Source organism: Pongo abelii, chromosome 7 (genome assembly GCF_028885655.2).
Source record: "Pongo abelii isolate AG06213 chromosome 7, NHGRI_mPonAbe1-v2.0_pri, whole genome shotgun sequence".
NCBI lineage: Eukaryota > Metazoa > Chordata > Mammalia > Primates > Hominidae > Pongo > Pongo abelii.
The window spans coordinates 88,205,940-88,278,028 of record NC_071992.2 but is presented as its reverse complement, the minus strand read 5'-3'; the positions used below and the strand labels follow the sequence as shown (position 1 = coordinate 88,278,028).

Below are 72,089 nucleotides of genomic sequence, written 5' to 3'. Positions count from 1 at the left end.
ACTAAATTATTTTACAAAATTGAAAGGGTATGTTTTTAGAATTACAAAAGAAAGTTAACTACTTCAAATGGAGCAAATACCAGCAAAACATAAATTGCCTCTGCCCAAGGAAAGTAGTAAAAAGCATCAAAACTTGGGTCTTTCAAATATTTCCATAAAACCATCCATCAATCTGGAAGCTCTGGGAGAGCACACAAGGCTTAATAAGTGGTTTCCCATGGTGATAATGTTTGGTTGTAAAAAAAAATAGCTCAAAGTTCTATAGCTGAAGGAAAGAGAAAGAAAAGGAACAAATATCATAACTATGAAATTTTAAAAATTGAAAAATATTTTACCTGTAACAACTATAAGCAAGCTTCACATAAAACAAAACAAGCTCCATGTAAAACAAAAAACTAAGCCTCCATTGTCACCAATCCCTGCAAGATTTGCCAGGCTTTATGTTCTTAAGGAAGAGAATGAGGAACTTGATAAGAAGGTTCCCAGCATGGTGCAGAAACTTGATTCATACCAAACCGAAAACTGCCCCAAATTGTCCAGGAATTTCTGTTATCTATTATAGTTGCTGAGGGGATGGAGGCTTGAATCTGTGCAGAAATATTATTTGCATGAATGTTTGGGAAAGGAAGTTCCCAAAGGAAAACAGTAACATTCCACCTAAGAAATTATACAGTGTCAGGCGTTGGCCAGTCATTGCAGAAGTAGGCTTCTTTCATATTTGATAGCATTTTATATCAACCCATAGATGATTTGCTGATCATATATGGGGAAGTGAGTCTTCACAAAGGAGGGATAAAGCTGTCATCTCCTGAACCCACTGATTAGTTTTTGTCTCACTAAAAGTGAGAGAATAGGACATTATGGCTCCAATGTACGAGGACATTGCATCATTATCAAGTATTCTTCCCAAAAAGTTAGAATGCAAACTTAAGCATTTAGATCTAACTTCCAGTTTATAGGAAGCACAGTGGATAGAAGATCTGTTTCAACAACACCATGAGGAAGTCAGTAGAAAAATTCAGAATGTGAGAACTTCTATAACATATCTGACATCTCTCAACAGGTCAATGGTAGGAAAAAATAGCACGTGTGCTGATAGGGCAAGGACTGTTGAAGATCAGGAGACCAAGGACATCGGGCAAACAACGTGTGGACCTTATATTTGGATCCTGATGAAAACAAACCAACATTGGGGAAATAGTTGGGGAAATTAGAATATTAGATGATATTAAGGAATTACTGTTACATTTCTTGGGTGTTATGTTAGCATAGTGGTTATATAAGAAACTGACCTTAATTTTTAGAAAGATTTACTGAACTATTAGGGTAAAATGGCCCTTAAAATACCTCAAAAGGTTTTCATGTGCTTATAAGTATCAATAATCCCTTAATGCCTTCATAAGTTGGTTTGAATTACATTTTCTTAACAGTATGCTTGAATGTTGATAGTGTTTATCTAGTAGAGAGAGAGGGGAGAATTTCTGGAGTCATGTCTCTGAGCAGGCAGGAAGAACTGAGTAGCACAGGGCCAGCTACTCAGAGCGGTCCAGGGACCCTTGCCAGCCTGTAAAGTGCTTGCTACTTGTCCTCGAGAAGATAAATATGAATGTCGAGAGTACACATTTAGAAACTTTTATAGAAATTCAACAGAGTAATTTTATGCCCATTGAATCTAATAATTTTTAAATGCGGCTTAAAATGTGATTTTCCTGTTATCCATAACAGAAAGATTCCTAAGTGACATGATATTTCATATTTTACCATCTCTATTTGCTAGGCTTCTTAGCCTGGATTCTTGGGTGTGCTTCATGGGGTCTGTGAACCTCCTGAAATTGCATGCCAAATGGAATCTCTTACACCCACATTCATGCCCTCACACACATTTGCCAACAGCTGTCATCAGATTCTTGTAGAGGTCCACAACACCCAAAATGTTAAAGAACACTTTCCCTAGAGTTGCCTTAGAGTAATCCTCCCCAAACTGCTTAGAGTTGCCTGTGTAGACGCTTTAATTTTTTCCAGATTTTAAACGTCTCAAATGCTAATTCCTAGCTCTATGCCCCTCTACAGGTCTTTAGTTGGCTGCTCTCCTCATCACTTTGCCAAACGGCAGCTCTGAAAACACACACTATGGGCCAACCAAGCTTCCACCAGGACAGACAAGCTCCCTTCCACCCAAACTGGGTGAGCGGGGTGGAAGGTGCAGGCCACTTTCTCAAGCCTCTGGCACCAAGTGCTGAGTTATTGCCCATCTCAGCTCTACCAGGTTGGCAGCCTCCATTTGCACAATCCTTTTTGGCTTAGCTACTCACCACACGATGCACTGTTTAAACAAATTCCAGAAAGCACATCAATTATTACTAATGAATTCCAAATCAAATCATCCAGAACTACAAAGGGCCGCCAGATGTTTCAGGCAAAGAGAAAAGATGGGATGGGAGGCATGGGGAAAGGAAGGATTCTTTTCCACCACTCTATTAACTTGAATCTGAAAGCCATAATTTATCAGGCACCCATTATAAAGAGGCATCACATGCATCTGAAAATATTTTTTGGAGATTGTTCTGATGTTAATTTCATTGTGGAATATTACTTTATATTGGTATCATACCTAAAAAAACTTTTCAGACCTCTTTTACACAGACATATCTCACTTTATCCTTAACAGTGTCTGAGTGAGGATGCAAAGGCTGTGACTGTTTCTCATTCTTTCATATGAATAGGTTAAGGCACAATAAGACACATAAGGTTTTTTTGTTTTGTTTTATTTTAATAGTAGGGAGGGCTACGTTTAGAAACCAGGTGTTCTGAAGTTCTTGTTGGACACTGTCATTTCCAAACAACCAGTGAGTCACTAGGAAAAAAAAAAACTTTCCAAGGAGTAACGTCACAAGGGCCCATAGGAAAACCACACGATGTGTTTTAAAGGATGTATGTTAATGAGCTATAACCAGGGCCAGAAAACAAATCTGCAGTGGTGAGCCTAAGTGAGAAAGTGAGAAAGCTGGGATGGCCATGGCAGGTGACAGTCCCTCATGGCTGGGATCTCTGGTAGGGAGTCAGGGGCAGAGGCTCTTTAGGCAGCGGGATACCACCTTTTGCAAAGGTACGCAAAAGTTTTCAGTGGTAAATCGCAGCAGACTGGCCCATCTCTGAGCTTCTGACTCCTTCTGGAAGCTTGTTCCATTACCAAACAGAATTAAAGACTTCTAGAGGACTCATGTCCAAAACAAAACCCCTTCAAAAGGCTGGGGGTCAGCGTTATCAAAATATAGATGACTTACAAAGTGATGATTTTGGACTTGGAAGTGAGAAGGAGGGAATCGTGGCATAGGAGGCCGGGAAGGGACCTGAACATATGTGATCCAACATGTTCATCTCTCAGGTAAGGGACAAGGGGCCCAGGTAAGGGCAAGCCATTTGCCAGGGGTACACCCCTTTTCTTTAGAGATGAAGTGAACATATGTTAATGAATTGCTTCCTTCTACTTATTCTCATCTTTGTGCTCCTTGCAAATATTCACAGGTTTCCAGTAGGTTTAAATATTGAAAACTTGTGCTCTGAAATGTTAGAATGAGTAAGAATCAAGTGCTGGCTTTTGTCTCTCCTACCATACATTTGATCAAGAAGTCAAATTTTCTTTAAAGGTAGATTTCTAATATTTTTAAATAAAAACACATGTTAAATATCTCAAAAAAAAAGGCCTTCATGTAGCAAAAAGTCTTAGTGGCTATACTTCTGTTGATACTGTGTGAAGACTGCTGAAGAAGGCTGGATTTTTGTTTGTGAGTGCATTGCATGCTGCATTCCAGCCCTACAATACATTTGATTTATGAACTCTAAAAATAAGACATACTTTAGAAAAAGATGTGGGCTTGGTCAGAGTAAAAGTAATGGAATAAACAATTTCTTGCAATCACTAACATTCCAAAACCATTTTCAAGAGTGATTATCAAGCCAAGAACTACAAAAACACTTTAATTTACAAATCAATGCAAAATAAAAAAGCTTTACTTACTGATTCAAGAAATATTTTTTGTTTTTCAACTCTAGGATCAACTTCGTAACCATTCATTTTTTTTTTTAGAACAGTGAGGTGATAGTACAATTAGAACTACACCTCCTTTCTTTCTCCTCTCTTCTCCTTGTCTTCTTTGTTACTGGATTTTAAATTAATTTTCATTTAAAAACTATAGTATATAAGCATGCATAATAAAAAATGTTAAGTGTTTAACATCTAGGCTATTTTAAATTTTAAGAATAAAAAAATTCAAAATATGCAAATATTCTTGGGTGTGCTTCATGGGGTCTGTGAACCTCTTGAAATTGCATGCCAAATGGAATTGCAGACAGATACTCACACACACACATTCATGCCCTCACATATTTGTGTGAGAATGTGTGAGAGAAGGTATATATATCTCCATCAAGTTCTCTTCTGACAAATACCACAACCATCGTTTTCTCTACTGAAGCCACTGGCCAAGCGCCATGCTTGAAGCAACCAAAACCCAATATTTCTTTAGAGTTATAAAGAAATAACTTGAAGGACTGCCCAACCCCTTGAGAAACAGAAGTGCTGAGCAAAGACACCAACTAGGCATTGTGAGCCATCCCAACTTTGTGTTTGAGATCTACTTTCCAATGGAGTAGTCATTCAGTAGATATGTATTGTTAGCCACCCACCAGGAGCTGGATTTCACTGATAAGTAAGATACAGTCCCTGTCTTACAGGAGGTTCTAGTTCTGGAGAGGAGATGGATAAACAGACTGTACAGCCTCACATTGTAATATGCACCGGGATGAAGAAATAATAGTAATAACAGCTAACATTTATGAAATGCTTGCTGAGGGTGTGGCGTTGGGCTGATAATGTACGTGGTGCTGAGAGAGCATGGGGAAGGGATGGGAGTAGTCAGGAAGAGAGAACACTTTGTTATATATGAAAACAAAAGCAGGCTGCCCACACACACACACCACACACAAGGTGACACACGATGGAAGAAATGTGGCAGGAGAAAGGCCACAGGCAGGCTGATGGAACGTTGCTTTATTTTCATTACCTCATAAAACCTGAAGTGACAGATACCTGGAAGCCTGTGTCCCTCAGCCCACCCCTGAGCCTCACTCAGTTTCATCCACTCTCTGGCACTCAAGGAACTCAGGAGCAGACCAAAATGCCATCTGTTAAACAATAAAGCTGAGAGTTTATTGAATGTCCTTTTTCCACCTCAGCAAAATGTTCCTGGCTGTGGCATTACAATAGACGTTAAAGCCATCTCATGGCTTTGGAGTCTGCAGACGTGGCTCTGAGTCCTTTCTAAGCCCCCTGAAGGGTTGAGTCTAGGACCCTGGATACATATATCATCTAACTGAGCCTCAGTTTCTTCCTCTGGGAAGTCAGACTGCAAGCTCTTCACTTCCAGGGCTGCTGAAGGGATTCAATGAGCTACGAGAAAAGCACAGTACCTGACACACAATAGTTAAGGTCAGCAGCTCTTACTGCTGTTATTCAGTCACCCTAGCCTCTAGGTGACAGCCCAAAGCCTTGGCACCTGGAACTCAGACCCAGACTGAGATTCCTGCATTCGCCTGTGGGTGCGCACATGTGTGTGCATTCGTGTGTGTGTGTGTGTCCTGGGCATGGAGTATAAGAAAAGGGAAACGATGGATCAGTCTATAGCAGGGTTTACCAACCTTAGCACGATTGGCATGTTGAACTAGATAATTTTTTGTTGTGGGTGACTGTCTTCTTTTTTATTGGATTTTAAACTAATTTTCATTTAAAATTATAGTATATAAGCATGCATAATAAAAAATGTTAAGTGTTCAATATTTAGGCTATTTTAAATTTTAAGAATAAAAAAATTCAAAATATATAAATATTCAGAGAAAGTGTGTATCTCCATCAAGTTCTCTTCTGACAAACACCACAACTCTCCTCCTCTCTACTGAAGCCACTGGCCAAGCACTATGCTTGAAGTAACCAAAACTCAGTGTTTCTTCAGAGTTATGACTTTGAAGGGCTGCCCAACACTCTTGAGAAACAGAAGTGCTGAGCATTGCAGGGTGTTCAGCAGCACCCCTGTCCTCTACCCACTATATGCTAGTAGTGTCCACACTCCCCCTAATCCCCCGCCAAGCTGTGACAACCAAAAATGTTTCCAGACATTGCCAAATGTCCCCTGGGCAAAATCACCCCTGGCTGAGAACCACTGCTCTATACATTGGCATTTTACACCTCTTGTTGCCAACTAAATAAATCATGGGATTGGGGATGACTGAGCCCATGGGGATTAATGTTACATGAAAGGTTTCCAACATTCTGTATAGATAGCACTGTGGTCTTTTGCCCTACCTGTCGAACTAGAGTAAAAAAAAACAAAACAAACGAACAAACAAAAAACAAACCAAAAAACCTGCTTCTAAGGACAGATCTTGCTAATGTTACCTGCAGCCTTTCGCTCATGCTCTTACCTGCACAGCTCTCTTACTTTTTGAGGTCAAAATGCTGTTTCCAAAACAATCTCCCCCTCCAGATTTTGTGACCCACCACAACTCCTTTCTGCCTCCCAAGTCAGCTCCCTCCTCTGCACTTGTGTGCCAGGACACTGTGGCAACCTCATCCCGTGCACCTTGCTGGGCTCCTGTTTCTCATTTTGTCTAAGGAGAAACCCTGTTGACCTCTTTCTTGTTCTTCTGGACATCTGTGTTCCCCACCCCCTATCCCAGCTGAAGCAGCTTCCCACCTCCTTCCTGCGCATCACCCCATCTTTTCCTTACAGAACATTTTCCAAACCCTACTCCACAGGGACATCTTTCCACACTCTCTGTCTGCTAATTTCTCTTCCCTCCAACAACTTTCCCATGAAGATATCTATCTACCCCTTGGTGGACAGATTCTGAGAAGAGCATCGTTTGATAACATGCCCAGGGGATTTTATTAAATGCATGGAAACACTTCACTGCTCTCGGCCGCCATTCCTGAGCTGCTTTCACACAGCAGTTGTGGTGAATTTCAAAGCTGTCTCTCATATTTATCTTGATCAAACATCTGTGTGTTCTATATCTACTGACAGCTGAAAAATGAATGCCTCTACAGTAGATGATTGGCTATTTACAAATTCCACTGAACAATCAAACCTGTACCCTTGGGCAGTTCGTTCCTGTCTTGTTCTTGTCGATTTTGCTCTCTGATTCAAATCAATTTTGTTTTCCAAACTCTCCCACTTTTTTTCTGGCATTTAGCTCTTCAGTTTATAACACTTTCTCCTATACTTCAGTTCTGGCTGTTGAGTTAGAAGTAATTTTTAGTGAGGGAAAAAGACTTAGAGTTAAGTGAATAAAGAGATGACAGTGGGTAGGGAAATGTGGGGAATGTGCTGTATCTCATGTTCAGGACCCATTTATGTTAAAACACATTAATGTTTTTAGGTTTATTTTTGCATTTTACTGAACCAATAGCATTATCAAAGGCTACTTAGCATACTTTCAGGAAGAAGTTTGGGCATATGCTGTGCTTAATGAATCCAGTTACCAAAACTGTCTTCCTCAGTGTAATAAGAATGGCTTTTTCTTCTGTGTTAAAATATAGAATAGACTACTGAGCTTTTATGTTTTACAAAAATCCCCTGCTGTGCAGCTCTTGGTGTTCTGGTTTTCATTAAGTTTATCCAGTGATGCATCCATAAGCTGTGAGCATGTTCACCCATTTTCCTGATGAGAAACTAAACAGAGGCCATCATGGTGGCTCACACCAGTAATTCCAACCCTTTGGGAGGCCAAGGCAGGAGGATTATTTAAACCCAGGAGTTTGAAACCAGCCTGGGCAAAATAGCAAGACCCTGTCTCTAATAGAGAGAGAGAGAGAGAATGAACAGTACAGTCTGTGGGTTCTCTTGATTGAGATCTCGGTCTTAGCACTGATAAGACTAGCACTCCTATTCCTCACACCTCCTGCATCATTGATCCCATTCATTAGTAGAAACCCATAGTTTTTCACTGAAGTTTGTCCATTTCACCCCATGGGTGTTTATTTTTGTCCACTTCTTTTCTATTTGCATAGGTAAATTTTTAAGACTCTCAGCATGCTTGTTGCTCTCCTGACCATGTTTCAGTTCTTCACATAGAAACTCATCTTCCTGTCCTAATAGTTTTATAGAACCTGAAATATAAACTGATCTGAAAACTACCTTTTAGAGTTTATTAACAGGGCAGAAATTTTAGCTGAGGACTACCTCAACCCACTCTTATTTTACCTACACTGATGCCTATCCAAACTGGGTTTAAATCCCCACTTCACCGTTTTCTGTGTGTTTGGAGCAAGATGTGTCAGTTTTTTCCTCTGTGAAATGTATTTCATAGGATTTTCATGAGGATTAGATGAATTAATAACTGAAAGCACTTCAAATAGTGCCTAGCACACAGTAAGAACTCAATAGATGTTAGCCCTATTATTATGGGAATTGTGATCAGAGAAGAGTATCAAAAGAAAGTTCTTAACATTTCTCTTGGAATGGAATCAGAATGAGACCTCTAAAAAGAACAAGGCAAGATACAGACCATTACCCTAAAAGTCAGAAAATACCAACTATGAATGGTTTTGTGAGGCAATAAACATCAATTTTAAAGTGAATTACCGGGCCGGGCTCAGTGGCTCATGCCCGTAATCCCAGCACTTTGGGAGGCCAAGACGGGTGGATCACCTGAGGTCAGGAGTTTCAGACCAGCCTGGCCAACATGGTGAAATTCTGTCTCTACTAAAAATACAAAAATTAGCCGGGCATGCTGGCGGGCACCTGTAATCCCGGCTACTCGGGAGGCTGAGGCAGGAGAATTGCTTGAACCTGGGAGGCGGAGGTTGCAGTGAGTCGAGATTATGCCACTGCACTCCAGCCTGGGCAACAGAGTGAGACTCCATGTCAAATAAATAAATAAATAAATAGATAGATAAATAAATAAAATAAAAGGTAAGGATAAAGTGAATTACTCAATTAAAAAATGGGCAAATGACTTGAATAGACATTTCTTTAAAGAAGATACACAAGAGGCCAGTGAGTACATGAAAAGATGCTCAACATCACTAGTCATTAAGGAAATGCAAATCAAGACCATGATAAGATACCACTACACACTCACTAGGATGGCTATAATTTTTAAAAATGTGCACATTTACCACCTGGAAGCTGGGGCCATTTCACCCCTCAGTGCCCCCAGCCTGGTGTAAAAAAAAAGTGCACATTGCTGGTGGGAATGTAAAAAGATGCAGCTGTTGTAGAAAACAGTTTGGCAGTTCCTCAAAAATTTAAACATAGAACTACTATGTGATTGTATAATCCCATACCTAGGTATATACCCCAAAGAATGGAAAACAGGTATTCAAACACATACATGTGCACACATGTTTATAGCAGCGCTAGTCACAATAGCCAGAAGGTGAAAACAACCCAAATGTTCATCAACGGATGGATAGAAAAATAAAATGTGGTACACTCATGGAATGGAGTACTATTCAGTCAATAAAGGGATGAAATATGGATGTATACTACAACATGGATCAACCTTGAAAAAAACTATGCTAAGTGAAAGGAGCTAGATGCAACAAGTCACGTATCATATGATCCTATTTATATGAAATAACCAGAATGAGTTTATCCATAGAGACAGAACACAGCCTGGTGCTCGCCAGGGCCTGGGGAAAAGGAAGAATAAGGAATACCTGCTTAATAGACACAGGGTTTCCTTCTGAGGTGATGAGAATGTTTTGGAACTAGATAAAGGTGATGGTTGCACAACACTGTGAATGTACTAAATAGCACTATTGTCCAGTTTTTATTACTCCACTACAGCCCCCAATACTGTGAGGGTGATTAAATGTTGTTCGTTTTCTTCATTATCTGTCCAGCTCAATGAAACCAAATTGCACTGAGTCTGACTTTGATGCCAGTTGGCTGAATCATTCATATTAAAATGATTAATTTTATGTTATGTGAATTTCACCTCAATTAAAATACAAAGCAGAAGTGAATCACTCACTTGCCAGTGAGCATTTCATACTTCATTGAAATAGAAGGTATATTATCTAGGTATTCTCTTGGATATTTCAGTACACCTAAGAAAATTCTGAGGAAATACTTTCTTTAAAAAGCAAAAAATGCCAGCCATGGTGGTTCATGCCTGTAATCCTAACACTTTGTGAGGCTGAGGCTGGTGGATTGCCTGCTCAGGAGTTTGAGACCAGCCTGAGCAACATGGTGAAACCTCGTCTCTACAGAAAATACAAAAATTAGCCAGGTGTGGTGGCATGCACCCTGTAGTCCCAGGTACTCAGGAGGCTGAGGTGGGAGAATCGCTTGAGCCCAGGAGGTGGACATTGCAGTGAGCTAAGATGATTGTGCCACTGTACTCCAGCCTGGGCAACAGAGAGAGACCCTGTTTCAAAAAGCAGAGAGAAAGAATGAAAGAAAGAATGAATGAAAGAAAGAAAGAAAGAAAGAAAGAAAGAAGGAAAGAAGGAAGGAAGGAAGGAAAGAAAGAAAGAAAGGAAAGAAAGAAGGAAAGAAAAAGAAAAAAGAAAGAAAGAGAAAGAGGGAGGGAGGGAAGGCAGGAAGGAAAGAAGGAAGAAAGGAAGAAAGAAAGGAAGGAAAGAAAAGAGAGAAAGGAAGGAGAGAGAAAGAAAGAAGAAAGAGAGAAAGAAAGAAAAGAAAGAATGAAAGAACGAAATAAAGAACGAAAGAAAGAAAAGGAAAAGAAAGGAAGAGAGAGAGAAATCCAAAACCCCAACAAAACTGGTAATGAACTCTGGACTTTAAATTGCTTTCGTGTGAAGGTGCATCCTCCACACCATGGTAGAGTATGTTTCCCTCTCACTGTTCAAGCCTCACTGTGTTTATGGCCTGGGCCGCTGTGGCTTGCCGGGCAGGTGGGCATGCCCTGCTCCCCAGTAATGCAGGTGCCATGAAACAGCTTGATTGGTGGAAGAGGGAAACCTAACCAGACAGGGGAAAACTGCTAACGTCAGTTTAAAAAAAAATAAGTGTCTCTGTTGTCAGAATCTTCCAACATGCCCTCAACGTACACATTGTAGCAGACACCTCTAGTGCTTTAATCCAGAAGGGTGACTAGTGGGGGAAATTTGAAGCCCCATAATGAGGTAGTAGATACAGGGGATGGTATTCATGAAGGTGGGGATTTCTGCCCATTTCATACCAAATATGCCATCACTGCTCATGCCCCTGGCTACAGCCAGCCCGAATGGAATATAACTGACTTCAGAATAATTGTTTGGCTATACCAAGTGCCTCTTTTTCACTGCCAGCATAGAACCCAGGAGAGCTCAGTGAAATCTGTGGTTTTAACCATATAAAGCCTGCCACTGCCTGCAGGCCACATATTTTCCAGGGTGTCCCATCTCCAACTCTTGTGTCACTTCAGTTTAGCTACCCCTGTCCACATTGCCACTCCATGCTGCTTCCAATTTCCTATGTCCTATCTTTGCTTGTTGTCCAGCTTTTATTATGCTGCTACAGCCCAAATACTCGAGTGGTGACTACATGTTCTTTTCTTCATTATTTGTCCAGCTCGTGATACCAAATTACACGGAGTCTGGCTTTGATGTCAGTTGGCTGGCTTCTTTCCAGGTGTTAATTATTGAAGACCTTGTCTTACTATTTGATATTAATTACTTTGTGTGGGCTTCAGTGGAAAAAAATGGTCCAGGAATGGAATGTGACCTTAGAAAACAGGTCCAAATCCTGAATACTCTCCCCACAAGACAGGCTGCACAGAGCTTTTTAACCCTGAGAGGAATGATGCAGTGCATATGGGTACCTTCAGAGAAGTCTTAAGACGTTGGTAAACCTAAAGAAAAATGAGAAGAACAAAAAAAGGAGGATCAAGGAGAGTGGATGGGTGTGATGGATGTGCAGGACACAGCAAGGCAAAGACACTAAAAGACTGGGGACTCAAGGAGCATCCCTGCTAGCCATCCTTGGGATTCAGATGGGCTACAAATGGTCACTTTCCATGTAGTTGCTCCTGGGAGACATAAGAGTTAAGACTACAGACTTGGGAATCAGAACAATGTGGGTTTTAAGTCAAGCTTTTCCGGTTACGCAAGCAGTCTTCAGGCAAAGTGTCTCATCCCCTACGTTCCCAGTTTCCTCCTCTATAAAATGGGGATAAAATTGACTGCAGAATATCTTTATTATTAGGAGACTCTCATTTCCCATCTCTCCTTTTATGATCATCCCACTTCCATTTTACAAGAGGAAGATACAACCTATCTCTAATCTTACCATACTGCATTGTCCTGCATCTGACAAACCTCTGGGATGCCTAATAAAGGGACAATTTGGCAGATGGGTTTTTTGTTTGCTGGTTTGTTTTGAGACAGCATCTCGCTCTGTCACCCAGGCTAGAGTGCAGTGGTGCGATCTCGGCTCACTGCAACCTCTGCCTTCCACATTCAAGTGATTCTCCTGCCTCAGCCCCTTGAGTAGCTGGGACTACAGGTGTGGGCCACCACATCCGGCTAATTTATTTTTGTATTTTTAGTAGAGACAGGGTTTCACAATGTTGGCCAGGCTGGTCTCAAACTCCCAACCTCAAGGGATCCCCCTACCTCGGCCTCCCAAAGTGCTGGGATTACAGGCGTGAGCCATTGTACTCAGCCTGGCAGACGGTTTTGATGCTGGTCTTGAGAAAGTGAGTGATTCTAATGATCAGGTAACACATGTTTTTGCAGTTCAGGTCGTTGCCAAATATTTGCTCTCAATACAATTAAAGGAAGTCCTTTTTGAGTTGTAAGCTGATTATTAAAAATAATTTTGATTATAGAATAGTCAAAGGATGTTCAAGGGGCTGAGGAGCTTTGCTATGACAAAACACCTTCCATTCTTGTAAATTTATACTAACTGTAGCTCATTGTGGCAATAAATATATATTTATCCATGGATACATGAATGGATTTTTTAAAATTCCAGCTAACTCATTAAGAGACATATTTCAGGACATACCCCCTCCAATACCCTAGGGCCTCTCACTACTGGGGTCCCTTCTTGACAGTTCTACGAACTTAGGAGAAGCCCTTACAGCTGGCCCCCTTTCCTGGACATGCAGACTGACTGGTGGGCTACCCCAATTTATAGACTATCTTCTATGGTTCTCCTTAGCACACTGACACTTCTCAGCTGAATTAATTAAAGGAAAGGCCTATGTTTTTAGTGGAAAGATACTGCATAAAAGGCTTATTGAACATTCAGAATTTAGTTGATCACAAACACAAAATAGTCCAATTTTTTTATTCAATCGTTTTTTAAAGTACTCTGTCAAATCCCTCATCCACAACTTTCTGATCACTTGTGGCTTTTAAAAAGTAGGATCCTGTCTAACTTAAAATGAAGTCATATCCAATTTGGCAATTGACCTGTATTATTTTATTGAAACTTTCTCCCACTAAGTAGTTTATTAAGAAAAGCACATTTCAGGCCTCCTCCCACCCTCAGATGAGGCCACGAGTTCTCTAATGCAGTGGTCATCAAAATATTTGTTTATACTCCCCACCAAAGGAATGTTGAAAAACTTTGTATCCCTATACTTTAAAAAATGTGACAAATAAGTTTTTTTTATTTTGATGCAAAAGCTGTAATTTTTATTGTATTGTAAATATTGGCACTTATAAATAACACTACTATAATTACTCTTAAATAAACCCACTATGCTACAGATATGGTAGTCATTTTATAACCACAGTCATGCATTTGTAATACATGCAAATGTCCTCTCCTAACGGTGGGAAACTTTGCAGTGCTTCTTTGCCTCCTTGGACTTGTATTTCCATTCCACTTCTCCCACAGAATTTTATCCTCTTATCTTGTTCTGCTTAAAAGTTTTTGCTAACCACCCTATCATAATTTCCTACAATAAAAATACCTCATGTAAATACAAATGTTTTGATTTCCTATGTGTCTAAGACAGTAAGTATTTTTAAAAAATGTATTCTGCAGTGAGTTATCAAGTGTTTTTAGGGTCAGGTAAGGTGGCTCATGCCTGTAATCCCGGCACTTGAGGAGGCTGACGTGAGAGGATCACTTTAGGCCAGGAGTTAAGATCAACCTGTGCAATATAGTGAGACCTCTGTCACTACAAAAAACTTTTTAAACTAGCTGGGCATGGTGGTGAGTGCCTGTAGTCCTGGCTACTTGGGAGGCTAATGTGGGAGGACTGCTTGAGCCTAGGAGTTGAAGGTTGCTATGAACTGTGATCATGCCACTGCACTCAGCCTGGACAACAGAGAGAGACCCTGTCTCTTAAAAAAAAAAAAAAATTTTAGGGCCAGGTGTGGTGGCTCATGCCTGTAATCCCAGCACGTTGGGAGACTGAGGCAGGCAGATCACTTGAGGTCAGGAGTTCGAGACCAGCCTGGCCAACATGGTGAAACCCTGTCTCTACTAAAAATACAAAAAATTAGCTGGGCAAGGTGGCGGGAGCCTGTAATCCCAGCTACTCAGGAGGTTGAGGCAGGAGAATCGCTTGAACCCAGGAGGAGGTGGAGGTGGCAGTGAGCTGAGATCATGCCACTGCACTCCAGCCTGGCAACAGAGTGAGGCTCTGCCTCAACATATACATATATATTTACATTTCAAATAAATAATTATTAAATATGAAAAATAAAAGTTTGTTGGAATAAACATTTTAGGGAGCTTCCAACTTTTCCCTCCAGTCCTGTCCCGCCCATGGTGCTGGCAGGGACAGTGCAGCAAGTTCTGGGAAAGGAGCTTCTTCCTCTTTGGGAATGGAAGTGAATGGTGGCTGGTGTGGAGGAGCCCCAGATGTGGGCCAAACAGCTGCACCTCAGTTCTTTCCCAGGTGGCTACCTTCTTCCACAGGCCACTTGACTTCTTTTAGTCTCTGTTTCCTACCCTTGTAAACTGGGGTTAATATAACATGTGCCCTGTTTCCCTCAGAGTTGTAGAACGCTTCACCCAATATAATGCAAAAGTGCTTTGTAAGCATTAAAAACAAAAATACCATTGTTAGTCAGTGTTTCGTGTAAGAGGGAAATGTCCTTTCTGAAATTCGGTATCAGAGGCCTGGAATTTACACTGCAGTTTAATCTGACCTGTTTGGTATTGCTTTAGCCTTATCTGTATCCAAGATATTAAAGTACATTTATTTTTCTAAAGAAAAATATAAAGATCTTAATGATCCTTGATGTAATCTTAAAAATAAAATTAAAAGAATTCTTAATAATCCTAAAGGATTCAGTGATCACTCGAGTGAGAAGTTAGCTCTGGGTCAGTCCCCAGCCAGGACCTGGAAGCCAGGGAAGGTGTATTATCAACTAGTCAACCAGGAGTGAAGTTGTGAATCACGGAATCACACAACCAGGCAGCTTCTGGTCTTAGGAGCTTCTCATTCAAGGCCCTTAGAGGAGAGGAAAGATGGGAAGGGAGGGAGAGGAGAGAGGGAAGGAGGGAGAGAGGGAAAGAGGGAGAGAGGGAAGGAAAAAGAATGTCTTTCAAGAGTACACAGATATAAGGAAATAAGCAAGAGAGAGAAGAGGGGAAAAGAAAAACAGAAAAATGCAGCATGTGCGAAGTGCCCTCATCTTGATTCCATCAGTTAAATCCCTGGAGAGTAAACAAAGTGAGCCCTGCGCATCTGTAGTCCCAGCCCTGGGTGGGTCCCAGTGTGGAGGTGGAGGTGTGGCATGCTCTCCTCTGACAGATCCTACATCTCAGCTCCTCTTTGAAGTTGACCTGAATGATCCTTTTGTCGGGTTTTCGATATTGCTGTGGCTATAATTTAAACTTGAAACAGGAACAAAGTGTTTTTGCTATTGAGTAAATCCTCTGTTAGAAGAGATTCTCCGCATGCAGATGGCTTTCCTCTGTTCTCCTCTTCCTGGTGGTGCATTTAGCCCCCACATTTCACACACCAAGTTTGGAAACACATTACTCTGCAGAACAAGACAACAAAACACACGCCAGGACTGACTGCGGGGTCTAAACACTGACAGTACCTTTTCCCAAGCTTCTCTTTGTCCCTTCCAACCTTGCTCTCTCCATTCCTGTCTCCTTTTCTTTTTCTTTTTCTTTTTCTTTTGTTCCTTTTTTTTGGGGGGGCTTATTTTCTTTTCTTCCTTTCTTAAAAAAATTTCTTATAATGCTAATGCAATAATATTGTAAATATTATAAAACATTAAGAAAATACAAATAAGCAAAACCAAAACAAATCAAAATAAAAACATGAATTGCTTTATCCAAAGTTACTCAGTTAACATTCTAGTAAAAATTCTTCCAGGATTTCCATCTACTTCTCTCTCTCTCTCCTTTCTGTCTTTCTCTTTCACTCTGTGTGTGTGTGTGTGTGTGTGTGTGTGTATGTGTAGGTAACTCTACTAGAAATAAGGTGTCTTGAGGGTAATGACTTTCATTTTTCTCAATTTGACCCAATTCTAAATAGAAGCTTCCTCTTGTTTTCTTCAGTAGAGATACTTAAGTTTTATCTACAAAGAGCTAACTCTTAGACTACGTAATCCAATGTGATTTTTAGGTCACAGTTACTTGAGAAGGTCAGTACTAAAGTTTTTGTTCCTGATAGTGACTTGGGGTTAAACTTTCAGGGGCGTGAATAGATGCTGAAATCAGAGCTTTTTCTCTGAGCAGGCTTTTCTGATCTTGACCAATAAGGTGTGATTGAAAAGTGTGAAGTAAAGCAGCCCCTCAACAAGTCCCTCATCAACTGCCCTCCTCCTCAGCTAACTCTGGCCCCTACACATTCCAAGAACCCATTGTTCTTTGTGCTACAGGAATTCTGGGAGGATTTGCAAATGGAAATGTGCCTGCTTGTAGATATCACACCAAAGCCTTGTCATTGGTGTGACGGCATTGAAGGACACTCTGACTTGGATTAGATCATCAGTTCCTGGGAAGAGAAAAAGACCTTGACAAAGGTGTGGGTTGGGTTGGAGGAGAATTAGGGAGAATGCAGAGTTAAGGGAAGGGAAAAATGAGGCAAGATTCTGACATTATACAGTTCCTCCAGTTTGATGAGTGTTCAATAGCAAGGACCAGAAACCCACTCGACTTAGTGCACACTCATGCACACACAGAGAGAGGGAGGGAGGAAGGATTCCTGTAAAGATCCAATATTCTTAGAAGCTACTGGGACATGACATAAAGTAGAGCCGGTCCTTGGCAGTTGGAAATACAGAAAGAGTTTCTCTCTTCCTTCTCTGCCTCTTTCTCTTCAGTTCCTCCATCCCCCAAGCAACACCTTCTAATCACTCACTTGGCACTTGGCCTAAAATGGTCTCAAGCCCTGATATTACAACAACCCTCTTCCAGTACCCACCACTGCTGAGAATTGTTTCTGTATCTTTTAATTCAAATTTACTAGAGTAGTGGCTCCCAAGACTGGCTTGTTATTCACATCAATTGGGGCAATTTTTAAAGATCTAGATTTCTAGGGTCTCACCCCTGAGGACTCAACCAGAATCTCCGTGGAGAGAGAGTAGTAACCAGTATATCTCTATCTTGGCAGACTCTGTCATAGCTGCTGGTTGGTTGCCCTTAGGTCAAGTGACCATCCAAGGACACTGAGCTGTGATTAGGGTGTAGGGGCTTCCAGAGACACATGGGGCCACTTTAGGGCTGTGGCCAGGACAAACCCTTCAGTGCTCCCTTCAATTCACTCTCTACTTGTCACTAGGGAGTTCTAAAAAAATATGTAGAAATCACATCATGCTCAGCCAGCTTCATATCCTTTGGTTGATTAGCAATCTTTTTAGATAAGGATCAAAATTCTTAATGTGGCTCACAGGGAGAGAAAGACGAGGGCAGGAACAGAGGAAAAAAAATAACTAGATGGAAGAAATAAGTTCTAGTGTTCTGTAGCACTGTAGGATGACTATAGTTAACAATAATATGCTATATAGTTTCCAATAGCTGGGAGGATATTGAATGTTCCCAACACAAAGAAATTATGTTTGAGATAATGGACATGCTACTTAGCCAGGTCTGATCACTATCTATTATATGTACTAAAACATCTCCATGTATCCCACAGATATGTACAATTATTATTTGTCCATTTAAAAAATATAGCCGGGGCGGAGGGAATATGGCTGAGGCAGGAGGATTGCTTGAGGCCAGGAATTTGAGACCAGCCTGGGCAACATAGAGAGACTTCATCCCTTAAAAAAAAAAAAAAAAAAAGGAATAAAATAAATAAATAAATATAATTTAAAAAATAGAATGGGAAACATTAAAAGCAAAACTGGAGTCTGTAGATCTGAATTCTGGTTTGGATTCTGCAAAATCTCATCAGTCTTACAACTTCTCTGGCCTCAGTTTCCTCACTATAAAAGTATGTAGGTGGGCCAAGCATAGTAGCTTAGGCTTGTAATTCCAGAACTTTGGGAGGCCAAGGCAGGAAGATCGCTTAATCCCAGGAGTTCTAGACCAGCTTGGGCAACCTGTCTCTACAAAATATTTTAAAAATTAGCTGGGCATGGTGGTGCATGCCTGCAGTCCCAGCTACTCAGGAGGCTGAAGTGAGAGGATCACCGGAGCCCAGGAGTTCAAGATTGCAGTGAGCTATGATTGAGCCACTGCACTCCAGCCGGGGTGACACAGCAAGACTCTATTTCAAAAAAAATATATGTATATAAATATATTTATATATATATTTATATATAAATATATATTTATATATATATTTATATATAAATATATATTTATATATATTTATATATATGTAAATGTATATTTATATATATATTTATATATATATATAAATGTATATATATATATATTTATATATATAAATGTATATATATATATTTATATATAAATATATATTTTTATATATATATAAATATATATTTATATATATATTTATATATAAATATATATTTATATATATATATAAATATATATTTATATATATATAAATATATTTTTAAATATATTTAAATATATAATATATAATATAAATGTAAATATATAATATAAATATAAATATAAATATATTTTATATAAAATATATTTATATAAAATATATATAAAAATATAAAAATATTATGTATAATATAAAATATATATTAAAATATATAAATATATATTTATATATAGATATACAAAAATATATTTATATATAAATATATAAAAATATATTCATATATTTATATATAATTATATAAAAATTATATTAAAAATTATATAAAAATATATCTATATTTATATATAAATATATTTATATATATTTATATATTTAAATATATTTATATAAAAATATATATATATATTTATATAAAAATATATTTATATATTTGTATAAATATGTATATATTATACATATATTTATATATAAATATATATTATACATATTTTTATATATTTATATATAAATATATATTGTACATATTTTTATATATTTATATATAAATATATATTATACATATTTTTATATATTTATATATAAATATATATTATACATATTTTTATATATTTATATATAAATATATATTATACATATTTTTATATATTTATATATAAATATATATTATACATATTTTTATATATTTATATATAAATATATATTATACATATTTTTATATATTTATATATAAATATATATTATACATATTTTTATATATTTATATATAATATATATTATACATATTTTTATATATTTATATATAATATATATTATACATATTTTTATATATTTATATATAATATACATTATATATTTTTATATATTTATATATAAATATATTTTATATATTATATAAAAAATATATTTGATATATTTATATATAAATATATTTTTACATATTTACATATAAATATACATTATATTTAAATATTATATATATAATATTTATAAATATAGATAAGATGACCTCTAACTCTCTCAGCTTTAACATTCTGACATTTCTTGGTCCTGTACCACAATTTTGGGGAAAGAAATCCATTCCAGGGCAAGGTAGGATTTGGCTGGTGCAACATGGGTCATGAATATATTCACCTCTTATTAATTAATGAGATGTAAAACTAAAAAATCAGTGGTAATAGAGGACTCTGTGTACAAGATCCTGACCAAACCTTGGCTTTATAGACAATAAACACGCAGACTTTTTCTGTCTTTTGATGACACAAGTGATTTAAGTGAAAATCATGATTCTGAGACTATTCTTTCAGAAAGGAGAATTCTAAAGCTGACTTGCCAGTGCATCCAGGTTTTAGCTTGGTGATTATGTGGCAAATGATGAAATAATTCAGTCCTAAACAAACTGCAAGAATTGGTGCAAGTGGAAATGATGTGAAACTAACTACCAAGAGAAAATGAAAAGTTTCTATAGATGACTGGCCACATTGCAGCTTATAATAGTCATCTGTAGGGCAGATGAAATAGTGTGTCAACAATTCATTGGCTGGATGATTATAATGATACTTGTAAATTGATGAAGAGGCTTGAATTGCAATTTTTAAAGCAAGTTCAGAAATACTTCATTCATTTCCACCGAGCAATGTCCGTGTCCCTGAGGTCAAAGACAGCATCCATCATTTTAGCGTACCCAAGATCTTAACAAGTTCAAACTAATCCACAGCAGTAGACTGAGGCCCGTGGTTGGATGAAAGACTGCTCAAAGACCGTTTCACCTGGTATCCCACTTGCACTTCCAAGCTGCCTCCCAGTCTTCCCGCAGTGTACTAAAATGCCTTTCTCTTCTGCAGGCCGGGCTTGGTTTCTTAAACTCAACCTACTAAGAGATTTTATGTTCACCGAGAATGCTGTCCTTTATTGCATGGATAGGGACTGATGACTTCTGATACCTGATGCTTAATTAATCTCTGCATTTTGTGTGCTGCCATGTCATCTTACAAATACCACGATTACGAGGCTTGGAGCATTAATTATGTCTGTCTGCTCTCTCATTATAGCAGACATCATGAGTCTCTTCTGTATCTCCCACATCTACCACAGTGCCCAGCACATAACTGGTTCGCAATAAATACTTACAGAAAAAATTGTAATGATGTCTTAGGAGGAGCTACATGGGTGGGAAGGGGAGAAGAGATAGTTACCATCTCATAAGGACTTTGCAAGTGTTTTTTTTCCTAGGGATAGGGTCTTGCTCTGTCGCCAGGCTGGAGTGCAATGGCATGATCACGGCTCACTACAGCCTCAAACTCCTAGACTCAGCCTTCTGAGTAGCTGGGACCACAGGTGCATGCCACCAGACCCAGCTAATTTTAAAAAAATTTTATTATTATTTTTGGTAAAGACAGGGTCTTGTTATGTTGCCCAGGCTGGTCTTGAACTCCTGGGCTCAAGCAAACCTCCCGCCTCAGCCTCCCAAAGTGCTGGGATTATAGGCGTGTGCCACTGTGCTCAGCCAGGAATTTTATTCCAATTTATTTTGTGCCACTTAAAATACTACACATTGACAATGTAAATATATCACAGTGCAATAGAATTTGAATATTAACAATTGAAACAGGAAAATGCTATGTGGGAAATATTTATCTTGAACGATGGTGCTTGAGAGAAAGAAAACAAACTGGTTTAAATAAAGGACAGTGAAGAAAAACCTTCTGAAGATAATCCATACCTCCTGAGTGATTTCAGGGGTTGCTCACACTCCACCCAGGTCTAGTTAAATTTCAAAGCACGTGGCCTTCTTTTTCTTAGACATGCCCATTCTTATGTGTTCCCATTCTGTATGGGTTAATTCGTAGGCTCATGGGATAGGTAGAGAGCATGTAGAAGAGAGATTGAGAATAAAAGATTGCCTTGAGGGGTCTCAGCAAATTGGAAGAGAAAAGAAGAAGAGGAACAGTTATGGCTTGAATTGTGTCTCCCCCCACCACCAAATTCATATGTTGAAACACTGGGTGTTAAGCCCAGTATTTCAGCATGTGACGTTATGTGGAAACAAGTTTGTTGCAGATGTAATCAGTTAAGTTGAAATTTGGGAGGGCTTCAATCCAATATGACTGTTGTCTTCATCAAAAGGGACTATTTGGACACGGAGACACGTACACAGGAAGACTGCCATGTGAACATGAAGACAACCTTCTATAAGCCAAGGAGAGAAGCATGGAACAGATTCTTCCCTCACAGCCCTCAGAAGGAACCAGCCCGCCAACATCTTGATCTCAGACTCCCTGTGCTACTGTGAGGCAGTCAATCTCTGTTTAAGTCACCCTGTTTGTGGTACTTCGCTATGGCAGCCCTAGCAAACTAATGCAGGAATGACAGAATGTGTGTGTACATGTCAAAGAATGATTTACTGAGATAGAATTAATTGAATCGTGGGCTGTGAAATAGCAGGTCTGAGGACGACAGCTGGTGCTAGACAGTTCAGAGGAGGAAAAAAGGTGAGAAGATATTGACTCTGTTCCTGGCATTAGCCTGCAGATGGGCTGCTGATTAGAACAGCTCTCTGTAGGAGGAGGAGAGATATTTGTACTCGGTGGGTCTTTCTGATTTGTCAGATATTTGAAAGCGGAGTGGCCACGTAGCCACAACGTGGAAATTGCTGGACAGGCAGACTACTGCTAATCCATGGCCCTGCATCCTCTGCGACTTTTGGAAGGCTGTAAAAGCAGGAATCTGTGGGAAATAATATTGGTGGCTATAATCTAGGTGGGTGCACATGTGTGCTGTGTGGTGTGTGGGCATGGAATTTAAACTTTTGCCACATCTGACATTGCATTTTAATGCAAACTCCTAGAGGGTTTGTAACTGTGGCTGTACCACTCTCTTGGCATAAGATCTTATGCAAAGTTAGAAGATAGTTTTTCTTTGTGATAATAATTTTATCCTTTTAAGCTTGGTGAAAGGTGACATACTTTTGAAAGTTATATTTTTAAGCCAATAGTATGTACAAAGCCTGCATTTACATCTACTGAAATCTTTGAGACATGCTTCTGTTTACTTCTTAGAATATAAACATTTTAATATAAAAAACTTCAATATAAAAAATGGAACCCAACAGTAACCAAGAAATAATAGTGAATGTTTTCAAAGCACTTTCACATATACTATTTTACTTGATTCTTACGAGATCCCTGTGGGATTGTCAAAGTAGGTCTTGCTGTCCCTCCCTTACAGATGAAGAAAACAGACTTGTAGAGTTTAAGTAAATGCCCTAATCGCACAGGTAGAGAGTAGCAAAAACAAAACTAGAACCTTGGCTAGTTTCAGTGGCTCATGTCTGTAATTCCAGTAAATTGGGAGGCCAAGGCTGGAGGATCACTTGAGCCCAGGAGTTCGAAACCACCCTGGGCAACATGGCAAAACCCTGTCTCTACAAAAAATGTAAAATTAGCTGGGTGTGGTGGCACACATCTGTAGTCCCAGCTACTTGGGAAACTGAGGTGGAAGGCTCCCTTGAGCCTGGGAGGTGGAGGTTGCAGTGAGCTGAGATCGTGCCACTGCACTCCAGCCAGGGCAACTGCACTTCAGCCTGGGCTATAGAGCGAGACCCTGTCTCAAATAAATAAATAAATAAACCTTTAGAGCCTAGTTCTTTCCATCTCCAATTCAATATTCTTTATCATTAACTAAATATTTTAAAATTTAAGAAACTTAACAGAAAATAATACCACAAGGTTTAAGGCCTTAGATTTTTTTAATTGTCTAACTCACCCTATTTGTCATCAAGGTATTTATCATAAAAAGCCTATGAAATCTTCATAGAAATCCACTTGCTAACTATGCAATTTGTTTTCTAAGTAGAAAAAAAATGTGGACTCTGGAAATTGCAGAACTGGTTTGAATATCTCTAATTTGGGCACGTTATTTTACATAATCAAACTTCAAATTTTTTCAGCTGTGGAAGATAAATGGTAACACCTGCCTTATAAGCTCCAACAAGATAAGATACATTAAATATTTAATATAGTTCTTGGTACTAAATAGGCGTTAATAAATGTATTGTGAATAAGAGAGTATTTAGAGGCTTAGTGTGCAAAGAACATGTTTTCCCTCAAGCAAATGTCTAGGATCAAGGTCAAAACCATAATATGCACCCATGAGCTGCATTCACACCCACACAGGGCTGCTGCTGGCCAGTGAGTGCACTTGCTTCCCACTTACTTGTTAGAACTAAATGGGGTAGAACATTCCTCCCCCTTGAAGGGGCACATTTCTCTCTGGTTTGTCGTGTGGCAGGCTTCTTAGGACTCTGCCCTTCGCTGACACAAGGAGAGTTTTGCATGTCGGAAGAAAGAACAATTTGCTATAAAGATCTCTGCTGTGGACCAGAGATTGCTATTTACTATAAAAGGAGCAAAATTAGATGACTTCTTTAATGTCATCCAGATGATTTTCTCCTTTTCATTTTTGTAAGCGCTCTTATAATCCCACAGCATTTTCTAGCAGCACAGGATTAACCTTGGCACTATCCGTAGTTTTGCCATCATAAACAATGTTTGCTGGGTGTGAGTGTTCTGGCTGCGCCTTTTTAATTTCAGAATTACATTTTATCTGAACCCCTTACATATAGATGAATGCTGTGTAGTTTACAAAGTGTTTAATGTCACTTTGCCTACTGAATGCGTCCAGCTCTAAATTTTATTATTTTTTATGTATTTATTTTTGAGACAGAGTCTCGCTCTGTTTCCCAGGCTGGAGTGCAGTGGTGCAATCTCAGCTCACTGCAACCTCCGCCTCCTGGGTTCAAGTGATTCTCCTGCCTAAGCCTCCCGAGTAGCTGGGATTACAGTTGTGCTCCACCACACCCAGCTAATTTGTGTATTTCTGGTAGAGATGGGATTTCACCATGTTGGCCAGGCTGGTATCGAACTCCTGGCTTCAAGTGATCCACCTGCCTCAGCCTCCCGAAGTGCTGAGATTACAGGTGTGAGCCAGTGTGCCTAGCCCAGCTCTATGTTTTAGTTCACGGAATTTTAGAGCTGGAGAGATTCAGTAGGCATTGGCAGACATTTTCTATAAAGGCCAGGTAGTAAATATTTTAGGCTTTGCAGGTCTTACAGTTTCTGTCTGCTGCAACTACTCAGCTCTGCCCTTCTAGCATAAAAACAGCCATAGACAATATGGAAACAAATGGGCATGGTTATGTTCCAATAAAACTTTACTTATGGACATTGAAATTTGAATTTCATTTAAATTTCACATGACACAGAATAGTATTCTTTTTTTGATTTTTGCCCATCATTTAAAAAAAATGTAAAAAAAAAATTAGCTTACAGACCATACAAATAGGCATAATTTGCCTACCCCTGAATTAGAAGGTTATATTCATAGAATCAGTGTTGGATTTGTAGGAGATCTCATAGAGCCTCTCAAAGCCTTTTTTATAGCTGGGATTCTGAGCACAAAGAAATTCCATACTTTCCCTAAGGTCATACAGCTAGTGAGTTACGGACACAAAACTACAATATCCATTTCCTGATTCTTAAATCAAAATTTCTTTTTACCATGTAATTGCTTCAATAATCACCACGACTTATGCACATCCAGGAAAGCATCTATGATGAACTTGTAATTAACCTGTGGACATAAATGTCTGTCTCCAAATTAGCTGTACTTGGAGAGACGTTGCAACGTCACTTCTGCAGTTGTGTTACTTGCATCTACCATTCAGGTCAAAGAGATCACACGTGAGACCACTCTCTTGTGGCTTACACTGTTACTTAAATTGAATATTACAATTTTTGAGCTAACAGGGTTCTTGGAGATTTTCTTGGCTCCATTATCAAATTATATAAGAGAAATTGAGGCTCAGAGAGTCTAAATGAACTGCCCCAGATCACTCATTGGCAGGATTGAAGCCAAGGCTTTAGATTCCCACTTATTGCACCATGTAGCCTGACACACTAGTTAATGGAAAAAAAATTAGTCATCATTAAAGCATGTCTTTTGTGTTAAAGTCCAGGGCTAAAATAGAATAATTATTAATTACCAGCTCATTTTTATAGAGGAGGAACTATACTAGACGTGTATAAATTGTATAATTAAATGCTTTTCTTATTTATCTCCATTTTTACAGATCAAGAAGCTGAGGCTTGAGTTTACAATAATTTATTTCATGTTGCTAGTGACAGAGCCACAGTTCAAATCTACTTTTCTCTTTAAAACTTGAGCTCTTTTCACTTTCCATATCCCCTCTGTTGAGTGCTTTTGTTTAAAGCCACGGAAACTGCAATTGAAAATGGCATAAATTATAAAAAGGATTTAATAGGGCAGAGGATTGAGAAGGGGGAAGTTCGACTTCTACTGTCAAGCAAATCCCCTGTGATTTCCTGGCTCTCTCTTCCCTGGCTTGTCGCCTAAGATCTCAGGCTGGCTTCACATGGCCAAACGCATCCCCATTCTCCCCTAGTATGTGAAGAGATGAAACCAAGTCATCTATTGAACAAATGTCCCTGATCCCTGGGGCTCTGATTGGACCAGCCTCTGAGTGATGGGTTCGTAGACTGAGAATAAGATCAACCCTCAAAGCTCATCCCTAGAACTAGGGGTGCAGTCTAATAATGGAGGGAAAAGGTGCTTCCTCTGGAAAGGAAAATCTAAAAAGTCTGTTAGAAAAAGAAGGGAAAAACTGATTGAATTTATTTTTACCACTTCCATAACCAATTTACATTTTTTTCATTGACAGGGTCATCAATTTTTCTCTTCTTTCCTCTGTCAATGAAAAAAGTGTACACTGGATATGGAAGTGGTAAAATAAATTCATTGACAGGGTCAAGGGCATAGAAATGGCAGCATAAACCTTAGTGGTGATGTACTTGATTGCTTTCTATAAGGTGATAGGAGAATTACTCAAAGTGAGTGATGCATACCACCTTAAACAAGCATCTTTGGATACTTGTCTGCACATTTTGGCATTATTAAATAAATGCAGGTACTAGCCTATACAGGCAGTATCTTTCCAAAAGTTATTGGAGATTTCCTGGTGGCTGAATCTGCATTTTCCAGGGAGAACGTAAAGGGACGAATCCTGATCTTTATAATCCAAATTCAAAATCCTCCTTGTCTGCCCCGATCCAGTGTCAGGATCTCAGACATCCCTCCCCCTTCCCTTTAATGGTAATACTTATCACCACCTGCTGCGGTGACTGCTTACATGTCCAGCTCCTCCACTGGATTTTGGCCTCCTTAGGGAAGAACCATTTTTACCCATGTTTGACCCTCAACGTGGAATGACATCACACCCTCAGGAAGAGAATGAATGCAACCATATGAACAGCGCTAGCTCTCCAGAGAGAGCTGGGCTTGAGCCCGTGGGACACTGCCCAGGTCATTTAGCTCCTTTTAACCTCCCCTCCAGCAAAACAAGTAAGTTAACAACAACTTCATAGGATTGCCAAAAAAGCGTGTTATAAAATGTAAAATGATGAAAATGATATCTCGTTCCCTTTTTTCATTGGTTCAGGGATGCACATGCTTCCAAATTTAAACATCGCTGAAATTGAAATCCGTCCTACAATCACGTATAAGTATGCATCACAGTGTACTTGGCAGGCAGGGTTCTTTTTTTGTTTTTTGTTTTTTTTTCTGTGTTAGTGTCAAATAAAATACTGGTGCATCTTATAAGCAAAAGTGGCTAATATCCAATGAAATATTCTCTCTCTCTCTATCCATGCAGTATCCTGCCTCTGACAAATGTCCCCAAACTGTGTAAGAATCAACTACCTTATTTGTCAACCTCAAAATATTCCCTCTACAGCCCTCATAGCATCCTGGTTGCTTTTAAAAACTTTTTATTCATCTTACACAGATAAAACATAGGCTAGGCGTGGTGGCTCATGCCTGTGATCCCAGCACACTGAGAGGCTGAGGCAGGCAGATCACGTGAGGTCAGGAGTTAAGAGGCCAGCCTGGCCAACATAGTGAAATCCTGTCTCTACTAAAAATACAAAAATTAGCTGGGCCTGGTGGCTCTTGCCTGTAATCCCAGCTACTCTGGAGGTTAAGGCACAAGAATAGCTTGAACCCAGGAGGTGGAGGATGCAGTGAGCTGAGATCCAGCCACTGCACTACTGCACTCCAGCCTGGGTGACAGAGTGAGACTCTGTCTCAAAAAAAAAAAAAAAAAGTAAAACTTACATTTTAAATGTACCCAAACCTTTCTGGAAAGTGTTTGTATTTTGATTTCCACATACACTATTATAGTTACAGAATTTAGTACAGTACTTAATCTTACTTGTCTTTACTTTCTATTCCAATCTTTCCCAACCCCTCATAAAAAGCTTTATGTAAGGGGAAGAACGTTGCAGTGTTTTGGAAAGAATAATTTCAGTTCTAGTCCTGTTTTGTCACTAATTAGCTACATGTCTAATCTCTCTGTCATCTGCGAAATGAGAATGCTAATATTTTCCTAATAATTATGCAGCATCAAATGAGATCATATATGTGGATGTTTTCTTAAATTACTATATTCTGGCCAGGTGTGATGGCTCACACCTGTGATTTCAGTGCTTTGAGAAGCCAAGACAAGTGAATCGCTTGAGACCAAGAGTTTGAGACCAGCCTGGGCAACATAGCAAGACCTAGTGTCTCCAAAAAATAATCAGCTGGGTGTGGCAGGATGTGCCTGTGGTCCTAGCTACTTGGGAGGCTGAGGTGGGAGGATCACTTGAGTCTAGGAGTTTGATGCTGCAGTGAGCTATGATTGTGCCAGCGCACTCCAGCCTGGGTGACACAGCAAGACCCTGTCTCAAATAAATAAATAAATAAATTACTATGTTCTAGAATGATGAATAGGTAGGTCTCCATTCTCTCCCCACCCTCACCCCCGCAACCTGCCCCTGTAATTTTACCAATCCTGGACAGCTTCCAAAGACAACACTTCAGAAGAAAGAGTGTCTTCTAAGGTACATTTTATTACTTCCTATAGTCATCCACCTGATCACTGGGATGATTTCTGCTCTCCAAACATCTCCAGGGCAAGGAAAACAAAGCCACTAATTGTTACAGTTGACTGCATCCAGTTTCCAGTAAGGATGTCAACTCCATTGCTTTAAATGTCAGGGTCCTCAGACTTTGCCCATTCCTGCAGGAACTGCTTCCTTTGCTAGAGCCTGCTGCAGGAGGCTTATCTTCATATTTTCAAGACAGTACAAGCTTTAACTTGAGATTGTTTCTTTTAATGTTACTTACCAGAGACAAACTCCTTTTTATCTGTGCTGTTAAAGTAGTAATCATTTGTGGTTTTCTTTTCCTTTCTTTCTTTCTTTTTTTTTAAGCAATAAAACCTTTTTGCTTTCCCCTATTTTGCACACAACCAAAACTGCACTTGTCTTTACTTGGTTTAGGCTTAAATTGTGGAGTGGGAGTGGGGTGGACATTAGGACATTAATAGATATTTAGTCCCCACTAACATCGCCTCGTCTCTATGGGCATCTCACAACAATCTGAAAAGATTTAGTGTTCTATGTTTGAGTTGAGGGCACTGAGATTTGTCAGAAATCATAGAATCAGAACTAGACCCAAATTTTATAATTCTGGAACCTAAATCTCATGAGCACAGACCCCCTAACTTTTTGTTTTCGATTTTCAATTTTGGTTTTGTCTATAAGAAAAAGGGCTGGTGGGGGTGGGGAGCGGGCTGAAAAAAATGGCATTTGAGCAGGCATTTGGCATTATACTTTTAATTCTCTTAAACCAGACCTCCTCTTCTCCTTTCTGTTATCACTTCGTTTCATGTTTTATTCCTGAAAGTGAACTTGTCAGCGGATCATTTTCCTTTACATCTTTCTGGAGCTGTTCCAGATTCTTATGGCATTACAAAAAAAGTATCTGCCTAAAGGCGTTCTATAAAGCAGACAGCCTCAGAGAAGGCGTGGGTATAAATTACATGAATGAGTTAATACAAAGCTGCTAATAAAATCTGTAACATGGGAAAAGGCAGAGGGTATAATTTGCTGGCAAAGTTATTTAGTTTCAGCTACAAAAACTAAAGATATACATATATAAATATATGTATATGTTATTTATTTAGACTACAAAAGTAAGAGAGACTTACCTAAAGAGGGAAAAAAATCTCCACGTTGAGAATTTATTTGTATAAGCTCACAAAGAAAAAATTTCTTTTTGACTTTAGAGTGTGTTTTTCTTGGAAGATGAAATAAGATTACAGTCTCCACTGGTCAAACTTTGTGGTTAGAGTTTATAAGATAAAATTCTTATAATGTATTAAATCTTTTTCATTTCACAATGTGTTTTTTATGGTTGATTACTGTATTGTTTTACTACTTTTGTAGTCAAGTTTTTCATTTCTACTTTTGTTAACTTTTCTCTCTGATGAGTAAAGAAAATTCCTCTGTAAATCCTTATATGAGAAAGGAAGAAAGTCTATGAAATTAATTTGATTTCTTAGGTTCGCAGATGCAAAAAACGTTATATTCCTGCTTTCACATAAAAACCATATTAGGTTAAATGATTTAAGAACATAAAATGAAAATTCCAGAATAAATTTTGGTGAACAAAAAGAGTGGTGCAGAAAACGTAACACATTTGGAGAGAAAGGGAGAAGAAAATATATATATTAAAAGTTAGGCAAGAATTTTATTAAAGTGAAAGTTCTAAAACATCAGTACACAGAGTTTTTAGGGGGAGAAATTGGTTTATCAGAAAACAAAGCCCCGTTATTTTGTTTATTCTTCCCACCATTCACGAATTGCCTCCTCGTGAAGCGAAGTGGCATTTTCCTGGGGCAGAAGAGTCCCATTATAAAATGCAGCAGAAATAAAGGATGCTGCTTTGGACTTATCTCCTCGCTTCTCTGCGGCCTGCGGGGACTGAGAGGGTGGGCGAGCTGGTGTCCACTCTGTATTTGAATGAGCTTTCCCGGGCGAAGGCGGGGTGGCCCGCTCAGAGTGCTGCTGAGACACGTTTGGTGCACATCGAGTGCTCTCGGTCCCATGGCTTTAGAGTGAAAATGCCCGCTCGCTAATATGTCCCCAGGCGTTAGAAGTACAGTTTAGAGCCAGGAAATGTGGCCTCCCCGGCCGGGCTCCAGGCTACGCCCCGGCACCCCACCCCGACCCCCGCCCCGCCAGCACCTGCTTTTCCACTCCCGTGCCCCGGAGGTCCCCCGGCTGGAGCTGGGGCGCGAGCTGGCAGCGGGGAGTGGGTGGCGCCGGGACCGTCGATTGCGGGCGCCTCTCGGGAACTGCTGCACCCTCCCCACCTGGGCAGGGCAGCCCCGCCACCCGCCCGGGCCTCGACGGGCGCGCCGCCAGGGCTGGGGAGGGGCGGCGCGGAGGGCGGGGGCCGGGCGCGGGGCAGGGCCGGGCTGTGCCTCGCCGGCCGCTCGGGCAGCTCCCGGGCCGCGGCCAGGCGAGGAGCAGAGCGCTTGCCCCGGGGGTCTGTCGCGTCGCAGGCGCCGCCGGAGCCCTGGCCATGAGGATCCTGTGGATGGCGCTGTGCGCGCTGGCGCGGCTGTGGCCCGGGGCCCAGGCCGGCTGCGCCGAGGCCGGGCGCTGCTGTCCCGGCCGGGACCCCGCCTGCTTCGCCCGCGGCTGGAGGCTGGACAGGGTCTACGGGACGTGTTTCTGCGACCAAACCTGTCGCCTCACCGGGGACTGCTGCTTCGACTACGACAGGGCGTGCCCAGGTGGGTGGCCAGGCCGAGGGTGGGGCGCCGGCCGTTCGCCTGTAACCAACGGGCACAGGGCAGGGCGCTGTGCCGAGGACCTCAGCCCCTGGGCCAAGTGTCCTCCAGCCCCTTCCCTCCTTGCGTGTCAGCCCCTTTATCCCCACCCATCCCCACCACCGCCACCCAGGTACGCCCGGTTCCGTTCATCCTAGGGTCTCCCAGTCCCCTCCTAGACATCGAAGTGTCCCCCCACCCCCAAGACAGACCAGAGCACGGATGGAAGGGCTGGATCCCGCTGTTCTCCAGCGGGATGGAAGGGAGCCGGGAGGGCGAGGAAATCTCCGACTCAGGAACTCCAGCTGGATAGGGCCACCTCTGGCCGGCAGAGATGGCACTGACAGATAACGGGCATGCCCCTGGGCCAGGCTCCACCACCTTCATTCTGTTAACCCTCGGGGATCTTTGGGGCTGGTGAGGGGTGATGAGGGCAGGATTGTGTAATCTTCCCACTTTGTGCCAAGGGCGGTCTCTGGGAAGGTATTAATACTTTCTTCTGGAGAGCAAGGTCTTAAAAATCTGAAGGTGTCCTCATCTTTGGACCCCAAAATGTAGCACAGCCTCTTTCTCCTAGGAGGTGTACAGTATGTTCTTGGAATTTAATTTTCTCTATACAGCATGACAAGGATTTTATCTCGAGGTCCCTATTATATTGTAAGCTTGCTGGTTTTCCTTTAGGGTCAGTCTTTTTCAACTTTAAATTTCCCACAGTTTCTCACAGTTCCTCGTCCCCGTAAGGGCTCAATAAAAGCTGGTTGAATTGAATTAAAAGATAAAGGAACAAATGATGAGTACAGCCCTGAGGAACAAGGTGTACCCGAGAGAAGCCAGCCGTGGAAGTGGAAGTCGCCCTGCTCCTATTGATCACATCATCCCCAAAGCCACGCAGATAGTAGGGTTCAAGCTGAAGGATCCCGACGTGTGGGATCCTCAGCATTTTTGGGGGCTATGCCATTCCCTGGGCAACCGGATACCCAGTGGCGGGGAGCACCCCTCCTGCCTCTGAGCTGTTTGAAGAGGGCTTCAGCCCGTGGCCAGGCCCGATGCTGAAAGAACACAGTTGAAAGCATTAGGATTTTTTGACCCTGGTTGAAAGCTAATGATTTACCTGTGAATATTGATATTCTTTTTGATAAAGCTTTTTGATAAGCTTCTATCCCTTTCTGGCTCTAAGGTCAGAGTATTTTACTACTAAAGTAAGATGGAAGAGTCAGCTATTTAGGAAATGCAGTGCCCTTGAGCCAGGTGTCTCTAGCCCCGCCTCACAGCATCCTAAACTGTCGGCCTCATTTCCCTGCATAACTCAAGCAAAACCTCTCTCTCATGAGGGGCTTGCATATGTTTTAAAGGTAATTATGGAATTCCTGTGACCCAGTTAATGTCCCCTGATCTGTGGTAAGCGCAGGGATAGAGAAGTGACGAAGATGCAGTCTCTGCTCTCTAGGACTTTCTACTCTAGCTGGGCAACCTGTGCAAACCCCTGTTTGACACACTTAGGACTGAAATAGGTGATCCAGGAGCTGACCTGGAAGGGAGCACTTAAAAGACCCAAGGAATTCAAGGAAGACTCCCCTGAGGAAGTAATGGGCTAGGCTGGGCCTGGAGAATGAGGAAGAGGCCTGCTGGAGGAGGGAGAGGCAGGCTGTAGGAGGGAAGCCCAATGTCACAGTCTAGCAGTTACTGTGGGCATCACCTGCTTGTGCCAGGCCCTGTGCTAGGCTTGAGGCCAAAATGGTGACCAGGACAGATGCTGGAGGCAGCCAGATCTGGAGAGATTCAGGCACGTAAGAGGGATGAAGAGAGACAAGGCGAATGTCTCGAGAAGAACTTGCTTTCTAGTGAGACCTAACAGTGCTCCCAGGAATTGGAAAACCCTCAGTCTTTATTTGGTCAAAAAGAAATTGCTTATTTTCAGTCTAGGCGGTAGAATAGTGAGACAAACAGCCTATGGTTTTGGAGTGGGGATTTAGTGGGTAAGTATGGAAGTGGTGGGACAACCTGCTGTCTTGCGAAGCTCTCAGAAAATCACTGTACGTGTGTGCCCCAGAGAAGAGCTGTGAGTAGGGGAAAAGGAGATGGTGTCAGATTGAATTTTAAAAGGAGCATATTCTGAAGCCCTCAATACCCTGTGGCAGAGTCAACAGAGGACTTTGCAGGCCTAGAAGGAAGCAGGTGCGGGACTGAAAAGCTCCGTGTTGAGAAATTCTGTGTCTGAAGTTTCTTGCGAAGGGAGGAGGAAAATAAAGACAGTTGGAAGGTGGCCACTTGGTGGGACTGAGCCTGCCCCTCCGAGGGTGAGAGCAGAGGACCCGGAGCCGAGAGGCCCAGCCTGCTCAGCCCTGGACCCATGCCACAACCATGCCGACTATGGCTCCTGGGCAGGGCGGCCACCGCCTGCCTCCCGGGCTCAGAGCTGACCTGGCAGCTGGAAGCTGGTTTGGGGCAGCTCCTGGAATGCAGCCTTCCCTCTCACAGAGTCTAAGTCTCAAATATTTGTTTTTTATTTGTGATTTTTTTTTTAAACCCAGAAGTAACCCGAATGCCTCAATTTTGCCTCTAAAGTCAGAATCCTGGGTTCAGCCTTTACCCTGGTGCCATTTGGCTCTGTGACTTTGGAGAAGTCACCCTCGTGGGGCCTAAAGTACCTCATTAAAGGGGAATGATACTGCCAGGCAGCAGTGACTCATGCCTATAATCCTAGCACAGTGGGAGGCCAAGGCAGATGGATTGCCTGAGCTCAGGAGTTTGAAACCAGCCTGGCCAACATGGCGAAACCCTGTTTCTACTAAAAAGACAAAAATTAGCTGGGTGTGGTGGTGCACCTGTAGTCCCAGCTACCCAGAAGGCTGAGGTGGGAGGATCACCTGAGCCCAGGAGGTGGAGACTGCAGTGAGTTGTGATCATGCCACTGCACTTCAGCCTGGGCCACAGAGTAAGACCCTGTCCCAAAAAAAAGTGGGGGTAGGGGAGATGAAACCACTGTGTGGGACTGTGGAGTTGACAGAAGGAGGCTATGCCTGGCAAGCCCAGAGCACTGCACCTGGCATGTGGTAGACATTTAGGTAGCAAATGTGCTGTTGGTTGGCTCTTAGCACTGGTGGACAGCGGAGAATATTTTATTTGATTAAATATTTACATCACAATTTTATGACAACATATCATTATAATTTGTATTCATTAATATTAAATCATAAATACATTTTATTCAACTCACACCATGTGCCAGATGCTTAATACTTTGTCTCACTTAATCCTCCCAACAATTTTTTTTTGTTTGTTTGTTTGTTTGTTTGAGATGGAGTCTCATTCACTCTATCACCCAGGCTGGAGTACAGTGGTGTGATCTTGGCTCATTGCAACTCCCGCCTCCCAGGTTCAAGCGATTCTCCTACCCCAGCTTCCTGAGTAGCTGGGATTACAGGCACCTGCCACCATGCCCGGCTAATTATTTTGTAATTTTAGTAGAAACAAGGTTTCACCATGTTGGCCAGGCTGGTTTCAATCTCCTGACCTCAAGTGATCCACCTGCCTTGGCCTCCCAAAGTGTTAGGATTACAGGTGTGAGCTACCACGCCCAGCCATCCTAACAATTGTTAAGAAAGGCAGGTCAGGTCCACAAACCCATATGACAATCCCAATCTAAAAAGTGCTAACATTTTAAAGCTTTTTCATAGCTTATTTGGTGGCAAAAATCTTACCTGACTTGCACTGATAGAAGGATATTGATAATCTTTGTTTATATTTTGCCTCAAAAATATTAATATATTTTGCAAGGATCTGCTCCAGACCCTGCTGAGGAGAGGGGGACACCCCAAATAAGGTACATAGACTGTATTCCCTTTCTAAGATCCAGGAAGTCCTGAGTACTGAGACTCAACTGCCTCAAGCATTTGGGAAAAGAACCTGGTGACCTATACTAGCATTTTTACAGACAGAACAGCTAAGGCTTTCCAAGGGTTTCCATTACTCAAGCTAACACCAATGAGCAGAGCTGAGATCTGAAGTGCCTGATTTCAGATTGCCAATTGCCACATATATTTGCCAATTTATGGCTATTACTTATTCCTAGATAAATCAGGTTTCAGCATTTAGAACCCCCAGTTACTCTACACTCATAGAACCATTCTGCCTCTTAGACTCTCTTCTTCTCTCTCTTTTTTTTTTCTTTTTGAGATGGGATCTGATTCTGTCGCCTAGGCTGGAGTGCAGTGGCGTGATCTCAGCTCACTGCAACCTCCACACCTCTGCTTCACAGGCTCAAGTCCATCCTCCTACCTCAGCTCCCTGAGTAGCTGGGACTACAGACGTGTGCTGCCAAGCCTGGCTATTTTTTGTGGTGACAAAGTTTCCCCATGTTGCCCAAGCTGGTCTCCAATTCCTAGGCTCAAGCAATCTGCCTGCCTTGGCCTCCCAACATGCTGGGATTATAGGTGTGAGCCAGGGTGCCTGGCCCTCTTTTCCTTCTTACCCATTATTTTACCTGTTTTTGCTGCCTAAAGCCTTTTTTGACTGATATTACATTCAATGTGAATGGAAAATGTAACTGAGTCAGTGTAACTAAACATGCTTTACTTCTATTCCTTCTGATTTTTTCATCTTGATATATGCATTATTATTATTGTTATTATGTGGCTAAGAGATGAAATACTGGCATTTCTTTTTCTAAGTAAAAAGACTTTTTTTCTCATGTAAAAACTAAAATGTTATTGAATCTATACAATTACTAAACTGTCAAAGACATCTGTTCTAGAATGATCTCAGGAAATCTCCTTATGACGATGGCATGAGTTTCAACACCAAGGGAGCATCACAGCTTCCTTCCCACCTCCTCTAAAAAAGGGATGGAAAATTCTCCACTGGCTGTGCCTTACCAGGGATGGGGAAACGTAGAGTAGGGGAACAGATCCAAGTTACCCTGCCCTGGAAGAACTTCTTGGAAAACTTGCTTATGAGGTGGATAACACCCCAATCTCTAATTCTCCAACTGGGTTCCTAGAATTTGCATTTTCTAAGATCATAGAACAGTAGTTGCCTTAGATCATTGATTGGCAGCTTAAGGAGAGGGTAATATTAACCCAAGTGAAGCAGGACAAACATTGAATAGCCTATATGGGCTGGTGTCTTCTCCTAGATTTATGGAGAGTCTAGGAAACAAACTAGCCAGTCTGATGACATCATATCTGGAGGGAAAGAGGCACCATGCTTGAAAATAAGGGCTCCAAACTCACCCAAAGGAAAGATGCCAGAGTCTACGATGATTTAGAGAGTTGAGGCTTTACAGGAACCAGAACAGTCTGAGACATCGCCTTTGGCTTTGAAGAAATAAAAATAAGTGGGGCCTGACTGGAGCCAGTATTCAAATGGACTTGACTTAGCAGAATTTGGCTGCAGCCCTGGGTGAGCAGTGAAGGAGGGTCAAGTTTTTAACACTTAACATTTACTCCATACCAGGCACTCTCCCAAGCACTTCACAGTTATTGGATCCCACAACCCGCTGATGTTATTCCTCATTTTGGTCTCATTTTACATACGATGTAAGCAAGGCACAGACAGGTTGGGTAACTTGTCCAAAGTCACAGCACTAATAACTGGTGTAGTGAGATTTGAACCCAGGTCATCCGGATCCAGAGCCCATACGTCAAAACATGATGTTTTTCTGCCTCAGAGAAATGAGGTCTTATGAGAAGCAGTGTGCTTTGCAGGGTAGGCCCCACATAAACACCAGCAGAGTGAGCAAGGCTTCTCCCTCCATCTACTCAAGGCTCCTCGAGGGCAGAGTGTGTCTTGCCTGTCTTCATAAACTCAAATGGCTATCATGATGCCACTTAATAATGTATGTCAAAAGAATGTGAGCAGTCGTCCCACCCATCCCCACCAGGTGATGTTACCCAAGGCTTCAGACGACACTGCCATCCAGGGTGTAGCCACATTTCCTTTATAAAAGATTTTCTTTCCTTGACTACAAAATATATGTTTGTTGCAGAAAATTTGGAAAATACAGAAATGCACAAAACAAGAAAACAACTCACCTGGAAACCTGTTACCCAGAAAGAAAAAGTACTATTATCTTTTTTATTCATATCTTTTTTTCCCCTGGGTTACATAGTATATAAAATTCTATTTATCAAATGACACAGCCCATATCATCTTGCTAGTACTTCAGGAACTAGTCCAGTAAATGTCTCAAAAGAAAAAAAAAAACCCCTTTGGGGGCCAGATAATATGGTTTCTGCAAGAGGGGGAGAAAAGTCTTGATCATTTTATTTAAGCTTTCTGAGGGAGTAATAGGCACTTGGGGAATGTAGTCTTATTTGGCTTTCAGAGAAGCTTTGACAAGGTTCTACAGAAAGAGGAATACACATGGAGAAAAAGAAAGGAAGATGATGGCCAGGCACGGTGGCTAATGCCTGTAATCCCAGCACTTTGGGAGGCCGAGGTAGAAGCATCACCTGAAGTCAGGAGTTCGAGACCAGCCTGGCCAACATGGCAAAACCCCATCTCTACTAAAAATACAAAAAATTAGCCAGGTATGGAGGTGGCTCCTATAATCCCAGCTACTTAGGAGGCTGAAGTATGAGAATGGCTTGAACTCAGGAGGCGGAGGTTGCAGTGAGTTGAGATCGTGCCATTGCACTCCAGCGTGGGTGACAGAGCAAGACTCCGTCTCCAAAAAAAGAAGAAAAGGGAGATGATATATATTTAAATTTGTGTCACTATGAGGTGTGCATGTGTGGGTGTTGGGGTATAATAGGGCTGTTTTATTTTTCTTCCACAGAATGTGAAGAAACAATAGCTATGCATAAATGGGTACTGCTGTGGGTACAGTGTAAGAACATTTCCTTAGGAATGATTAGGACTATTTGAACTTAACAATGTGAGGGAGAAAGCACTTGTTTGTGGGTGGCCTTAAACTTTTAGATGGCAAAAAGCCAATAGGCAGGGCTAGATTACAAAGGAGAGTGCTTGAGTCTCTGTGATTAACCAAGGAGACACTGCTACATGAAAACAAGAACAAGGCTTTACCTCCAAGAAAAAATAGTCCAAACTCTCTTTATAAAATGAATGGCTCTGGCTGTCGGCTCATTTTGTTGCTCTCTGTGTGCATGTATTTGACATCACCTAGAAAAGCATTTGAAAAAAAAAAATATTTTTAAATGACCCTTTGGTACCTAAAGGCTGAGAATAGGGTGTCTTGCTCTGGCTGGCACAACTCCTCGAACTGCGAACAGACCTGGAGAAAGTCCAGTGGTAACTCCGAGATGAGAAGTGCCTAGAAAGATGGGTCCAAAAGCAGAAGACATGACCTTGAAGAGTCTGGCTGGGAGGAAAGGCGACCTCCCCAAACCATGAGTGGCACAGACCATGTCAGACCATGAGTGGCACAGGAAAGGTAAGCATGGATTTTTTTTTCACCATATTCTGAAATTCTTGAGTGAGGGAAATTTGGATCAAATGAAAGGAAATGCCATTTTGTGCCACAGATAATAAAAGTAAAGAAGCTTGTTACTTTCAAAATGTGGTCCTGGCAGGAGATATAAATAGATCAGAATGGATCTAAAGGACTTGCAGCTGCCAGGAGAAGCTTGGACCTACCTGATCTTAAGGCACAGAAAACAATGCTCCTTCTGATGGACACTCTTGGGGCCATTGCGGCCAGGAGAGCCCAAACTCTGGGCCAGGCTAAGAATTCCCATGGGTTTGGCTGTGGGGGCTTCTGATTTGCTCGTCTCCTTCCACCCCACTTCCTTCCTTTGCTGGAGCCTCCATCAGTGCTTTGGCTTCTAACTAATGATATGAGCAGATCAGAGTCTGTTTCAATGTAGAACATTATCTAGGGAGGAGGGGAAACATGCCCAATGCCATTTCATTCATTCATTCATTCAATGAATATTATTAAGCACCTACCATGTGCCAAGCACCAGGAATGAAATAAAAAACTATCATGATCCTCAGGGGTATCAATAATAAACACAACAAATGAATATGTAATTATGAATTATGGCAATGCTACAAGGCAAGGAACACCAAGCTCTGAGAGGAAATAAGTTGTGTGTGTGTCTGTGTGTCTGTGTAGCGGGGCTAGGCGAAGACTGGAAAAAGCTGGCCAGAAAAAGACTCCCTGAAGAGGAAGTAGTTAGTCTGGGAATTAAAGGGTGAGTGGGACCCAGCCATGCCCAGTGTAGGGAGAATATTCCCAGCAGAGTAAAAATGTGTACCAGGGTCCCAGGGTGGGAAAGAGCTTGGTGTGTTCAAGGGGTAAAGAGGCCCATGTGGCTGAACTTGGAGCAGAGGTGGGCAGGGAAGTGCAGGTGGAAGTGGAAGGTCAGGCAGAGGCCAGGTCACACAGGAACAGAACCTTGTAGGTCACAGCAGGGAGTTTGGATGTCAGATGAAATCCGAAGGAAATGAGGGAGTCTAAGTCATTTATTCTTTTAAAAAATTAGTGATACATCTTTTAAAGTAATTGTACTTGGACGTGACTGGCTGTCTCCATTAGGACTGTGAAAATGTGCTACACTCTTGTGTGTGATTCATTACTGAGATATATAACTTATTCTCCTTTGGCTGTGGTAGGAATCTCTGATAACTGGAAAGGTCTTGAGAAAGGGGGACCAGTTGGTCAGTGGGCAAGGACTTGATAATTTCTTGCACTCTGAATCTACATCCATTATCTCACTCTCCAATGAGCTGAGAGCCAGGGGTGCCCACCAGGTCTTCAGCAGAGCTTTTAGCTTCTTTTATTTTCTGTCTGTGCTCTCTTCTGTCTCCCTCTCTGACTCTGTTCTCCACTCCTGTATGGTGCTTGAGATCACCTCACAAATAAATTACTTGCATTTAAATCCATGTTTCACAGGCTGCTTCTGGGGAGACCCAACCTGAATATTAGCTTGAGTTTAAACAAAGAAGAAAAGAAAAGAGCAAGCTTACCAAGCTTCCTGGCACCCATTAAATCTAGGCTTTCTTCTCCTAAAAGGGGTGGATGATGTCATCAAATCCTAACTCTGAAGCAACTGAGAAGCTGTGACAAACTTGGAGTCAAAGGCCACCATGCCGCTCCTAGGTGCCACAGTCTATCGGCTCCATTAACAGCTGGTGAAACTCAAGTGAAGATTGAGAAGGTCAGATTTTAAAAAGAATATTTTGATATGCTGTGAATAGATGTGAATTAGATAAGCTAGTGGGAAAGGGGACACGAATACTATTGGAATCGTCCAAAAGGAAATCTGTGTCAGGCAGCTGTAATAAATGACTTGTAATAAATCTGTCAGAGGTTTCCATACTTCCCCTAACCTCCATGACCAAAGATCTCTTGTGATCTATGATGGCTTGCAATCCAAATAATCAGAAGTTCGCAAGCTAACCAAGACATAACCAAGAATAGAATCTTTGGTGCAGAATAGGAATAAATACTTCTTCATTTGTTTAATCTTCCAACACAAAATATTTTGTGAAACACCTTTTTATTCCTATAATTCTGAGCGAGTCTCATAATTAAGCTATTGAGATGTCATTGTTCTGGACCCTACAACTTTCTGATTCTCGTTATGGAGCTTTTAAAATCATGGATTGGAAAAACGGGATATAGTGTTTTGCTAAGGACAAACTTTAACGAATAGGAATAACTTGACGCAATGATTGATTCTGTAATTTTGAGGACTTCAACTGTGAGACCAAACCAAATACAAGAAACAAATACTAGACATGAGATACATATGATGATGGAATCCTGGGAGGCTAAGTTCAGTCAGAAAACCCTCCCCAGTGTCATCTTTTATCATAAGGACCAAGTCTAATTCAAGGCCATATTACTAAGTTCTGAGTTAATGCTATGGCAAAATTGTATTTTATAGTGATGTCCAAATGTTAATCTTTGAAACAAGTGCATTCTTTTGTATGCAATATTAAGTGTTGTTCAAGCCCAACACATCACAGCAGGACTAGCTAGACTCAAGGCTGAAGGTGGAAGAAAAGAGGTATTGAAATAATGAAGGATAGAAGGAGTCTTTCTCAATCAGCTCACAGCCTAGGGGATCTCTTTAAATGCTTTTTGGTTCGATGGGCCAATGGAATTATGAGATCATGAAAATAAAAAGGGAAGGGCTAACAAGAGCCAACAAAAGCAGGAAGTGACCTGTTAGTGTTTTGCCAAAAGATGTATGCATGGCAGATATTGGGAATGAACTGTAACGTGGCTTATTCTGGCTTCTTTAGGTAGTTGACATGTGATACCTGTGGGTATTTAGTTGATGAATGAAAGCATGTTTTAAACTAGTATGGAAATTTTTAGATTACTGACATGTTTGTTTATGTTGCACGGGACCCTTTTTATGTCTGGGGTAGCTATGTGCTGCCAAATCCCATGTCCTCCAAAAACCATGAATGCAGAAGTTCAAGTCAAGCTTTCAAAGAAGTCAGAGTGCTAATTCTTGTGGGAAACACTATGAATTGGAAAGTGTGAGGATGACAGGAAAGTGGATCACACTTCAAGGGGAAAAAAAATGTTTGGCATCTAGGTCATGGGCGTGTCTTCTGTCTTCTAGTTCTTTCCTTTTCTTATATTTAATTTTAAATCCCGAAATAATTCAATTTAAAAGCTGATTACAGTCTAAGATACATTAGAACTTTCAATGAGAAAGTTAAATGTGACGCCATATTGATTTTATGGTCATGGTGAGGAAATTGCATTTTTAAATTACATCTTCAGATTTGGTAAGTGGACTTCACAATCAAGGAAGGAGAATGGCTTTAGTTGTCCATGAGGGGAATCCCAATACATATTGCTGGACTCCAGGGAGCAGCCCAGTGCACGGCTGTCTGCTGAGAAACCAGCTGAGCCCCATGCCAACCAAATCGTGTGGAAAAGCATAGACCAACAGCACAAACAAGACTCCAGGGCCAGATTCTTGGCCTGACTCTGCCTCTTCATGCGTGACCGTGAATACTCTTTACCTCTCTGGGCCCTGGTGGCTCATCTCTAAACTCCAGCCCTCATAGTTCATGAGTCTACAAGCCATGGAGAAAGAAAATAGAGTAAACAGGAGAAGCTTAAAGTATAGGGGTCCCTGTGCATGGCCCTAAGCCCTGTTTCTTGTGAAGACACATTTGCTGAGAAGAATTGACCTGGGTAGGTGATGGGATTGGTGGGTGAAGTACATTTTCTTTTTTATACTTTTTTTTTTGTTTGTGTTGTCGATGATGAGAATGTCTTGTTATAATAAAAATGCTATGGGCAGGGGCAGATAAAGTTAATATCAAGGAAAAACAAAAGCAAATACCTGATCTCAGCCCAGGGAGTGTGAGAAATTCCCCTGAAAGCTTCCTTCTCATCTCCTTGGGTGTGTTTCCCTGGGTCAGACCCACATTTAGGATCCCAGGGTATCCAGCTGCTTCTAAGGGGTACCAGGTTATCAATTCACCATCAGGGTGGGCAGATGGAGTCAGTGTCAACTGGGACCTGCTGAGGCTTTGTGTGCGTCTCCTGATACAGGGCCTGGGGCCAGGCGAAGTTTACATGGGGCTAAACTCAGCTGTTTGTGTTGTCGGGAACAGCCTGGCAGCCTGGCAGGATTTACTCAGGTGAGCGTCCTATTGTGCTGTTTTTCAGCTCGCCCGTGCTTCGTGGGGGAATGGAGCCCCTGGAGTGGTTGTGCCGACCAGTGCAAGCCTACAACCCGTGTGCGGAGGCGCTCGGTGCAGCAGGAGCCTCAGAATGGCGGGGCGCCCTGCCCACCCCTGGAAGAGAGAGCCGGCTGCCTGGAGTACTCCACCCCGCAGGGCCAGGGCTGCGGGCACTCCTATGGTACTGATGTTTTCATGGTTGCTGCCTTTGTTATCTGTGATGACTTTTTGACCACTTCATCCCATAAAAGGCCATATGCTGTGCAGGGAAAGTTCCATGCACCACAGGGAGTGGGATGGGCCAGGCTGCCCAAAGTAGATAGGAAGCTCAGGAAATGCTTAATAAAGGAATTATGGCCAGCTGTGCAAACTACTCCCTTTCCCTCACTTCCCTTGGTGTGTTTTATAATCCGATGCCCCATTCTCATTGTGCATGGACTCAGTAATGAAATAAACCGCATGCTTGTGGTTTTGAGTGAACTCAATCAAGCTGGTGATAAAGGACTTTAGATAGGAGGATGACATTTCACACAGCACAGTAAGTGTCCAGGAAGTATAACGTTATTTCACCTTCCACTGCAATTCCTGTTTCATTATGCACACTAACACATGTGGGAAAATCGTGGAAAAATCACAGAATTCTAAACAATTATAAAGTGATTCTTTTATTATTATTATTATTTATTATTATTATTTTTGAGACAAGAGTCTCGCTCTGTCACCCAGGCTGGAGGGCAGTGGCATGATCTCGGCTCACTGCAAGCTCCGCCTCCTGGGTTCACGCCATTCTTCTGCCTCAGCCTCCCAAGTAGCTGGGACTACAGGCACCTGCCACCATGCCCAGCTAAATTTTTGTATTTTTTAGTAGAGACGGGGTTTCACTGTGTTAGCCAGGATGCTCTCAATCTCCTGACCTCGTGATCCGCCCACCTCAGCCTCCCAAAGTGCTGGGATTACAGGCATGAGCCACTGCACCCGGCCTTTTATTATTATTTTTAATGATTCGTTTTACCTGCCTCTCCTCTCAAGACTGGATTGGGGCTAATGTAATTTGAAAAGATCACTCTGGTTTTGGAGTGGCCAATGGAGGGGCCAGGAATCGGCTCATTAATGAGCCAGAGACCATACAAGGCTCACAGAGAAATAAATGAAAAAGCTGATGTGTTGATCTGCATTGAATCCAATAGGGCAAAACACTGACTTCTCAGGATAGCAAAAACCATATGTTTCTCATAGGAACGTGGAAATTTTATGTCAACACAATCCTTGTCAAGCCATTTTTTTCCTCCTTTTTTTCCACACACAAATATTTATTGAGAGTCTACTTGATGCCAGGTGCTGGGCTGGCGCTGGGGTCACAATGGTGAGAAAAGTTGATGTGGAGCCTGCTGTCAGGTAGACCACAGCCTAGTGAGAGGGGTGCAATCATCAGATAATCCAGGGAATTAATGGATTTACAGCTGCAGTAATTGGTGCAGCTGGTAGCAAACGAGTGAGAGGTGCAGGGAGCGCTCAGCGGGTGTAATTAGGTGATTCCCCTCAGTCTTGGAGGGGAAGGAGGAGGAGGGGCTTTCCTAGAGATAAGGTTGAGGTATGTAGAGCTGCCCAGGCAGGCAGACTAGTGTGGTTAAACCTGATGGCCAGGTGTAGAGGGTTTGAGGGATTTGGGAGCTGATCAAGGGAAAAGTCTATATCCATGAGAGGCAGTAGCACAGCGAACTTTACTGGGCAGTGCTTGCTTGGACAGGGCTGCATGAGAGGGGACGTCCTCACAGCATGAGACTGTTCAGGGGCTTATGGTGGGCTGGGGAGGAGGGCACAGCAACTACTGGGGGAGAGGGAGATTGGAAAGGGGCCTTAAATGTCAAGGTGAGGTCATCCAGCAGCACAGTGGGGAGTCTTTTGGTCAGAGACCTCAGAAGGGCAGCAGCATCTTGGGGTCTGATAACACAAGGCCTATCAGTGGCCAACAGATGCTGGGTATAGTTTCACAGGTGTGCAGGCAGGCAGGCCCTAAGTGGCTAAAAATCTGCCTGTTTGGCTATTTAAAAACAGTTGCATGTATAAAAAATTTGAGTTTTGTGCCAGCATGTTTGTGAGCTAAAGGGTCTCAGCGTAGGGTGAGGAATAAGCATCTTTGGCTCTTTTGTGTAACATGGGGGAGCACAAGGCCCGCATGCGATTGGCAAAGGAAGGTCGGCATGTGGGGCGCACAGAGAACACCCTATTTGGGATTCTGGGCTTTATCTTAAGAGCCATTGGGGTGTTCTTTGCCGGGGAGAAGATCACTCTGGTAGTGGAGTGGCAAATGGAGGGGCCAGAGTGTTGTTACCCCATTGATACGGCGGTCATATTAAGGTCACAGGGAGGTCATTCAGTGCTTCAGACGTGGTTGCTCACAGACACAGCCGTAGAACAAAATTACGCTCAGTCACTTTGCAGAGACACTACACAAACTGCTCGGGGAGGAAGACGCTGTAGGACATTATGGATGTTTTTGGTGGTTCTTAAAAGCTAGCGCCAACCTATCTGGAAAAGCAGCCCACCTACTCCTGTGCGGTGCCTGACTGCTAGAGGGTTACTTCAGCACATCGGGCTCTTCAGTGGTGCACCAGGCTGTCGCACTCCCCTTCCCAGCCCTGGGTCTCTACACCAGGACAATGCAGGAAGTTGTTAGAGACTGCGTCTTAACATATCTGTACTGAACAGCCTCCTTCCCTACTATCATAAAATAAAAGATGTCAGCTTGGGAAGAGAGGAGAAATCTCTACTTGAGGTAGGGCAGCTGGCATTTGCAGTCCTGACTTTGGTCCCCAGCATTCCCCTCCTGTTGGAGATGTCTTGGTAATGATTACTCCTGTCACAAGCTAGTTGGGGAAGACAGGACCCCTCCAACAACCCTGTCTGATGATTCCTAATGGGTGGTCCTGGACCGGCAGCATCAGGATCTGGTTCCTCAGCCCCACCCAGACCCATGGGCATAATCCCTGCATGTGGGCCCAGCACTCTGCATTCTAGCAAGGCTTCCAGGGGCTTCAGATGCTCACTGGAGTTTGAGAGCCACTGCTGTAGCCCAAGCGTGACAGATGCCCCTCTGTCATAGCTGGGTCACCTAAGCAGCACTTTCCTGAAGGCAGAAGTTCCCAAAGCGTATCCTCTTTTATTAGAATAGTTGTGCAAGAAAAGGGATTAGTAGGAAAATATGGGGTAAATCAGACAGTTTTCTCTACCAAAGAACTTTTCAGAGCCTTTATTATGTGGATCTGCATTTTCATTCTATAAGAGAGAGAGAGGATATGCAGTGTTTTCCCATAATTTGATTATATAATCCCCTTTTCTATGGAGCGTCCCACTAAAATCATTCATGTGCTGTGGAATGCTCTTTGAAAAATGATGGCTTACTAGAGGAAAACAAGAGGGACATGAGAGGCAATCACGTGAACATCCAATTTAGTGGATTCTCCATGGGCCCCAGGCCCTGTTTGGCTCCATGCACTATGCATTCACTTATGTGTTTCATTAACTTAACACTTACTGAGCACCTCCTGTGTGTGCCAGCACTGTGCTAGGTTTTAGAGTTCCAAACTTGATTAACAAACATATCACAGCTAAATAGAACTCACGGGGGTGAGCTCTGGGATAGAAGGAAACACAGGTTGGTGTGGGAGCATGGAGAAGTAGCCCACACTCAACCTGGAGGCTCTCATCCTGCTGCATGGTCACCTGTGTCCCTGTTACTGCCTCCCACCCCCACTAGACTTCCTGTTCGCAGATCAGGTGCCTTTGAGGCACGGCACACGAATCCCTCATGTTTGCATAGCAGAGAGATCTTATAGACATCATTGGTTCAGCCTTCATAGCAACCCCGTGAAGGAGTGTATTCATTTTCTACGGCTGCTTCTACAGATTACCCCAAACTTAGTGGCTTAAAACAACACAGATTAGGCCAGGTGTGCTGGCTCATGCCTGTAATCCCAGCACTTTGGGAGGTTGAGGCGAGTGGATCACCTGAGGTCAGGAGTTCGAGACCAGCCTGACCAACATGGTGAAACCCTATCTCTACTAAAAATAAAAAATTAGCTGGGTGTGGTGGCATATACCTGTAATCTCAGCTACTTGGGAAGCTGAGGCAGGAGAATTGCTTGAACCTAGGAGGCAGAGGTTGCTGTGAGCCAAGATTGTGCCATTGCACTCCAGCCTGGGCAACAAGAGTAAAACTCTGTCTCAAACAAAACAAAACAAAACAAAAAAACCCCACAGATTTATTATCTTACATTTCTGAAGATCAGAGTCTGACATGAGTTTCCCCGGGCAAAAATGAAGGTGTCAGCCGGGCTACAGGCCTTTCTGGAGGCTCTAGGGGAGACTGCTCTTCCTTGCCTTTTCCACCTTCCAGAGGCTGCCCACATCCTTTCCTCACTGCCGCCGTCCTCCATCCTCATAGCTAGCAACAGTGCATTTCTCTGTGCCTTTCTTCCGTTGCCACATTTTTTTTTTTTCTTTTCATATAAGATGGAGTCTCACCCTGTTGCCCAGGCTGGAGTGCAGTGGTGCGATCATGGCTCACTGCAACCTCTGCCTCCCAAGTTCAAGCAATTCTCCTGCCACAGCCTCCCGAGTAACTGGGATTACAGGCGCACGCCAACGCACCCAGCTAATTTTTGTATTTTTAGTAGAGATGGGGTTTCGCCATGCTGGCCAGGTTCTGACCAGCTCTTTCTTAGGATCCTGTGATTACATTGGGTCCACCTGGAAAACGAGGCTATGCTTCCTATTTTAAGGTCAGCTGAGCAGCAACCTTAATTCCACCTGTAACCTTAATTCCTTGTTCCCATGTAATATAACATATTCACAGGTTCTGGGGATCAGGACATGGACATTCTTTGGGGGCCACAATTCTGCCTCCACAGAGAGGTAGGACAGAATCATTATCCTTGGTTTACACCTGAGGACATTGGAGTTCTGAGAGGTGACAGCACCTGTGAAGGACTACTGGAACTAAAACCTGGATCTCCCGGCTCTAAGTCTTATGGGATTTTCCCATCTCAATAGTGTTTTGCTATTAACTGTCATCATTACAGCTAAAATTGTAATTACAGATTCTTGTAACTAAGTAGAAATATAAACGCCCGTGAAGCTAGTGAAGGAAACATGATCCCTGAAGCTCTCTTATTAATGATTGAGTAGCTATTTCCTTTTTCCTGTTTCATTTAATGCATACCATGATTATATTTTTATTATAAAGACAAATTTAAAAAGCCACATTACTAAATGTGTTGCACATCATTGACAATTGTTTATATATATATGTTTTCCTCCTAAAAGGAGATCAATGTGCATTATTATAAACCATATGCCTCTAGGTAGATATTATTTGTCAATTTTTCATTTTACTCTCTTCTGTACTATATCTACAGACCAGTGATCCCAGGCCTGCTTTTGTGACACCCCATTGTGTCAGAGGATGTTATGAAATTCTCAAAGCAAATTTAATTTACTTTCATGTTCAAAGTAAGTATATGCAATGCCCGGCTTTTAGAAGTGGAAGTTGTGGTAAAACCAAACAACGGTAGGCTGATAGAACGCCAGAAACATTGGCAAATCACCTGTGAACAAAGAATATACTGCACTTGAATACTGTTGCCAGGAAGGGGAACTTAGATTTATTGGGGGCCTTTGTCCCAGGGATGCTGGGTTACGTGCTTCCGCACATTAGCAGAAGTGGGGTGGGAGGCAAAAACAATTTCTAAGTTATTTCATTACTTAAGTAACGAAAATTGAATTTGGGGGGTGTATTAAAAAGTGGTGCTGGTTCTGGGACCTCCAGGCAGTCTGGCTCATGTGAGGAGAGGGACCTTGGCAATAGAATGTGCCACCACCAAGCCCAAGGCCTGGGGCCAGGACATGGAGGAGACAGCCCTGGGTACCTGGCTTGCTCTTAGGATGCACCCTAATCCCAAGAGCATGAAAGAAAGTCCTAAAAAACAGATGGGCCAAGCTTGGTGGCACATGCCTGTAATCCTAGCACTCCAGGAGGCCAAGGCACAAGGATTGCTTGGGCCCCAGAAGACCAGCCTGGGCAACAGAGTGAGACCCCGTCTCTACCACAAACAGAAAATGGAAAATAAAAATGAAAACCCCCAAGCCCTCAGAAGATAGCTTCTGTGCTGGGTCCTTGCTTAGTCACTTAATATTTATTTTCCCTTCATTTAACCTCGGTGAGCCTCAGTTTTCTGATGAATGAAATTGGTGTTAACACCCCTTTACAAAGTTTTTGTGAAGGTTGGTAACATATGATGTGAAATTACTTTGTAAATGAGCAGGCTATACACATACCAGGGGCCATGGTACCCAGAGGGTGACCCTGCACCCACTGTGTGCCCTCCCTGGCCCCCTACCTCTCTCATGTCCTGAGGTCACTCCAGATACAAGGGGCTAAAGGTTTTTCTTTTCCTTTCTTAAATCTGACTTCACATAGAGCATAATGATTCGTGACAGAAAGGAAAAATAAAGCCAAATTTAAATAATAAATGGGAAAGATGCTGCAAACAGTACTGGAACTTTGTCATCTGTGTTATTATAGAGGCAGTGGAGTGCCGCCCTGAGGAGTTTGATTTCGGAGATGTTGCCTGGCTGTGCTATATTTAGATGTGAGCCTTAAACACATTCCTTAACCTCTCTGTGCCACAATTTTCTCATCTGTGTAATGGGGAAATAATAGGATCTATCTCAAGAGGCTTGTGAGAATTAAATAAATTAATACATGAAAAGCGACTTAGAGTTGTCCCTGGAAACTTAGAAGTGCGTAATTGTTAGCTTTTATTTTTATTATTATAGAACCTTTTCCAAGAATTTTGTATCAGAAACTAGAGTCATATATTTATGTTTTCCTTCCACTTCATAGCCTGTTTTTCTGAGCTATACATTAAGTACCTTGCCTTTGAACTTTTGTAATGATATATGCAGTACAGATTTGATTACATAAATATCTGAGCTAAAGAATCCCAAAAAAATTACAGGTGGACTTGTGTAATGCTGCATGGATTTAGCAGTAAATTTATTCTTCACTTAGTGAAGAAACACGTGTGTCTGAAGAACAGAAATGAAAATATATGGGAGAACTAAAATCCTTTAGATGTTTGTGTTTCTGATAATTAGGTCTGAGAGAAACAGAGAGGGATCCTGATATACATGCACTCACTTGTTCGAATTCTGTCTGTAGATCTTAGAAATGCAAACGCTACGGTCACATTTAGAAAACAATTAAACATGTCAGTGCAGCAAAAAAGAGCCTCACAGGAGCAAGTGGCTACCCAGTATTGGGCAGCTGCTCTTGTTTTTTTTTTTTTTTTTTTTTTTTTTGAGACAGTCTCACTCTGTTGCCCAGGCTGCAGTGCAGTGGTGTGATCTCGGCTCACTGCAGTCCCCGCCTCCTGGGTTCAAGTGATTTTCCCAGCCTCCCGAACAGATGGGTCTACGGCCGAATGCCACAAAATGTGGCTCATTTTTGTATAATTTTTAGTAGAGACAGGGTTTCACCATGTTGGCCAGGCTGGTCTTGATCTCCTGGCCTCAATTGATCTGCCTGCCTTGGCCTCCCAAAGTGCTGGGATTACAGGCATGAGCCACTATGCCTGGCCTTTTGTCTTAAATTCCCTACTAATACAAAAATAACTCCTCATTAAGAAAAGCTCAGGCCGGGCGCGGTGGCTCACGCCTGTAATCCCAGCACTTTGGGAGGCCGAGACGGGAGGATCACGAGGTCAGATCAAGACCATCCTGGCTAACACGGTGAAACCCCGCCTCTACTAAAAATACAAAAACAATTAGCCAGGTGTAGTGGCGGGCGCCTGTAGTCCCAGCTACTCGGGAGGCTGAGGCAGGAGAATGGTGTGAACCCCGGAGGCGGAGCTTGCAGTGAGCCGAGATGGCGCCACTGCACTCCAGCCTAGGCAACTCAGCGAGACTCTGTCTCAAAAAAAAAAAAAAAAAAAAAGAAAAGCTCAAAAAGAGTTAAGGTTTGTCATCTTGGGATAGTAAAGAAACAAGTAAAATCAACATGTAGGCTTGAAGCATCTATTTTGCAACCAGTATCCTCACATTGTTGAGTTCATGTTGATGATGACTTTGGCATCTCACAAGTTGATATCAGCTTGTATCTACCCTTCCTGGAATCGCCCAGTTTTTGAAACAGAGGTAGGGAGGACTGCTGAGCCATCTTGGCTGCAAGGCTCAGTATAGGAACAGAAGACTACAGGGAAGTAGGGCCTGTGTGTCTTGGCTGCAAGCCCATGACCTCATTCATTCACTCACTGTCCCATTTATTCCTTGCACAAATATTTATTGAGTGTGTAAATGTGTGAAGCTATAGTGATGGACAAGGCAAAACCCTGCCTTCCTCAAGATGACAACAGAGTCAGTCCAGGAGACTGGAACCTATAGGTGTTATTATAGCAACAAGGTATAGAGGTAGAGAGGAGACACACAAACACAATAGAATTAAAGTGAGCAGAGGCAGGAGGAAGGATTCTTGGTGCCATTTTTTTTCTCTGACCCAAGAGCATCAGAGTTGGGGTAGGGTTGTGGGGAGGAAGAGGGAAAAGAAGGGGACCACTGAAGACTTCCTTTCCCTGAGCTGGTGTGGGGACAACGCTGTGCAGGCTGGCACTGGGCAGCCACATTGATACTATGTGGTGGGCAGAGCTTCCATGAACTTTTCCTGCTGTGGTTACCTGAGGCTTGGGGAAGACCCATCTTCTTTCCTCCTCTGCTTCTTCTGCCTTTTTCTTTTTGAGATGGAGTTTCACTCTTTTGCTCAGGCTGGAGTGTAGGGGCGCGATGTCGGCTCACTGAAACCTCTGCCTCCCGGGTTCAAGTGATTCTCCTGCCTCAGCCTCCTAAGTAGCTGGGATTACAGGCACTTGCCACCACGCCCAGCTAATTTTTGTATTTTTAGTAGAGACAGGGTTTTGCCATGTTGGCCAGGCTGATCTTGAACTCCTGACCTCAGGTGATCCACCCACTATGGCCTCCCACACTGCTGGGATTACAGGCATGAGCCAACGCGCCGGCTACTTTTTTCCTTTCTCATTTTTTCTCCCTTTGGTTGTCTGTTTTCTCTCCTTCCATCCCCTTTTACTCTCTTTTGTCTTCTCTCTCTTTCCTTCTTTCTTTGTTTCCTTTCTATTCTTTTATTATCTTCTTATTTTTCCCTTTCTTTCTCTATTTCTCTTCATTTCATTTCTAAAAACCTCCTCTTCTCTTCATAAGCTCTATTATCTCACTTTTTCCCTTGTACCCCTTCTCACCCCCATCTTCCTTTCCTTCTGGTTTTTCCTCCTGGCCCCTCTCCTTCCTCTCACACAGTTTTATTACTGCAGACAAATGTGCTTGTCAAAGGCCTGCAGGCCCCCTCCCTACCCATCTGTGTGCACACACATCTTTATCGAATTTGTAACTTGGCCTCATTTCACACCTTCATGGTGTGCCGTAGCCCTGTGAGTTTAGGAATGGAGACCCTTAGACAGGTACAAAACCAAAATTGGGAAACGATGCTCTGAGCACTTTGGCTCCCTGAATTCAACAGAAATCTCCCTTTTCCAGTTCCTGCCTTTATAACTACCTCTGCATTCAACAAGGAGAGAACACGACAAGCTACGTCTCCACACTGGTCTACACACACAGAGGATGCTGGGTAATTTCGTGTTTGTTTGTTTTTTTAAATCATGTTTTTCCAATTATATAGTCAAGTCAATGCAAGAGGGTCAACTTGGTTTATGTTTTCTTCTGTTACTTGCTCTTTGACTTTGGCTAAAATATGGACTCTTCATCAGAGTTGGGAAAATACTTGTCCCTTCCTGGTTTTTGTGGGCTATAAAGATGTATCTACCTCTTAGGGCCAATCTCCAACAAGAAACAAACTATATACAAATGAGATTATTTTATGAGCTTATTTTATCAATCATACTAAGGATGCTTCTCTTACAGTCTTTATGGGACATTAGACTTCAGCACCACCTCTGTTTGGTGAATTTGAAAGCGACACACACTTCAACTCAGAGGTTTCTTGCGGAAACCTATTGGCACAGGCAGGAAGTCACCGTCACGCTCAGCTGAAATCCATTCTTCTGCCATCAGATAAGGGATACCAGACAGCTGCACGCTCAGGTCCCCACACTGCCCTCACTAGCATAAGACCTTGAACAACTTATTCCACCTCAGTTTTTTCTTCCTAAAAAATGAGACTGTTAATAACCTACCACATGAGGTTGGTTTGAGCATTTAATGAGAAAATAACATTGAAGAGATGCCTGAGGCTGGGCCTGGTGGCTCATACCTGTAATCTCAGTGCCTTGGAAGGCTGGGGCAGGAGGATTGCTTGAGCCCAGGAGTTTGAGACCAGCCAGGGCAACATAGTGAGAACCCCATCTCTATGAAAAAAAAAATACTTTTTTAAAAAGAGATGTCTGGGCTTAGCTGTCTGAAATTGATTGAAGCCACATTGTAGGATTTCTTACCTCAATAACTAAAGATACTTGTTACCTTTAGTTACTAATTAGCTGTACCAATCATTCTTAAAGATCTTTAAAGCAGATTCTGCAAACACTTTCCATTTAACCTATTGCAAGTCATAATTGTATGGGTAAGAAACTAGCCCATGGAAATGAAAATGCAACAAGTTTCTGTTACAATACTCAGAGTTTTTACTGTGTCTTGTTTCCCTGAAGAATTGGAAAACTGCGCTGAAGTACAAATTTCTAAAATATTCCTCATGTCTGGATGTTCCCCTGGGCTTTCAGTGTCTAGTCACATATAATGTTAGAGTTTTCCACAGCTCAGTTTAAGGTGACACTAACTTCTGTCAGAAAAGTATGACTCAGCCTCCCACTTCTGCTTTCACCTGCGATGCCCAGTGTAACTGTGATGATTGACTTCAAGTCAAAACTCATCATCATTACTCCAGACCATGCAAGTGAGGTGGGTGGAGAGGGTGGGGAAGATCCCGGGTACTTTTGTGGAGCAGAACAGCAGAGATGCTGGCCTAGGTGTTAAGGGCTAGTCCTCCTGGGCTCATATTTTAGGGTTCTCAGGCTCAACCAAGTGCTTGTTCAATTTATAGAATTCCTTCAGATCAGCAAAATTATCAAGGGCTGGGTTTCTACAAAAACCTGGACTTCTGTGCACAATTTAGTGACCTGATTAGACAGGATACAGGATATCCAAACTTCTGCACATTTATATTGCCCAGAGAGCTCAATGATGGACTGAAAAAGGGCACAAAGGTTTTTTGTGATTATCAGTAGTATTTCACCATGCTTCAGGGAATGAGACACCTTAAAGGTGATTGACACGTAACTTGTGAAGATATACTCACTACCTGCTCCAGTTGGCCAAATGCCCTTGGAGGTGACAGGCTTCCTAAGACTTTCTACAGCGTTAGGCCACTGCTCATTACAGCAAGTGTCATTGTTACTTCTTTTGCTGTAGATACTGTATGGAGTTTAAGACAGAGTCCTTGACTCCTCACTGTGCTCTGGAAAACCGGCCCTTAACAAGATGGATGCAGTATCTCCGAGAGGGATACACGGTGTGTGTGGATTGTCAGCCTCCAGCTATGAACTCTGTGAGCCTTCGTTGTTCTGGAGATGGCCTGGACTCCGATGGGTAAGGAGGGAAATTAACTGAAGTACTTTTCTTGTCACTCATTGTGAGAAATCTGTCCTCTCCATGTCCGGACAGCTGACCAGTATGTAACATATCAAGGGATGACTGGGAAGTCAAAACAGTAGGTGAGGAGGACCATCCTTCTGGCACTGCCAGGGGCCAGGGCTCCAGTTCCCACTATGGAACCCATAGGCCCTATACACCAGCAGTGAATATGGGTCTATTTGGATATTGGGGGCTGGGAGTGGTGGCTCATGCCTGTAATCCCAGCACTTTGGGAGCCTGAGGCAGGTAGATTGCTTGAGCTCAGGAGTTGGGACCAGCCTGGGCAACATGGTAAAACCCCATGTCTACAAAAAATAAAAAATTAGCCTGGCATGGTGGCGCATGCCTGTAGTCTCAGCTACTGGGGAGGATCACTTGAGCCCAGGAGGCGGAGGTTGCAGTGATCCGAGATTGCACCACTGCACTCTGGTGTGGGTGATAGAGCCAGACTCTGTCTCCAGAAAAAAAAAAAAAAAAAAAAGGGATATTGGAGTTTAGATCACATTCCCAAATGATCACCAAAAACCTGATCACTCCAAAGTGGTGCTCTGAAGATCACTAGAATCAGAATCTCGTGAGATGGAGATGTAAAATGCGCAGATTCCTGAACCTCAATTCCAACTAACTGAATCACTCTTTGGAGGTGGATTTTTAAAAATGTCTTAGGTCAGGATCCAGAAAACTTTTTCTGTAAAGGGCCAGAGAGTAGATATTTTTGGCTTTGCAGGCTGTGTGGTCTCTGTGACAACTCCTCAACTCTGACTTTGTAGCAGGAAAACAGTCACAGACACTATGCAAACCTTGGATTTAACAAAACTTTACTTATGGACCCTAAAATTTGAATTTCATATAATTTTCATGTGTCACAAAATATCATTATTGTTTTGATTTTAACACTTTAAAACATAAAAATTATTCTTAACTCACAGTCCAGACACAAAGAAGGGGTAGGCTGGCTTTGGCCTCTACGGGGTCCTAGTTTGGGGACCCCTGCCCAGGTAATTCATACCCACGGTGAAGTTTCAGAACTGTTGCTCAATGGGGCTTCTTCATAAAACCCTGACTGAGACAGTGGTGGGGTCATCTCTGCAGTATAATAATCTTATATAAATCTGTAGATTTCTCTGAAATAATTGACTCTAAAAACATTTTACAGTCATGCACCTGTATCCCAGTTCTGCACTTATTTAGTGTTTAAATTTGATAACACTATACAAAACTAAAAGAAGAGTCAACTTCGTGCTGGGCAACTATTGGGCAAAGACTAATTTAGGTCACACATAGATGATGGTTTTCAGTATGTCAGGTGGAACTGGTAGAAATACAGATTAAAAGGCAAAATATGGGCCTTTCCAGTCAATTATTATTCCTGTAGAATGTTTTCATATTTAATAACTTGAATTTATGTTTATTAGTCACTAGTGCCTCATGGCCTTCATTGAGCACACCATATGAACAATAAAGTGGGTAAGGAATTTATATCAAATAGAAAATATTTACATAATATTTTTCTGAATACCTCATCCATGTTTTGATTTTAAATGAATTTATAATTTAATTTGTACCCATATAGTATTTAAACCCTGGCTGAGGTAGCAGTGACTTTAAAAATAATAATTTTAATAATCTGGCTTTGCTCTTTTCAGCTCTCTCATTGTTTTTTCATTATGAAATCAAAGAGTTGGAAAGCATGAAAAGAGATCATTTAGTTCAGACCTCCCAGTTTAAATACACATAGAACAGTCAGCCATTTTCCTTTATGCAGCACTTGTGCTCAGATAGAACGGGAAAAGCAAATACAGTAACCCCAAGTTACTCTGTCAACATGAGGGTGTCCTAAAGTAGCAATGAATTAAAACTTGCTTTGACAGAAACTAAACAAGGGAAACTCTGTTGGTGATCATTAAAAAAAAATTGGGGAACTGGGTGCAGTGGGCCATGTTTCTAATCCCAGCGTGAGCCAGGAGGCCGAAGCAGGAGGATCCCTTGCACCCAGGAGTTTGAGACCACCTTGGCAACACAGTTAAACTCCATCTCTACAAATAATTTTTCTTTATAAAAATTAGCCAGATGTGGTGGCATGCACCTGTGGACCCAGCCACCTTGGAGGCTGGGGTGGGAGGACCGCTTGAGCCCAAGAGTTCGAGGCTGCAGTGAGCCATGATTGAGCCACTGCACTGCAGCCTAAGTGGCAGAGGGAGACCTTGTCTCAAAAAAAAAAAAAAAAAAAAAAAAAAAAAGAGGAAGGAAGGAAGGAGATGAAGGAGATAAAAGAGTTTTCAAGTACCTTACAAATAATATATATATATATATTTTTTGAGACAGGGTTTCCCTCTGTCACCTAGGCTGAAGCGCAGCGGTGAGACCATGGCTCACTGCAGCCTCCAACTCCTGGGCTCAAGCAATCCTCCTACCCCAGCCTCCCAAGACCATAGGCCTGTGCCACTATGTCTGGCTAACTAGAAAAAAAAAAAAAAAATATATATATATATATATATATATATAGTAGAGATGGGGTCTCACTATATTGCTCAGGCTGTGATCAGTTTTTTTTTAACTCCGAGTTTTAATTCTGTAAATTAGACTTTTCTTTGGTATGCTTTTAGTGGAACTAACATTTTCGAAATATCGTTTCAGAAATCAGACTCTCCATTGGCAAGCAATTGGTAATCCTCGATGTCAAGGAACTTGGAAAAAAGTTCGGCGAGTAGACCAGTGTTCTTGTCCAGCTGTTCACAGTTTTATTTTTATATAGATGGTGATATAAATATTTCCAAATGCATTTGTAAACATGCTAATATTCTCAAGTCATGTTCAATGTTTCCTAAACCTTCAATTTTGGCCAAAGTCCCCAAACACATCATTGCCACACTCTGAAGTAGAGAAAGAAAATTTAGGGGCCAGTTCTCAAGGAACACAGGTCCTTTATTTTTATTTTAACTAAGTTGAAGACCCACTCAAAAAGCTCCTGTGGTTTTATGTTCTTGACCTTTCAACTGGAGTCCTCTCGTTCAGCAGGTAGCCCGTGAGACACAGAATACATGTCTGTTTGCTAGAGTAAAATTACTGTAACTCAGTCCAATTATTGGTGAGGGAAGTGTCATTTAAGGGGATCTATGTTTTGAATCTTGCAGTCTTTCTTTCTATTTTATAATCTTTTAAAAGTTTCTCACTTTAAAAAATGTATACAGGTATGCACACTCTACACATGTATTTCCATATATTTAATATTCCATAAATTCTGAAATAATTTCAAGCAAATTATCACAAATAATGTTTCCACAGGGCAAATTATTTAAAATTTTAGTAAGCATTCTGTAATGAAAAACCAACAGCTATACTAAAAACATTTTTTGAAGAAGAAATTTTTTTTTGCGTAAGTGAAAGGATCAAATGCTCATTCTAGGTCAATGGGAGTTCTTTTAAATGTTATAATTTTCATGAAGAGAAATGTTGGCACCATGAATGAAACAATTGCTTTCATTCCGAAAATTCTACCACCATTTGCATCTAAGATTATTTCCAAGGCTGAAAGCCTGAAGCTGAATAAAATAATCTTTCAGAGTCCAACTTCAAATTTAGTTGATGTAAGCTCACTATTTTTTTCCTACCACATGCATTTTCTAATGTTTGGGGTGGATGGTGTGTCGGTTATGGAAGGCACAGATGTCATTACAGGTGCCATGATCTCACACATACACAAGGAAATGTTAGTCTCCTTATTTTATGATTGGAGAATCAATGATCTAGAGGCAAAATGGCATGTTTAAGGACCTGGGATGACAAGTCATTCTGCAGTCAGCCACAGAGCCAAATTTGGACTCCTCATCCAGGACTCCGTGAAAAGCCTGACTTTGCCAAACACTGTGCTGGAAAAGCTAAGCCCCTTTCATTTTTGAAGTAAATTTTAAATTCAAGATATTTAGTTTAGAGAATTGAGTCTTGAGATGTAAACTACATGAGATTTCTTTGGTTTCAATTGAATAATATTCACTAACAAATGATTTACTAAAATACGTATTTCTTGGTCCTTATCATGTAATGACAGATTCACAACAGCAATAGAGATGGAAATTTCCCCAATAATTAATAACACCGAGAGTAGCAATATTTCTGACTGTATTTTCATTTGTCAAAGTTGTTTTTGTGGAAAATTAAATTCTTCAGAAATTAATAATAAAATGTGAGTCTCATCAAGGCTAGCAACTTTAAGTCAGTATTAACATTTTCATACTGTTTCTAACATTTATAAAGCTAGATTTTTGAAGCTATGTCTGGGTAATTTCCAATGTTACTTAAAAGTTTTTATTTTTTTTTGAGAGTCTCGCTCTGTCGCCCAGGCTGGAGTGCAGTGGCCCGATCTCGGCTCATTGCAAGCTCCGCCTCCCGGGTTCACGCCATTCTTCTGCCACAGCCTCCCAAGTAGCTGGGACTACAGGCGCCCGCCATCACGCCCGGCTAATTTTTTGTATTTTTTTTTAGTAGAGACAGGGTTTCACCGTGTTAGCCAGGGTGGTCTCGATCTCCTGACCTCGTGATCCACCCGCCTCGGCCTCCCAAAGTGCTGGGATTACAGGCGTGAGCCACTGCACCTGGCCTGTTACTTAAAATTTTTATACTAGTAAATAAACTTTTTGTTCACATTTATAAAAGCTCTGTATTTGTTTGACTAGAAAATAACCCAAATTTTCTGGACTAGTCAGAGAATGATAAAATTTCACCAAAAATAAAACAAAAAATCCTTCAGAATTGATAGGTATAGGTACAACGACTACTAATAGCAATAAAGCAATGGTGCATTTATAGTTCTGATATGTGTTGTAACATTTAACATAATTGAGTTGTATAAAATAAGCTTTTCACCTTATGCATTTAATTTTTGGTGGATGACCAGTAATTAATTTCTTATTGAAGTTAAATTTTTGTTTTTTCTATTCTTGAGAAAATTTTATGGGCTAGGAGTTAACAGTTAAACAACAGTTTTGAAAAGCTTGTTATTAATTTTAGCAAAGCTCAAGGGAAACAGTTCAGAACTGAAACATGTAGTCCAAGTGATGAATGAAAAACCAAAAGTTTTTATTTTCAAATTTAAAAATCAAAGTATATAAGACCTCTTGGCACTCTTTTTTAATAAGTACCTTAGTCTTAGGGCCCTATCCCCAGGCCTAAATCTAAAAAGATTTACGAACTCTAGAATCCCTTAATAGACTGATTTTCAAAAGTGCTCGTGGAAAAGAATTTGAACAAAAATAAATACAGCCACCAGGAAAGAAGGGAAAAGAAGCAAGGGATAATAGCCATTTTTGAAAAGAAAAGTGAAAAACAAGTGAAGGAAAAAAAGAATAGAAAAAGGAATAAGATGAACTATAATCATAGTATTATTTTTGGAGTTTTGCTTTGGTTTTTATTCGAGAATGTTACAATTAAGCATAAACTGCAACAGCAATAATTTAAAGTGGTTATCATCTGGCATAAAAATTTGAGTTATATCTTTTCTAGATACGCACAAAAATGATGTTAATAAAACTGGTTCCTGCCCTCTAAGAATATTCTAGTGAAGGTTCATACAAACAACCACAATTTGGCTTAGAAAACAAAGACCTGGGCCTTCTGAGGTCCAAGCAATCAGACAAAGAGCACTGTGAGGGAGGTCACACTCTAGGTCAGGGTGACAGACAGACACACGTTTACCCTCTCTGCTTCCTCAGACCCCACTGAAGAGACACGATTCACAGAAGAGAATAAGTCCACAGCAGATGAGAAGTGAGGTGGGCAGAATCAGCCCGCAGAGTTTGAATAATTTTTTTTAAGATTGAAAGCAAATGATAACCTACTGATAGATGAACCAGAATAAAGGGGCCATATCCTTTAACACGGATACAGAAGAAGCTGGAATCAGAGATGAGAGCCATTCTTGGTGGGGCAGTCCCACCAAGTACCAAAGGATGAATAAAAAGACTCTCAGCCCTAGAGACAAATTTGTGAAATTAAAAATGAAGGATAAAGAAAAGACCATAAAACCTTCCAGGGAGAGAACAACAGATTACCTGTAAAGGAACAGGAGTCCACATGAAGACAGCACTCTTCTCATCAGCATCAGTGCATGCTTAACATCTAACAGAAGAAAGCCTCCAAGCTCTGAGGGAAAATGAATGTGAAAGTAACATTCGATAGCAGCCATCACTATCACTAATAAAGTGTGAAAGCAACATACAGACTTTTAAAGGCACAAGGATTGGAAGCTTTATTAAAAGGTCCTAAGCAGGACATTCTTTTTTCCGGTTAAACATGGCAGGTTGGACACATATATTTATGTCCCAATTCCCAATAAAATTACAGTTAAGGGGTTTTCAAAGCCATCCCCCTACCAAAACAACAACAAAGCCCATATATAACGAGGAGTTCAAGAGAGAAAATGCAGAAGAGATGGCCACATTTCAGGACCAGAAAAGAAGATGGCTACTAAAATCGGAGGAGAAAGCCAAACACCTAGATCTACGGGCGAATTTGAGTAAGCAAGGTAATTTCTAGCACTCTGGAAAGGCTCTGGAACTGAAGGTTCCAGGTATTTCCTTCAATGGAATGAATGGCTGATGGTTGGTCTAAGAAGTCAGAGCCTTAGATTCCCTCCCCCATGCTGCAGGTCAACAGCCTGACAGAAGGTTCAGTCTATGGAGGACCCAAGTCACAAGGACTGAGAATGAAGCCTGAATGAACGTCTCTGTTCTGACTGGTGACCCCTGGTTCCCTTTTCCATATGCTCTGAGAATATTGCAAGCAGGGATAGATATGCCCCTCCTTCACTCCCTCACTGCCACTCTCATCCCTACACACCAGTTTGTTAGATTCCTCTCTGAGGAAGTGGATTATCCAAGAGAAATGACAATAGGTGTTGACAGTTGAGGATCCCCTAATGAAAGAGCCATGTCTCTGTCTAATCACTACAGGCATATCGCTACCTGGATGTCTTTGTTCAGGCTGCTATATGAAAAAAAAATACCACAGTTTGGGTGGTTTAAAAAACAAACATTTATTTCTCTCAGCTCTGGAGGCTGGAAAGTCCAAGATGAAGGTACCAGTAGATCTGATGTCCGGTGAGGGCCCTCTCCTTGGTCTTGCTGTCTTCACATAGCAGGGAGAGAGACAGAGGGAGAGAAAGAGAAAGAGAGAGAAGAGAGAGAGATGGGACAGGAGAGAGAAAAAGGGGAGCAAGCGGGGAAAGCTTTTTCATGTCCCTTCTTATAAGGGCACTAATTTTATCATCAGGGCTCTATCCTCATGACTTAATTACCTCCCGAAGGCCCATCTCCAACTCCAAGTTCCATCATAATTGAGATAAAGGTTTGAACATATGAATTTTGCGGGGACACAACCATGCAGTTCATAACATTTGACATGTCCTATCAGTGCTCACAGAACTTGAATCAGCTTTTTAATTTTTTAAGTATTACTTCTTTATTTAGAGATGGTAACTTGCTATGTTGTCCAGGTTGGTCTCAAACTCCTGGACTCAAGTGATCCTCCCACCTCAGCCTCCCATGTCACTGGGATTATAGACATGAACCACCTCATCTGGTTTCAATCAACTTTTTTATTCTTACCCATAAATATAAATGGACAGCACAGGACAACCAGACATTTGAGAAAAACCACTAACAAGAGCAACCAAAATTAAACATGAACAAACAAGCAATATAACAAAACTCAGAGGAAATAAATCATTGATCGCTACCAGGAACAGAACAGATTAAATGATAAATCATGGAATAAGGACAGGATGCTCTAAAAAAGGAATATTTAAAGCTCTTGAAGATTAAGAAGTTTAATAGTCATATATAAATGTTATGAAAATTTATAACATAAAGCTTAATGCCATTTTCTCCAGAAAGTAAACAAACAAATTAAAGAGACAGAAATTAGGAGATAAAATATAAGGACATTTGAGAATCAGTCAAAGAGATACAACACCTGAATAATGGGAGCACGGCAAAGCCTATGAGTGCCAGGCTCCTTAGTTTACAAAGAAAGGCTGGCCCAGTACGGTGGCTCACACCTATAATCCCAGCACACTGGGAGGCCAACGTGGGTGGATCACTTAAGCCCAGGAACTTGAGACCAGCCTGGGCAACATGGCGAGGGCTCTGTCACTGCAAAAGTTTTTTTTTTTTCTTTTTATTATACTTTAAGTTCTAGGGTACATGTGCACAATGTGCAGGTTTGTTACATATGTATACATGTGCCATGTTGGTTTGCTGCACCCCTTAACTTGTCATTTACATTAAGTATTTCTCCTAATGCTATCCCTCCCCGCTCCCCCCACCCCATGACAGGCCCCAGTGTGTGATGTTCCCCGACCTGGGTCCAAGTGTTCTCATTGTTCAATTCCCATCTATGAGTGAGAACATGCAGTGTTTGGTTTTCTGTCCTTCGGATAGTTTGCTCAGAATGATGGTTTCCAGCTTCATCCATGTCTCTACAAAGGACATGAACTCATCCTTTTTTATGGCTGCATAGTATTCCATGGTGTATATGTGCCACATTTTCTTAATCCAGTCTATCATTGATGGACATTTGGGTTGGTTCCAAGTCTTTGCTATTGTGAATAGTGCTGCCATAAACATACGTGTGCATGTGTCTTTATAGCAGCATGATTTGTAATCCTTTGGGTATATACTCAGTAATGGGATCACCGCATCAAATGGTATTTCTAGTTTTAGATCCTTGAGGAATCACCACACTGTCTTCCACAATGGTTGAACTAGTTTACAGTTCCACCAACAGTGTAAAAGTGTTCCTATTTCTCCACATCCTCTCCAGCACCTGTTGTTTCCTGACTTTTTAATGATCGCCATTCTAACTGGTGTGAGATGGTGTCTCATTGTGGTTTTGATTTGCATTTTTCTGATGGCCAGTGATGATGAGCATTTTTTCATGTGTCTGTTGGCTGCATAAATGTCTTCCTTTGAGAAGTGTCTGTTCATATCCTTTGCCCACTTTTTGATGGGGTTGTTTGATTTTTTTTTTTTGTAAATTTGTTTAAGTTCTTTGTAGATTCTGGATATTAGCTCTTTGTCAGATGGGTAGATGACAAAAATTTTCTCCCATTCTGTAGGTTGCCTGTTCACTCTGATGGTAGTTTCTTCTGCTGTGCAGAAGCTCTTGAGTTTAATTAGATCCCATTTGTCTATTTTGGCTTTTGTTGCCATTGCTTTGGTGTTTTAGTCATGAAGTCCTTGCCCATGCCTATGTCCTGAATGGTATTGCCTAGGTTTTCTTCTAGGGTTTTTATGGTTTTAGATCTAACATTTAATTCTTTAATCCATCTTGAATTAATTTTTATATACAGTGTAAGGAAGGGATCCAGTTTTAGCTTTCTACTAATGGCTAGCCAGTTTTCCCAGCACCATTTATTAAATAGGGAATCCTTTCCCCATTGCTTCTTTTTGTCAGGTTTGTCAAAGATCAGATGGTTGTAGATGTGTGGTACATCTGTACATCTGTAGATGTGTGGTAGATGTGAGGCCTCTGTTCTGTTCCATTGGTCTGTATCTCTCTTTTGGTATCAGTACCATGCTGTTTTGGTTACTGTAGCCTTGTAGTATAGTTTGAAGTCAGGTAGCATGATGCCTCCAGCTTTGTTCTTTTTGCTTAGGATTGTCTTGGCAATGTGGGCTTTTTTTTGGCTCCATATGAACTTTAAAGTAGTTTTTTCCAATTCTGTGAAGAAAGCCATTGGTAGCTTGATGGGGATGGCATTGAATCTATAAATTACCTTGGGGAGTATGGCCGTTTTCACAATACTGATTCTTCCTATCCATGAGCATGGAATGTTCTTCCATTTGTTTGTGTCCTCTTTTATTTCACTGAGCAGTGGTTTGAGGTTCCCCTTAAGAGGTCCTTCACATCCCTTGTAAGTTGGATTCCTAAGTATTTTATTTTCTTTGTAGCAATTGTGAATGGGAGTTCACTCATGATTTGGCTGTTTGTCTGTTATTGGTGTATAGGGATGCTTGTGATTTTTGCACATTGATCTTGTATCCTGAGACTTTGCTGAAGTTGCTCATCAGCTTAAGGAGATTTTGGGCTGAGATGATGGGGTTTTCTAAATATACAATCATGTCATCTGCAAACAGGGACAACTTGACTTCTTCTTTTCCTAATTGAATACCGTTTATTTCTTTCTCTTACCTGATTGCACTGGCCAGAACTTCCAACACTATGTTGAATAGGAGTGCTGAGAGAGGGCATCCCTGTCTTGTGCCAGTTTTCAAAGGGAATGCTTCCAGTTTTTGCCCATTCAGTATGATATTGGTTGTGGATTTGCCATAAATAGCCCTTATTATTTTGAGATACGTTCCATCAATACCTAGCTTATTGAGAGTTTTCAGCACGAAGTGCTGTTGAATTTTGTCAAAGGCATTTTCTCCATCTATTGAGATAATCAAGTGATTTTTGTCTTTGGCTCTGTTTATGTGATGGATTATGTCTACTGATTTGCATATGTTGAACCAGCCTTGCATCCCAGGGATGAAGCCCACTTGATCGTGGTGGATAAGCTTTTAGATGTGCTGTTGGATTTGGTTTGCCAGTATTTTATTAGGATTTTTGCATCAATGTTCATCAGGGATATTGGTCTAAAATTCTCTTTTTTTGTTGTGTCTCTGCCCGGCTTTGGTATCAGGATGATGCTGGCCTCATAAAATGAGTTAGGGAGGATTCCCTCTTTTTCTATTGATTGGAATAGTTTCAGAAGGAATGGTACCAGCTCATCTTTGTACCTCTGGTAGAATTCGGCTGTGAATCCATCTGGTACTGGACTTTTTTTGGTTGGTAGGCTATTAATTATTGCCTCAATTTCAGAGCCCGTTATCGGTCTATTCAGGGATTCAACTTCTTCCTGGTTTAGTCGTGGGAGGGTGTATATGTCCAGGAATTTATCCATTTCTTCTAGATTTTCTAGTTCATTTGTGCAGAGGTGTTTATAGTATTCTCTGATGGTAGTCTGTTGTTCTGTGGGATCGGTGGTGATATCCCCTTTATCATTTTTTATTGCGTCTAGTTGATTCTTCTCTCTTTTCTTCTTTATTAGTCTTGCTAGTGGTCTATCAATTTTGTTTTTGTTTTTTTCAAAAAACCAGCTCCTGGATTCATTGATTTTTTGAAGGGTTTTTTGTGTCTCTATCTCCTTCAGTTCTGCTCTGATCTTAGTTATTTCTTGCCTTCTTCTAGCTTTTGAATTTGTTTGCTCTTGCTTCTCTAATTCTTTTAATTGTGATGTTAGGGTGTCAATTTTAGATCTTTCCTGCTTTCTCTTGTGGGCATTTAGCGCTATAAATTTCCCTCTATACACTGCTTTAAATGTGTCCCAGAGATTCTGGTATGTTTTGTCTTTGTTCTCAGTGGTTTCAAAGAACATCTTTATTTCTACCTTCATTTAGTTATCTACCCAGTAGTCATTCAGGAGCAGGTTGTTCAGTTTTCATGTAGTTGTGCAGTTTTGAGTGAGTATCTGAATCCTGAGTTCTAATTTGACTGCACTGTGGTCTGAGAGACAGTTTGTTGTGATTTCTGTTCTTTTACATTTGCTGAGGAGTGCTTTACTTCCAACTACATGGTCAATTTTGGAATAAGTGCAATGTGATGCCGAGAAGAATGTACATTCTGTTGATGTGGGGTGGAGAGTTCTGTAGATGTCTATTAGGTCTTCTTGTTGTAGAGCTGAGTTCAAGTCCTGGATATCCTTGTTAATCTTCTGTCTCGTTGATCTGTCTAATATTGACAGTGGGGTGTTAAAGTCTCTCATTATTATTGTGTGGGAGTCTAAGTCTCTTTGTAGGTCTCTGAGAGCTTGCTTTATGAATCTGGGTGCTCCTCTATTGGGTGCATATATATTTAGGATAGTTAGCTGTTCTTGTTGAATTGATCCCTTTACCATTATGTAATGGCCTTCTTTGTCTCTTTTGATCTTTGTTGGTTTAAAGTCTGTTTTATCAGAGACTAGGATTGCAACCCCTGCTTTTTTTGCCTTTCCATTTGCTTGGCAAATCTTCCTCCATCCCTTTATTTTGAGCCCATGTGTGTCTCTGCACGTGAGATGTGTCTCCTGAATACAGCACACTGATGGCTCTTGACTCTTTATCCAATTTGCCAGTCTGTGTCTTTTAATTGGGGCATTTAGCCCATTTACATTTAAGGTTAGTATTGTTATGTGTGAATCTGATCCTGTCATTATGATGTTAGCTGGTTATTTTGCACATTAGTTGATACAGTTTCTTCCTAGCCTTGATGGTCTTCACAATTTGGCATGTTTTTGCAGTGGCTGGTACTGGTTGTTTCTTCCCATGTTTAATGCTTCCTTCAGGAGCTCTTGTAAGGCAGGCCTGGTGGTGACAAAATCTCTCAGCATTTGCTTGTCTGTAAAGGATTTTATTTGTCTTCACTTATGAAGCTTAGTTTGGCTGAATATGAAATTCTGGGTTGAAGATTCTTTTCTTTAAGAATGTTGAATATTGGCCCCCACTCTCTTCTGGCTTGTAGAGTTTCTGCCGAGAGATCAGTTGTTAGTCTGATGGGCTTCCCTTTGTGGGTAACCCTACCTTTCTCTCTGGCTGCCCTTAACATTTTTTCCTTCATTTCAACCTTGGTGAATCTGACAATTATGTGTCTCGGGGTTGCTCTTCTTGAGGAGTATCTTTGGTGTTCTCTGTCATTCCAAATTTGAATGTTGGCTTGCCTTGCTAGGTTGGGGAAGTTCTCCTGGATAATACCCTGAAAAGTGTTTTCCAACTTGGTTCCATTCTCCTTGTCACTTTCAGGTACACCAATCAAACGTAGATTTGGTCTTTTCACATAGTCCCATATTTCTTGGAGGCTTTGTTCATTCCTTTTTACTCTTTTTTTCTCTAAACTTCTCGCTTTATTTCATTAGTTTAATCTTTAATCACTGATACCCTTTCTTCCACTTGATCAAATCGGCTACTGAAGCTTGTGCATGCGTCATAGTTCTTGTGCCATGGTTTTCAGCTCCATCAGGTCATTTAAGGTCTTCTCTACACTGTTTATTCTAGTTTGCCATTCGTCTAATCTTTCTTCAAGGTTTTTAGCTTTCTTGCGATGGGTTCGAACATCCTCCTTTGGCTCAGATAAGTTTGTTATTACCAAACTTCTGAAGCCTACTTCTGTCAACTTGTCAATGTCATTCTCCGTCCAGCTTTGTTCCATTGCTGGCGAGGAGCTGCGATCCTTTGGAGGAGAAGAGATGCTCTGGTTTTTAGAATTTTCAGCTTTTCTGCTCTGGTTTCTCCCTATCTTTGTGGTTTTATCTACCTTTGGTCTTTGATGATGGTGACCTACAGATGGGGTTTTGGTGTGGATGTCCTTTTTGTTGATGTTGATGCTATTCCTTCCATTTGTTAGTTTTCCTTCTAACAGTCAGGTCCCTCAGCTGCACGTCTACTGGAGTTTGCTGGACGTCCAATCCAGATCCTGTTTGCCTGGGTATTACCAGCAGAGGCTGCAGAACAGCAAATATTGCAGAACAGCAAATATTGCTGCCTGATCCTTCCTCTGGAAGCTTCGTCCCAGAGAGGTACCCGCCTGTATGAGGTGTCAGTTGGCCTCTACTAGGAGGTGTCTCCCAGTTAGGCTACACGGGGGTCAGGGACCCACTTGAGGAGGCAGTCTGTCCAGTTCTCAGAGCTTAAACACCGTGTTGTGAGAACCACTGCTCTCTTCAGAGCTGTCAGACAAAGATGTTTAAGACTGCAGAGGTTTAGGCCGAGGTGGGCAGATCATGAGGTCAGGAGATAGAGACCATCCTGGCTAACATGGTGAAACCCCGTCTCTACTAAAAATACAAAAAATTAGCCAGGTGTGGTGGCAGGCGCCTGTAGTCCCAGCTACTCGGGAGGCTGAGGCAGCAGCATGACATGAACTCAGGAGGCGGAGCTGGCAGTGAGCTGAGGTTGCCCCACTGCATCCAGCCTGGACAACAGAGCGAGACTGTCTCAAAAAAAAAAAAAAAAAACTGCAGAGGTTTCTGCTGCCTTTTGTTCAGCTATGCCCTGCCCCCAGTGGTGGAGTCTACAGAGGCAGGCAGGCCTTGGTGAGCTGTGGTGGGCTCCACCAAGTTGGAGCTTCCCAGCCACTTTGTTTACTTACTCAAGCCTCAGCAATGGCAGACGCCCCTCCCCCAGCCAGGTTGCCACCTTGCAGTTCGATCTGAGACTGCTGTGCTAGCAGTGTGCAAGGCTCCACGGGTGTGGGACCCACTGAGCCAGGTGTGGGATATAATCTCCTGGTGTGCCGTTTGCTAAGACCGTTGGAAAAGCCCAGTATTTGGGCGGCAGTGTCCTGATTTTCCAGGTACAGTCTGTCACGGCTTCCCTTGGCTAGGAAAGGGAAATTCCCCAACCCCTTGCACTTCCCGGGTGAGGTGATGCCCCACACTGCTTCGGCTTGCCCGCCATGGGCTGCACCCACTGTCCAACCAGTCCCAATGAAATGAACCAGGTACCTCAGTAGGAAATGCAGAAATCACCGGTCTTCTACGTCAGTCACGCTAGGAGCTGCAGACCAGAGCTGTTCCTATTCGGCCATCTTGGAACAAACTTCCTATTCCATCTTGGAAGTTTAAAAAATTAGCTGTGTGTGGTGGTGCATGCTTGTGGTCCCAGCTACTTGGGAGGCTGAGGCAGGAGGATCACTTGAGCCCAAGAGGTCAAGACTGCAGCGAGCTGTGATTACATCACTGCACTCCAGCCTAGGTGACAGAGCAAGAACTTATCTCGAAAAAAAAAAAAAGACAAAAAGGTTCACACCAAGGCATCTTACCATGAAATTCCGGATTATCAGATACCCAAGAATCTAAAATATTCCAGAGAGAAAAAAGTGGGTCATGTGCAAATAATCAGTAATTAGAATTGTATCAGAATATTTACATAAAGCAACACTTGAAACTAGAACAGAGCAATGTCTTTAAAATTCGGAAAGAATATGTTTTCCAAACTAAAATTCTATATCGTATAAAATTATTATTCAAATGTGAGGCAGAATAAGGATATTTTCAGACATGCAAGATATGAGTTTTCCATTCTCTGTGCTTTTTCTGTGAAGGTACAGGAGGAGGTGCTGTATCTAAACAGGAGTGTAAACCAAGCAAGAGGGTCTAGGTAATAAGGAACACAACCTGGGAGAGAAATGAGGATCCCCAGAGTGCAGATGAAGGGCAATGTAAGCCTGACAGCTTGCAGCAGGTCTGCAGAGCAGCCAGACTACCTGGGAGCAGGGGCAGGGATGGCTCCAAAAAAACCATGCAATCCGAAGGAGGGCCTACATCTTTCATTATGTTCTGAGATTTTCAATTTGGTTGGAGAATTTGGAGATGAATAAGTGACATGTACATAGAAACTACACAGCTCAGGTGTAAAGAACAATTACAGAGTTAACATAATATGAACACTTACTACTGATTCAACAAAAACTAGCATAAACACACTGAAGGAACTGGGGAGGAGAAGCACATGTGTGAGTGCAATGTGTGTATGTGAGGTGTGGCCGGGCACAGCATCCCATATAGAGGAGGTCAATAAGATACTATCTCTGGCCAGGCGCGGTGACTCACGCTTGTAATCCCAGCACTTTGGGAGGCTGAGGTGGGTGGATCGCTTGAGTCCAGGAGATGGAGACCAGTCTGGGCAACATGGTGAAACCCTATCTCCTTAAAAACAAAACAAAACAAAACAAAAAACGGTCCTGGTGATGCACGTCTGTGGTCCCAGCTACTCAGGAGGCTGAGGTGGGAGAATCGTTTGAGCTGGGGAGGCAGAGGTTGCAGTGAGCTGAGATTGCACCACTGCACTCCAGCCTGGGCAACAGAGCAAGACCCTGTCTCTAATAATAATAATAATAATGATGATGATAATAATATAATATCTCAAACTGAAAAACAACAAACAGCAGTAAGAGCATGTTTTTAACTAATATAAAAATCAATAGCTAAGGGAAGAGCTAAAAGAGTTGAGAATGGTGGCTTTTAGGAAGCACCAAAGGGTAGTGAAAGGGAAGAGTGTTTTGCATTTTAAGCCATGTGGAACTATTTCAGTTTTAAAATTGTGAAAATGTACTACTTTCATAAAACTGGAAATAAAAGTTTCAGGATGAAACTGAAAATAAAAATATGATCAAAATATGAAGCTTAAATGTGGCATGATTCTGAGCTATTGAGGGGGGAAATAGAGAACATAATTTCCTTTGACACTTTAGTTGTATGAATTTTGTAATATAGGATTACATTTTTAATGAGTCAACCACACTTCTAGGAACTAATGTGAATAATATACTATATAATCATAATACAGGTTTATGGGTTTCTGATTTTTTAGAATCTATCCACACATAAAGCACAAAATATTTAATTATAATTAGTGGACAGACTGTATGAATGGTGAAACCAAAACAAAACCAATCAAACAACCAACTAACCAACCAACCAACTGCTTGACAATGAAATAGTCATAGCTAACAAAATGAGTGAGTGTAACGTTGGGGATTGCAGATTTCTAATTTCCCTATCTTACTCAGTAAAGCCAAGGAATTCTGTCTAAAGTCAATGGCATAAGAAAGAGTACCTTAAGCAAGTAAAAGGAGAGTAACATTGAACAAAGCATGGGAGGTGCACGGGGAAGGAGGAGGAGTGTGAGGAAGCTAAACGTCTCATCTTCATCTCAGGGAGTTACTGTAATAGGTTTCAAAAAAAATTAAAATTAAAAAGCTGGGCATGGTGGCTCACACCTGTAATCCCAGCACTCAGGGAGGCCAAGGTGGGTGGATTGCTTGAGTCCAGGAGGCAGAGGTTGCAGTGAGTCATTGCACCACTGCACTCCAACCTGGGTGACAGAGCAAGACCCTGTCTCAAAACAAAACAAAACAAAAACAAAAACAAAAAAAAGAAAGGAATGATCCAGAAATATAGAAAAGACTCTTTAAAAGGGAACTCAAGGGAAGCCGACTGGTGTGTTTTACTTCTGTGCTTCTGCTGTGCTTCATACACATATAGCATGTAGGGGTCACACTGTGCCACGATTGAGAGGCCTCTGGGATGTGTTGTGTTAAACATGTT

General features: G+C 41.6%; 1 protein-coding gene across 1 annotated transcript; it reads left to right on the top strand.

Moving 5' to 3' along the window:
- The first annotated feature begins 31,284 nt into the window (after positions 1 to 31,284).
- On the top strand, positions 31,285 to 60,656 carry SBSPON (somatomedin B and thrombospondin type 1 domain containing). The gene is made up of 5 exons (XM_002819178.4): positions 31,285 to 31,603; positions 43,248 to 43,442; positions 52,865 to 52,955; positions 54,749 to 54,925; positions 57,608 to 60,656. Exons 1-5 carry the CDS (start codon positions 31,390 to 31,392, stop codon positions 57,723 to 57,725), a joined length of 795 nt encoding a protein of 264 aa, XP_002819224.1. The 5' UTR covers positions 31,285 to 31,389; the 3' UTR covers positions 57,726 to 60,656.
- The last annotated feature ends 11,433 nt before the right edge of the window (positions 60,657 to 72,089 follow it).

Coding starts and splice junctions, on each gene's coding strand:
- SBSPON (XM_002819178.4), top strand. CDS start 31,390: ATGAGGATCCTGTGGATGGCGCTGTGCGCGCTGGCGCGGCTGTGGCCC. Junction 31,604..43,247: donor CTACGACAGGGCGTGCCCAG/GTGGGTGGCCAG, acceptor GCTGTTTTTCAG/CTCGCCCGTGCTTCGTGGGG. Junction 52,956..54,748: donor ACACACACAGAGGATGCTGG/GTAATTTCGTGT, acceptor CTTTTGCTGTAG/ATACTGTATGGAGTTTAAGA.